The 72,089-nt window shown below is 33.3% G+C and overlaps 3 protein-coding genes and 2 long non-coding RNA genes across 14 annotated transcripts; 1 reads left to right on the top strand and 4 right to left on the bottom strand.

The window, feature by feature from the left end:
* Positions 1 to 3,911: 3,911 nt before the first annotated feature.
* LOC110702737 (1-aminocyclopropane-1-carboxylate oxidase homolog 1-like) lies at positions 3,912 to 7,481 on the bottom strand. Its single transcript, XM_021880484.1, has 3 exons — positions 6,586 to 7,481; positions 4,414 to 4,738; positions 3,912 to 4,295 (listed from the first exon to the last, which is right to left on the bottom strand). The coding sequence occupies exons 1-3, from the start codon at positions 7,125 to 7,127 to the stop codon at positions 4,023 to 4,025; spliced, it is 1,140 nt and encodes a 379-aa protein (XP_021736176.1). The 5' UTR covers positions 7,128 to 7,481; the 3' UTR covers positions 3,912 to 4,022.
* A 6,869-nt stretch (positions 7,482 to 14,350) lies between these two features.
* Positions 14,351 to 16,229, bottom strand: LOC110702799 (protein FAR1-RELATED SEQUENCE 5-like). Its single transcript, XM_021880545.1, has 2 exons — positions 16,196 to 16,229; positions 14,351 to 15,222 (listed from the first exon to the last, which is right to left on the bottom strand). Exons 1-2 carry the CDS (start codon positions 16,227 to 16,229, stop codon positions 14,351 to 14,353), a joined length of 906 nt encoding a protein of 301 aa, XP_021736237.1.
* An 8,464-nt stretch (positions 16,230 to 24,693) lies between these two features.
* Positions 24,694 to 39,173, bottom strand: LOC110702747. 10 transcript variants are annotated; one of them, XR_002507568.1, is made up of 12 exons: positions 38,857 to 39,173; positions 38,646 to 38,733; positions 38,006 to 38,064; positions 31,039 to 31,484; positions 29,895 to 30,052; positions 29,020 to 29,087; positions 28,152 to 28,315; positions 27,473 to 27,962; positions 27,306 to 27,389; positions 27,104 to 27,167; positions 26,271 to 26,525; positions 24,694 to 25,113 (listed from the first exon to the last, which is right to left on the bottom strand). It is a non-coding gene; the product is annotated as an uncharacterized LOC110702747 (long non-coding RNA). The 10 variants fall into 10 exon arrangements; XR_002507569.1 differs by lacking the exon at positions 29,020 to 29,087 and adding an exon at positions 28,552 to 28,619; XR_002507570.1 differs by lacking the exon at positions 29,020 to 29,087 and having other exon boundaries at positions 27,473 to 27,549; positions 27,808 to 27,962.
* LOC110702749 lies at positions 35,280 to 37,307 on the top strand. Its single transcript, XR_002507574.1, has 3 exons — positions 35,280 to 35,619; positions 36,685 to 36,975; positions 37,060 to 37,307. It is a non-coding gene; the product is annotated as an uncharacterized LOC110702749 (long non-coding RNA).
* A 14,182-nt stretch (positions 39,174 to 53,355) lies between the features above and the next one.
* On the bottom strand, positions 53,356 to 56,516 carry LOC110702736 (1-aminocyclopropane-1-carboxylate oxidase homolog 1-like). The gene is made up of 3 exons (XM_021880483.1): positions 55,710 to 56,516; positions 53,980 to 54,304; positions 53,356 to 53,863 (listed from the first exon to the last, which is right to left on the bottom strand). Exons 1-3 carry the CDS (start codon positions 56,249 to 56,251, stop codon positions 53,612 to 53,614), a joined length of 1,119 nt encoding a protein of 372 aa, XP_021736175.1. The 5' UTR covers positions 56,252 to 56,516; the 3' UTR covers positions 53,356 to 53,611.
* Between the last annotated feature and the right edge of the window lie 15,573 nt (positions 56,517 to 72,089).

Genomic DNA, 72,089 nt, shown 5'->3' with positions numbered 1-72,089 from the left:
TGATATATCATAAGCCCAATTCCAAGATATAACGAAAAAGATATGATCGAAATACTAAACTTTATCCAAAACCGACATTGTTTTACTATTTTGACCGACATTATAAATTTTTCCCGAGTTTTTAGAGAGCCACGTTGAATCTAATTTTCTCAGCGCACCATGTAGGATTATAAATCTTAATAGTAGCCAATTAAATAAGAGATAATTAATTTATTTTAAAATTAAATAATTCAAATGCCACGTAAGCAAAATTGCCAAATGAGATTTTTAAGTTTAAATTAATTAAATATTAAATATTATATTTTAATATTAGGAGTTTTATCTAAATATATAACAAATTTTAGTTCATAAATACGAAAATAAAAAATTAAAAAAAAATCAAACAAATCGTGCATCGCACGGCTTCATCTAGTTTTTGATATAGGTTAGATATTAATCTGATTTTATTTGTTTTGGAAATTAGACTTCCTGAGCTGTCCAATAGTATATTATTTATTTTATTCCGAATTTTGGATTAAAAGTTCTAATAACAACAGAAATTGCAAAACTGCTGATCCGTGCGACGCGTTTTCAAAAATCTATCTTCTTTAAAAAATCTATCTTCACTCGATTATAATCCTATAAATCCCAACAACTATTTTTTCGATCTCATACGGCCCAAAAGGTTTAGACGTAAAGCTACGACGTACAATTTCTATTGTCTTAGATTCATTTCTAATCCTGTTTGAGTAATGAGAAGTCCAAAATAAGATCCAGAGGTTCTACCCTTTAGACCAAGGTGTGAAGGCAAACTCCCGAGGGTGATATCATTTTTCTAACTCTTTAATTTAATTCTTTTGATTTATTCTTTTTATTAAAGTTACTAACAATTATTATTCATAATGTGGTATATATTCAAAGTTGTACATTCGGATTGAGTATTATTTAATTCTTTTGGTTTTATTTACTCTAATTATTTTTTTTTATTGCTAGTAACATGTTTAGGATCATTATTTCTAATTATTAGTATTTTTTTTAGGTGTTATATTGATCTTGTTAGTATCATGCCTATGAATTTTTTTTTTATCAATAATTATTTAGTATCATGTTTAGGATGCTTTTATGTCGGTTTTAATTTTAATTTTATTGAGTTATTGCTTCCAACATTTTTATGCACGCATATTTAATCTAGTTGATTTATTTTATTTTATTTGTTTTGGTCACCTATATTTCATGTTTAATTGGGAATATGTAACTGAAAATCACGTCTAATAAGATAATTTGAACAACCATTTTCGGTTCCTAGTAATCTTGTTGTTATATTTAAGTGATCACAATTATTATATTTATGTGTGCATTTAATATTCAACCAATTTATATTAATTAGTTTGGAGAGAATTGAATCTTGTTTGTATGTCTTTTGGGTTGCAATTAATACATGACGCTATAAGAATCGGGTAGAGGCCAATACGGGCAACATTGAGTTCATGACTCAATCCGTACCATCATCCCCGAATATCCAATTATATATGGTTCAAGTTTGTTATGGAGTTAAGAATCTCATGGTTTATAAACTAGGTGTAACCTTCATGGATCAAACAGTTTGGAGCAAATTGAATATTGTTTGTATGTCTTTTGAGTTGCAATTAATACATGTCACTATAAGAATCGAGTAGAGGCCAATACAGGTGGCATTACTTCACTTTATGACTCAATCCATACTATCATCTTGGCATATCTAGTTATGGTTCAGGACCACTATTGAGTTAGTAATCTCGTAGATTATGAATTGGGTGTAAACTTCATGGATCAATTCATTGTTACCTCTTGGTTGTTCTCTTATCGTGGTTGGCTTTTATGATCCATGAACGGTTTACAAGAAGCGGTTCCCTACTTTTTTGTCCCTATTTGTTATTTGTCAAATCCAACTTCCTATGATTTATTTCCAAGCATATTCACCTAAGCTCCACGTACGCGCAATTCAAACAACGCCTACAATATAATAGCATACACAAGTTAACAAATACATCAAATTCATCATTGTCTTTTCACGTGGGATAATTTCCCCTTCTTAAATCCACACCATTGATGTAACATTAATACGTACTCTTTCCGTTTTTTTAAAGTGACACACTTTCCTTAAACGGCCGTTTTTTTAAGTGACAAACTTCTTCTTTTAGAAATTCCTTACATTTTAATAATATATCTTCACCCCACTATCTCTTACTTTATCATTTCTCACTCCTTTCATGATCCCCAATTCCCCTCACATTCTTTTACTTTATCATTAGATAATACACCCAGGTGCACCATGCGCATGGTGCATCGGGTAAACAAAAAAAAGACGGAAAGAACATACAATGTTTGATAAAGAACATATCTATGTTTGACAAAGAACATACCTTTAATATGTTCTTTGAGTGTGATCAGTGTGTTCTTTGAGTATCATTATATGTTTTTTACATTATAATTTATGTTATTTGACATATGTTGATAAACATATATGTTTTTTTGGGTTTAATGCTACAAAGTATGTTGTTTAAATTTGGCGTGTATGTTCTTTAAGGTCGTAGTGACGCCCAAATTCTATTTTTATTATCATATGTTATATTTATATAAATTTTATTATCGTATGTTTTTTGAGTTTGATCAGTGTGTTATTTAGGTATTAACTATATGTACTTTCCAATATAAATTATGTTCTTTTAACATATGTTATTTTGAAATTTGATATTGAAATCTTAAATTATTTTTAAATGAAAATAATATTAGAGTAAAAAAACTAAATTATTATGGGAACTTGATTTTTTTGGAGAGATAGAAAACTATTTTTTGGGGAAATGAAATATTTGGTAAAGAATTTTAAAGAGGTGATCAACATTGGCATGACTCACAGCCCAACCCGATCTGACATAGAGTGGGTTTGGGCAAGCCTAAAAATGCATTTTTAGTTAAAATCCGAACCGGGTTCGAATAAAGCCCGAAAACCCGCTACTTTTTCACGGGTTTGGGCACGAGTAATTATGGTATGACCCAGCCCTACTCGATTTTTTTATCACCTCTAAATTTTTTCCGTTAATGTATAATTTTTCAGAAAATTTTTAAGTTATTATCTCGTTCTTTTTATTATATCTTTATGTTCTTTGGTTATGCATGTTGTTGTCAAATACAAACATGTTCTTTGTCAAATACATGTATGTTCTTTATGAAACACAAGATGTTCTTTCCGCCTTTTTTTTTATTCATTTGGGTGTACGATGAGCACTGTACACCCGTGTGTATAAACCACAGATTAGGTCATTTCTCACTCCTCCAACCTACCCCACAAACATCTTATTTTATTAAAGTCAATAAAATCTCCTAAAACTGCATGTCGGTCAAATTGTGTCACTTAAAAAAAACAGAGGGAGTATACATTTCTACCTAAGTCAGTAAGAGATGGTCAGTGATTAGTGATCGTCGGCGGGCCGGGTGGGCTGCCTTTTATTTTTGTGTTACTCTTTGTGTCGATAATAAGGTGAGTAGTTATGTCTAGTTGGGGCTTTATTTTCTATTTGGATTGATTCTTTGAAATTTTTTTGTCATTGGTATTTGCTCAGCTTCCGGCTTCATTCTCTAATAAAAATTGTTACGTTCGTGGGTTTTGGTTTACATAAACCGTCATTTAAAACACAATGCTTTTTATACACATGAAAATAGGCAAATAGCATTTGTATAATAGATACGAAATAAAAAAAACAAAAAAAAAACTAAACTCTGTATTCACTAGCAGAAAAAACGTTATTTGTAACTGACAAAAATGGGACTTTTGTAACCAACTTCGTCTGTTACGTATACAAGGGTTACAAATATTATTATTTCTAACACACATGCATGCTACAAATCACATAGTAACAATCATTTAGATAAAAAATATAATAACAAAATTAAGGTTTTTCATAAAAGTGAAATGGGAACATATATATTGCTACACAAATATAATAAAAGTTTGTTTATTATGTAGCAGTTGAACACAATTTTGTAACATCCATCCCCTAAGATAATTACAAGCCATCACCATGATGTTGAAGCTTAAAATCATCGAGATTGTCTCCAACCTCATTAAGTGATTTAGATAAAAAGCTTTTGATGAGTTCCTCGGTTGAGAATTTCCTATAAATAGGTGGATTTTCTTCTGATGTTAGCTCTTTTATTGGACCATGTATCTTCTCAGATGAGTAAACACCATTAAAATTGAATGCAATAGATTGCCTTGGTCCCACCTTTTTTGCAATTACTCTGTGACTTGCACCTTTTATTATATCATTAGTTATCATCTGTAAGATATAAGATAAGGGTTAAAAGAAGTATATCGCAAATATATAAAACTCAAAATTAAACATTAAGAACTAGATATTTTAATAATTTAGTTTATAAGGTAATGAAAAAAAAAACATGAAGTATTTTTCCAAAGTTAACAATCAAACCACCAGTAACAGGCTCAATATTAACCCATTTGTTTTCATAAAGAACCTGGAGTCCACCAATATTGTCCTGTAGGAGTATTGTGACAAATGTAGTATCAACATGAGCATCTATTCCCATAGTCAATTCTGGCTCTGGACATGCTGGGTAATAGCTGTTAACTATGGCCCAACTTTTATTACATTTTGCGATATTCCCAAGACATTCGGGTTCAATTCCAAGACCTAATGATATTAACATAAGTATGCGATCACCAAGGTTATGGATATGGTTAATGTACTCTAACATTACATCCCTGCAAAAAAGAATTTATTATATAAATTATATGTAAATATTTTAAATCGACCATTTGAATTGTAAGGGAGACATATGGCTTATATGTACCCTCTTATAAATTGATTAAGTTTGCATTAAAAGTTTGAATTAGATGAGAAGAAACTCAAAGGGAATTTTATTTTTCAATACGCATCAAAATTCACAAACTGGAATTTTCGAATCTATATCTATATCTACCGGGTGCACATGTAGTTTTTTTATTTAACAAATATTACTTTAGAATATGCTGCAAAAGTCAAGTGAAAATTTAATTTTAAGTTCAAAATTTTTATCTTACATGCTTTTACCATTATATTTTCAAACTTTTAAAAAAGTAAAATTTAAATAATTATTGTTTTCCACATTTTATTTTTAGTAGAAACATTCCATTTAGGCATGTTTGTCAACATATAAATTCAAATTTTATAACTTTTAAATTCGAAAAGTAAAAGTTGAGATAAATCAAACAATACTTTACCCGAGTCAAATTAACTTCCGTGATTAGTGTCCTAAGTAAAAAATTATCAACTTTATAGAATCAAAACACATATAAACTAAAGAAACAAAGTTGTTAAATACAAAAATAAATACAAGAAACAATTAAAGTATACATTTTTTACATTAATTTGTAAAGTCAAATTAATTACTACTTTAAACACCATAAAAAAAAGCATGAAATTGGTTTTTAATACCAAATCGTTTAAAAGTTGTATTTTACCGCCAAAAACAATCTTAAAAACTGTTTTTCACCACCACTCAACAGATTCCATCCAATAATTCGTTATGTGGGGCCTATCGTGTCCACGTTTTGTTAGGGTATTGATCTAACAAAGAAGAAACAAATTTAAAACCTAAAACTTAATTCCCCAACTAGCCCCACCCTAAAAACACCTCCCGCACCCTTAGCCCTCTGTCGGTACCCTACCCTCGGGCCTCTACCTCTTACATTATCAAAGTCCACCCTTCTCCTTATCCGCCACCCCAACACCTACTCTAAACCATTTCTCCTCACCCCGCAACCACCCCTCTTTTCTCGATCCCTTCCCTCATAATGACCAATTTTTTACCAAAGCAGTCCTAAAACGGTTGATTTTGGTGGTCAAAATCGGCCGTTTTGAAAGTGGATGAAAATTAGGGGTGGTTGTTTGGGGTGGGGGAAAGGCTTTAGGTCGGGATTGAGGTGGGGGAAAGGAAGGGGAAGGTATCAATGGTAGGGGCTAGGGAGGGGCGTATCAACCATCAGGGGTGGAGGTTAGCGACGGGCCATGGCAGGGGTTGGTGGTGGCTCTAGGGTGGGACTGGCTGGGTGTTAGGTTTTAATATATTTTTTTTACCAATTCCTTGGTGAAAGTGGACAAATGGGCAATATGGCCCACTAGCGAATTCTTGGATGGAATTCGATAAGTGCTGGTGAAAAACAATTTCTAGGATTTTTTTTTTTGTGGTGGTAAAATATAACTTTTGAAAGATTTGGTGTTAAAAACCTATTTCATGTTCTTTTTTGTGTGTTAAACTTTGAAATTTCTTTAATGTAAACATTAAATAAAATAATCTACAGATTAATGGGTCGAATATGGTTCAATAATAATAATTAATAGATTTGAATAAAGAAAATAAGATAACATCTAGTTTGGTTGTTAAAAAGTACTTAAAAATGAATAAATGCACAATGAGATTTTTCTTTATGCACTAGGTTTAGTTACATTAAATTTTATTAGGGCACATAGGGAGTATACATTTTATGTACATAGTATAGTAACACTAATCTTATAATACGATTTTGGAATTTAATCAAGTGTATGTAATGTGAGACAAAAATCAACATACCTACATATAGGAGGCAACTCTTGAGGATCAACAATACCGCCATTTTGTCGAGCGTTAACATACAAAGTGTTCCTCCAATTTGCAGCATTTGAGTGATACAAGTCATAGTTGCTAATAAAAAACACAGGCTTTGATTGAAAATCACGACTATAGAACATTTTCTTTGTTTCAACATCTTGTTCGTGAAACATTCGACTTCGATTAATCATCGTTTCTAAGAATTCCTTAGAAATCCCATGGTTAATCACTTGAAAAAATCCCCATTCCTTTGCTGCCTTAATAATTTCCTTGGCAATCTCTGCAGTCTGATCTTTATTTTCACCAAAATTAGCTAAGTCTATTATCGGCACACTAATATTGTCAGTACATGTAGCAAAATATTTTAAACGATCCTCAAGCGGTCTGACAAACATCCTAGGAATTTTTTTGATTCCAGCATCTACAAGCCCTTTAACCCCAAGTTTTCCTTCATCAAACGCCTTGAGTTCATTAAATCGATCATGGCGCCTTTGTCTTTCATCGAAGGCATTTTGGGTATCCATTTAACCTTAAAAGCTTTCTTTGATAGACTAACTTTAAAAGGATTTTTTTTTTATTCAAATTATTGTAGAGTTGATGAAAAATATGAGAGGCATAATTCATTATTTGTATATATACTATCGGAGGCCGTATGCAAGAGGAAATCAAGGGTTAATCAACTTGGTTATTCATGTGAATCTCATTAATTGGAAATAATCAATAGACAGCTAAGGTGGTGCAGTCAGCTTGCTAATCCATGTGAATCTCTTTTATTTAAAATAATAAATAGACAGCTAATGTAATTAACTTTTTTTTTGTGCTTCAAATTGTTGTAGAGTTGATGAAAAATATGAGAGGCATAATTTAGTATAAGTATATGTGTGTGTGTGTGTGTGTGTGTGTGTGTGTGTGTGTGTATATATGATATACACATATATATATATATACACACACACACACTACCGGTAGCCCGTATGCATAAGGATATCATGGGTTAATCAACTTGATTATTCATGTGAATCTCATTAATTGGAAATAATCAAATAATTAATAGACAATTAAGGTGGTGTAATCAGTTTGCTTATTTATGTGAATCTCTTTTATTGAAATAATAAATAGACAGCTAAGCTAGTGTAATCAGCTTTTCTTTTTATTTATTTGTTTATTTTATTTTTTTGTGCTTCAAATTATTATAGTGTTGATGAAAAATATGAGAGGCATAATTCATTATATGTATATATATACTATCAATAGGCCATATGCATGAGGAAATCATGGGTTAATCATCTTGATTATTCATGTGAATCTCATTAATTGGAAATAATCAAATAATTAATAATACACAATTAAGGTGGTGTAATCATCTTGCTTATCCATGTGAATCTCATTTATTGAAAATAATAAATAGACAGCTAAGCTAGTGTAATCAGCTTAATCATCAATGTGAATATCATTTATTGGAAATAATCAATAGACAACTAAGCTAGTGTAATCAGCTTACTTATCCATGTGAATATCATAAATGAGAAATAATCAGATAGACAGCTAATAAGCTACTGCACAAAAGACATGAGGCCATTGCTTTATCATGTGTGAATATATCAAGAGAATAAACAAACAAAAATTTCTTGTTTCGAGTTGTGAAAAGTTAGTATTCACGCCATACACACTTAGTTTGATCACAAGATACTCCCTTCATTTTTTTAAAATGTAACACGTACTTTTATTGGCACGGTGTTATATGCGAGATTTTTAAATATATATAAATAGATAGGGGAGGGATCCGATGAGAATAGGTCCATATTTGAGAATTCATAGTTATATGAGAACTGATCTAAAATTTAGAACACGTGAGTAAAAATTTAGAACATACGAGTTAAAATTTAGAGCATGTGGCTTAAATTAAAATTTAGAACATATGAGTAATAATTTAGAACATCTGTATAAGTCATAATTTAGAACAAGTGATTAAAAATTTAGAAAATTTGCTTTATGAAATTTAGAGTATATGAGTAAAATTAAGAACATCTGATTTAAGATTATGAATATGTGAATAAATATTTAGAACAAATGATATAAAATATAGAAAATGTGAGTAAAAATTTGGAACATATGAGTAAAAAGTAGAACATACGCTTTAAAATCTGGAACATATAATTAAAAATCTTAGAACACACGTTTAAAAATTTAGAACATATAAGTTAAAATTTTGGAACAAGTTATTTGAAATTTTGGAACAAGTTATTTAAAATTTTGGAACAAGTCATTTAAAATTTATAACTTCAAACTTAACTAATTTAGGGTTTAGAACATGTGACTATGTGAGTACTAAATTAGAACATTTGATTTAATTTAGAACACCTCAGAAAAAGTTTAATGCTTTTTGGGTTTATTCGTGATCTTCGTCCATGACCATAAAAGTCATGTTTTTTTAGGTTTTGTTTTTCCTTTAATGCTTATGTTGTTCAGTTTAGGGAAACAATAATTTTACCAAATGTCACTGAGTTTTTAATTTTCACCAAATGCCGTGAAATTTTCACAAATTCACCAAATGTAACTAAGCTTATAAAAAATTCACCAAATGTCATTAATGACTAACGGAGGTTTCTCGTCATTAATATGAATGATTTTTTGACATTTGCTACCACCTAAAACGCCTCGCTTCTGATTTGCTGTCGTTTAAAAAAAATAATAATAATTTGTTACCACCTAAATTAGAGTTGGTTAGAAATCACTACCACTTAACGGAATTCGTTAGGATTTCCGTTAAGTTTATTTAAAAAAAAGAAAAATTAAAAAAAAAAGAAAAAAACCAGCCACCCCACTGCCACCCCCTCCCCTCAACTGCCACCCCTCCCCCCTGCCGGTGCCAAAAGATTCGATCGGCGCCGGCGACCTCACCCCCTCCCATTTCCCCACCCACGAAGCCAACCCCCCTCCCTATCCCTCACTCACGAAGCCAACCCCACCACCCACGAAGCCAGCCCCCACCGAAATCAGCCCCCCTCCCAGTTACCCCACCAGAATCTAACCCCTCCCCTTCCCCCACCAAAAAACCGACACCCCTAACCCTAATGGTGTTGCGGGTGGGTGCAAATTGGTGGCTGCGAATTGAGGAGGGTCTGCAAAATTGGTGGCGGAGTTGGTGTTGCGGGTGGGTGCGAATTGGTGGCTGGGAATTGGTGCGAATTGGTGGCTGAGTTGGTGGAGGGAACGGGGAGGGGGGCTGAATTCGGTGGGGGTTGGATTTGGTGGGTGGGGGAAAGGGAGGTGGGGGTTGGCTTCGTGGGTGGGGGAAAGGGAGGGGGGTGGGGTCGCCGGCATCGGCCGTAATTTTGGGCGCCGGCCGCCGGCAGGAGGGAGGGGGAGGGGTGGCTAGACGGTGGTACGGCCCCACTAACGGAAATTGTAACGGTGTAAGGCATGGGGTAGTGATTTCTAACAAACTATGTTTAGGGTGGTAAAAAAAAAAAAAAACAGTAGCAAATATGAAGCTAGGTGTTTTATGTGGTAGCAAATGTCAAAAAATCCTAAGATTAAATCATGACACATGTCATAATATGATTGGTTTATTATAATCATTTCGTTTATAATTAATAAAACTAATATTTTTTTTTTGATTTTCATGACCAAAAATGATGTGGTAAAGTTTTCGGGGGTCATCTTGACCCTTTACGGGTTCAAATAATTAAGCTCAGACAAAAAAAAGGGTAAATGCCCTGTATTATGTAACCAAAAATATCTCGATTATCGTGTCATTATTTTGCAACTATGAAAATTAATCCAATAAGGTTTTTGGGTTCATTTTGACCCTTGAAGAATCTAATTTAAGCTCATATTTGGCGATGATTTACGTAAATGCCTCTTTTTGCAAATTTTACGGTAAAAAAAATTACGATCTTGACACACAAAACGGGGCATTTAGGTGTTTTTTTGCCAATTTTGAGCTTAATCCAACCCCATGGAAGATCAAAATGACCCTTAAAACCTTGCCTGATCAATTTTCATGGTAAAAAATAACGACACACTAATCGAGATATTTTTTGACATACAAAAAGGGGTATTTACGTTAAGTTTTTGTTGCTTAATTTGAATCCATAAGGTCAAAATTAACCCAAAAACTTTTTTTGAACAATTTTTCTCACGAAAATCAAGAAAAAAATGTTAATTTTTGTTAATTAATATAAATGATTAGAATGAACCAATCATATCATGACACATGTGATATCTAACGTAGTTAAAGGCTTATTAATTAATGGCTTAGTATTTAATGGCATCCAGTGAATTTTTACAAAGTTCAATGGCATTTGGTGAATTTGTGAAAACTTCATGGCATTTAGTGAATTTTCAAAAAAACTCAATGGCATTTGGTGAAATCACTGTTAGGGAAACATGAAAAATACTATTACCATGTTAAATGGCATTATTTTTTTTAACTTTGTTTTCCATTTATTTTGTCTCTTCTGCATTCTTACAAGTTAGGGAGAGTGTTAGCTCTAAAAAAAATAAAATGCGAAATAATACTAATCTACTAATCACAATTTAATGTTTTACGTTGTATAAGGTAAGAACTAAGAATAATTCATTATTTTAGAACTCAAAGTATGTAAATTGCGTGTAATCGGAGAAAGAGAAAAAAAATTATTATGTTTTTAAATGTGTTTTTTGTTTTCTTTATGCATCGAGTATTGCATTCAAAATTTCTCATATGAGTCGACTAAATATATTTTAATGATAGATTATACTTGCTCTCATACCCGTCAACCTAATTAACATTTTTTCCCCACTACAAAACTATAATAAAAAAAATCTACATATCAATTTTTTCACCTGAATATATACCTTCGAGGTTATTAAAATGCCCTTACAGTTTTCAAAATTCACCAACCACCCTTGCGTTTTCAATAAATTGACCAAATACCTATAATGACTAACAATTATTAACTTCACTAGTCATTAACCCCTTAGCTAACCCATAAACCCTTAATTAACTAAAGGGAAATACTTCAAATTGCATGCACTTGTTTGCAAGCTACGAAAATTGGTATAAGGAGTCAATTTGGGTCATATAGGTCAAAATTGGATGAAAACGGCTACGAGTACCTTAAGTTGCGTCCAAGGAAATGTCTTAGTGTGTGTGCTATAGCTTTCGCCCCACAATATTGCTAAATTTAGGCTTTGAGGGCCAATTGGTTCTTGAGGGTTGTATTCAAAGTCAAAATTGACCAAAAAAAAAAAAACCGACTGAAAATATCTCATCTGTGTCACCAAAAATCCTGATGATTGAAACAAACATCACCGCCATATGGTTTCAGTTGTGTGTTCGACAATAGGTCTATGGTAGACCCTGGTCCATCTAAAATAGGTGGACCACTAGCCCAAATACCACAATCCATCATCACATTACAAATAAAACGGCCCAACCTCCTTTCTTTCTTCCAACCTCCTTTCTTTATTTCCACTCCAACAATAAATTCTTAACTTATTTCCACTCCATCAACACAAACACTATGAAAACTCTTGTTTATCTCTCCTCTGAAAATACAAGCAGCCATGGATGAAAAGCAGCAAAACAATGCAGAAAGGTAAATAAAATTTCTGAACTTATACTTTCTTTAAATTTCTTTGAATTTGCAATTACTAGATCGTGGTTGTTATAATTTGTTAAAATTTCATTCGTAATTTTTGTAAATTGGGTAAAATTTATGAACAATTTTCACATTTTTAGGGACCCAAATTCTTCTGATAGTGATGAAGATCAATTGTAAGTAAATTAAAACCCTATATAATTGTTGAATTTTGAAATTTAATGATGAATTGAAACACTGAGTTATTTAAACAGGACAATTTCTCAAATCCGAAACAAAAGGAAGAAGCCAACAAGTCCAATTGTTGATCCAAAGATTTTAAAAGAGATAGACAAGCATCATTCAGAAAATGGAGAAACCAGGTAAATCAGGCTCAAATATTTCGTGTTTATAGTTCAAATAATTCGTAATTGTTGTTCAAATGATTTGTGGTTTTAGTACATATAATTTGGGATTATCGTTCAAATATTTTGTGGTTTTAGTTCATATATTTTGTGATTACTGTTCAAAAATTGATATGGTTATTTTTTAAACTAAGAAGCATTTATTTTATATGTTTAAATGTTTTGTATTTTTAGTTCATATAATCAGTGATTACTGTTCAAATATTTTGTGGTTCTAGTCCATATAATTTGTGATCAATGTTCAAATATTTTGTGGTTTTAGTTCATATTACTGTTCAAATGTTTAATGGTTTTAGTTCATATAATTTGTGACTATTGTTCAAATTTTGATATTGTTATTTTTTAATCCAAGAAGCATTTGTTTTATTACAGCAACCAATCTGAACTTCAACCCAAATCCACCACCCAACACCAATCCATAGCTACTGAACAACCCCCAACACCTCAAGAAAACCACCACAACTCAGAAAAACCACCACAACTCCAATCTATGACCACAGAACAACCCCCACAACCACCACCCAACACCTCAAAAAAAACATCTACAAGCCCAATCCATAACAACATAACAACAACCTAACCCACCACCCACCACCCACCACCTCAGATCAACCCCATACAACAACTACAGGTCAGCCCCAACAAAAAAAAAAGCAAAAAGAAAACATGTTGCAACCAAAATCAAATCGAATAAAGTAACAACAAGACAAGCCTCTCAAAAAGAAGCTGAGAATCAAGTTCAAAAGGAGGCTGAGAATCAAGCTAAAAAGGAAACTCAAAAGAAGATTGCTAATCAAGCTAAAAAGGAAGCTGAAAAGAAGGTAAAGAAAGAGTATCAAAAGAAGAAGGTTCAGAAAAGGCAAGAAAATGTTCAGAAGAAGAGAGAGGAAGTTCAGAAGAGTGAAATTAAGGAGAAAAAAAAAAAAGAAAAAGAAGAGATAATGTTGATAATTTCATTGATCTGGAGAATGTTGTGGATCTAAATGATGATGATAATGAGTGTTTGAATGAAGAAAAACTTAATGTTAGAGTTGGACATCTAAAGCTCATTAAGTTTGTGAGAAACTTGAGCCCACAGCAAAAGGAAGCAGTGATTGAAATGGGATTTGGATCCTTACTTTCAATCAACCTCCCACAAAATGATGCAACATTTTGTGCTTGGCTTTTGAAGAATTTTGAAGAAAACATGTATAATTTTGATTTATTATGTTAATATATATATTGCATTTGTTCAAAAATTTGTGACTAATATTCATACAATTTGTACCAGTTACACTCTTTATCTCCCTTACAACAAGTACATTGAAGTTACTGAAGATGATGTTCAAGTTGTTTATGGAATCCCAAGAGGGCATAAAATTGTTAGTGAAGAGGAAGTGCTGAAAATAGAAAATGAAGAGGATCTTGAGGTTGATACACTATTGATGAGATGGAGAGAAAATTGGGGTGTTACTACAGGAAGCCCTACAACACAAAGTCTTTTTGTGAATTATGAGAGTGAAGACGAAAAGGAAAAAAAGAAGAAGGAGCAACAAAATCATAAGAGAAAGTATGTTCACAGTACCATAGAATCAAAAGAGAAGAACACAGGAGAAGCATCTGAGATTTTTGTGATAGATTTTCTTGTGATTGCTGTGAATTCATTAATTAAGTCAAGTCAAAACCACCACTCACGCTACATGTTCCTGAACTCCATTCAAGATTGCTTTGAAATCAAAGAGTTTAATTGGTGCAAGTATGTACTTAAATGCTTGGTTAATTTAATGACTGATTGGAAGAAAAACACAAAGGGATTTTCTCATCTAGAACAAAGCCCATGCCAAACATGACATTGTTACAATGGTGATTCATACCAACAAATGGGGCACAAATCATCCCATACTTGTTGGTCCTATAGGTAGTATCAAATACCATCAAATCACCAAAAAACTCATAATCACTTTTCATCCTCCCATCCCTCCAAAAAACTGAACAGAGAGCATTATGTTCATCTACTTCAAACTCATGAAAAAAATCACTTTCCTTAGCTTGCCTTTGAGCAAGGTATTTAATGAATTGATTGCAATCCAAACCTTCAAGTCTGTTAAACTTTTCAGAGCCTAAAGCATTATACACATCTTTCTTAGTGCATCCAAGATTTGGCGAACCCCTAACTTCCTTTGATATGGCACGAATAGAGTCTGTGACATGAACACCACTTGCCTTCATATTACTAATGAACTTCAACTGATGTTGGTTAACTTTTCTTTGAGACCTTAGAAGATGTCGCTTATCTAATGGAATCATGGCATGATTATGCTCCATAAAATGTTTTGTAACAGTCCAAATCCCCTTATCATCAATAATAAACTCAACATAAGCTTTACAATCTGTACGAACATCCAATTTCTCAAATCTCCTAACATCACTCTTAGAATGGTCTTTCAAACCAGCATTGGAACAAAAATATTTCCTACTCCGCCAAACAGAAGTTTGACCAACTTTTCTTACTTTTGCCCTCCTTATACTAAAGCCAAACTTAAAAGCATAATCATTGTACAAATCATATGCTTCAGCATCACATGTAACTTGCTTCAAGTATAACTCAGACTGTTTAGCTTCAACAAAAACAATTGAATCTGTACTGACTGAAATATAATAAAATTGACAAATATTAACTATGTTCATAATTATAAACAATATGTTAAGATTAAATGTCATAATGTTCATATTACATAATAAACTGCACATTTACTAACCGAAACATAAAAATACTCATTATTATAACAATAATGCTCATAATAAACATGATAAACATTCATAATATATAAAGTGTTCAAATATGCAGCATAAATAGTTCACATAATTACACATAATATCAAATTCAAATTACAAATTACCAAATTACACATTCATCGATGAATTAATGAGCATAAAAATCAGAACCAATTATGAATTGATAAAAATAATCAAATTCAGCAAAGTATTTAGCAAACAAATTAGTCGATCACTTTATAGAAATTCATACAAATTAAAACAAGGATTAAATCCCGAAATTAATATAAAAAACAAAAACAAGATCAAAATTAATCACAGTGAATTCAGAATAATCTCTTCAGCAGAATGAATCATTCACATAATATCGAGTTCACATTACAAATTACCAAATTACACATTCATCAATGAATTAAAGAGCATAAAATTCAGAATTAATTATGAATTGATACAAATTAATCGATCAATTTATAGAAATTCATACAAATTAAAACAAAAATTAAATACAAAAATTAATCTCAAAAACAAAAAAAAAATCAATATTAATCACAATGAATTCAGAATAACTAACCTTGATTGATCTCATCGGGAATTTCGATGATTTCCATCACGAGATTTGCACAAAATCAATGGAAAAAATTAAGGAAAAAATAATCAAAAAACAGAGGAGGGAGAAAAATATGGACAAAGAATTTTGATCGAAAAAGAGGTAAAAAAATCAGATCAAATAGGGAAAAGAAAGATCTTATAAATAATGGGGGAAAAAGAAAGAAGCAGCTATATGGCGGGATTTGAAGAACAAAAAGAAGTTTGTGCGTTTAATGAAGAAATCAGTGCGTTTAATACCTGGTCCATACAGACTAGATGGACCAGGGTCCATCTAAGAATTTGTAGTGTGTTCGATTAGAGGATTGCTTTAAATTTCTTAATAGCCCAAATTCCCTGCCCATTTTTCTTTTCTAGTTAATAAACTTTTTTTTTCTCAAGCCCAATCCTCTTTATTAGCTTTTTATGTTGGACAAATATTTTATTATATGCCATATTTTTTTACGCGAGCCCAGTTGGAATTAGAGTCTAATACCAACCAAATTACAACTATTCCAAACTCTAGCTAAAAGATCTAAATCCATTTGAAAATTAGTTCATTACCAAATATTCTAGATCTACCATAATGAGTTGTTGTACATACTAGATTGTAACACTCCCAAATCTCCCTGGTATCAGGGGCTGATACATGTTGGGTTCAAGTGGGTTCATTGACCCACTGTATTTTTGAAAAAAATTAAAAGTTTTTTTTTAAAAAAAAAAAACGGGTTAAATAGAATATCTTCGTCATATTTAGTAACAAGTTAGTGTGAAGCCTAGTGATAATTTTTAGTGCGCGTCCTTCCTTCCCCTATAAGGAAGTCAGGGTTCGAACCCTCTCAACCCTTTAAGAAAACTTTTTTTTTTTAACAAAATCGAGACTTCACAGCTTCACTTTAACAAATTTCCCCTTTCCGAATTTCCCCCAAATTCGAAAACCCTAACTCACCTCTCTCTCTCTAACTCAATTGCTCCACCCGACACCCCACTAGCCACCACGACACGCTGGCACCAGGCGCCCATGGCTACTCGCCTACTCCTCCACGGCTCCACCAGTCTGCCCAGCGAGTACGACCTCACCCACGCCCCTACAGTACTCTATATAATTCATTACTAAATGGTTAATTCATTTAATTAGATTTATCTATTTACATTTAAATACTCAATTAGTCTAATAATTATTGTTATGCTAATTAGAAATATTATACCAGGGATTAAATAATTAATTTATTGATTGTAAATTTGTAGTGTTTATAATTGATTTATTGATTGAATACTTAAATTCTTGGTTGTTGGGGTTTATAAATTATAATTGATTATTGCTGTTAAATTAATTTGATATCTTAAATTACCATTTTATTCGTGTGTAGTTGATTTATCCAATGGGGATCTATTATTGAATGATAGTTTAGTCACTTTTCTTGAGAGGGACTTTTTCGCTAGAGTTAGTGATGATGATGTATTGATACGCTTCCAAAGTATGAAAACTCGAAGAATGCTTTTGTAGAGTTTTTTTTTTTCATTTTTCTAAGTGTAATCCATTTGTAATCAAAAATTTGAACTTATGTATTAAATCCTAGATAGGCCACTGCCTGGTATAATACGTAAAATTATATTGTGGAGATTGGCTTAAGCGTATTACTGCCACGTGATAATGTAAGGCTAACTTAAAACTTAAACTCATTAGAACTTGCATCGAAAACCAACTCCTACTTTGTTTATACTTCAAAATTCGAACCATTGCTATGAGTACTCAAAACTTAAATGCAAAACATCATAAAACCTAAACTAGGTGAAATTATTCCTAGGATCCTAAATGTGTATTGACTCCACCTGAAAATTCACAACTGCTTAATAAGGGAAACAGGAAAAACCAAAACAAAAAAGAAAGAACAAATTACAAAAATTAATATGCTAAGTACATATATATAAGTGCAAGATATGGAAATTCACTATATTCGCAAACATGATTTCAAAGATTCAATCAACAAATTCATAATACTTCCTTTGATATAAACCTTTAAATAACTCTTTTCAAATAACTCAATTAAATCCTTAATTCTCAATAACTCAATTATGATTTAAATTATTAATAATCAAATTCTTTTAATCCAATTCCTCTCTTAAGTATGTGCATACCCCCCAAGTTAGTATCTTTATATAAAAAGGTTATCATTGAGGAAAGACTATGTCATACAAAGTTCATACCCTTATTAATCAAATCCGCATAGTGGAATAACGTACATAACATGCTTATAAAGCTTTAAATAACAATTCAATAATTCCTCATTAATAATCCTACCATAAATCAATAATAAAATTCCAATTAAGTCCTTTTTTTTTAATTCAACACTTTTTAAACCAATTCCTCTAATCATACAAAAATTCAAGTCATTTAAACATGATATTAAAAACAATCCTTCAAACATATTTATTTCATAAAACTTGGTATTTAATTTCATTCATAACATTCATATAAATCCAATTCACATAAAATACGTTAATCAATTCAAGCACTTTAAAAAAAAGTATCTAGCCACCTAAACATACCTTGATCTTTGTTTAGCATAATTCAACACTTAGAACTCAAGAAGATTCACCAATAAAAAAACACTAGAATTAAATATCAAATAAACACAACAATACATATTGAAAATCCAAACTCTATGTGCATGAACTGATTAAATTTTCTTTAATAATTCTGAAATTAATTTTCGATTTTATTTAATTAAAACATTAAGAATAAGAAGAGAAGAAGATATGGATAACCGAAAGGAAAAAGAAGGGGGAGAGGTGCGATGGCTGGCAGTAACACTCTGGCAGGTGGATGGCGGTCAGGTTTGTTTGGAGCAGGTGACAATTGCTTGTGGGATGTGGTGGCCGACGCAAAAATCAAGGGAGAGGGAGGAGGAAATAGTTAGAAAAATACTTCCTCCATTTTATAATAGTTGCAACACTTCCCTAAAATTGCAACACACTATAATTGGTAAGTTATGTTGAGGAAAAGTTGTACTATTTCCCTTATTTTTAAAGTGCATGGCCCACTAAATTATACTTCTAATAACATCTCATCCCATTTTAAAGTATATTCAACCATAAACCTCACTTTTCTTAAGTTCCGTGAAAAAGTGTGTGTTGCAACTATTAAAAAACGGAGGAAGTAAGAGAAAGAAGAGAGAAATTTGTGAGTTTTTGTGTGTATTGGGGTATCTATTGGTTTAGAAGTGTAGGAATTTAGGCAAATAAGTGTAGAAAGAAATATGGAAGTTTTGAGTTATGAAATTACTTGAAGAGCAAAACTAGAGTTTAAGGCAAATATGAATTTGATGATTGATTAAAAAAAAATGAAATTCAGAAATTATTAATTTCATGGTTGATCATGAAACTGAAGAAGGCAAGAATAGGTTGCTTGGAAAATAATTTTGAGACAAATAAGATCAAAATATCTATGATCATATATTTGTTATATTTGAGTAGGAAAATATATAAATAAAGGCAAGATATTTAATTTGCAAAATCTAACAATAATCAATTTAATTAAGCTTGGTTGGCAATAAATTTTGAGCATTATAATGCTCAATATTTTCGGACATATTAAGCCAATTAGAATTAGTTTTTTAGTTTAGGAAATCCAAAATTATTGTGTAAATAATTAGGTATTTGTAGAAAATAACTAATTAGAAGTTCTAAATTAAACTAACCTAATTAACTAATCAAAATCACATTTTCTTTACTTAGAAAATTCGAAAATTTATGAGCTAATTAGTTTAGGAATTTCGGAACTAATTAAAATAAATAGGAAATAAATTTAAATAATTATATTATTCGAAAATATACTTAATTATATTTTTGTTTTTATTTAGATAATTAAATGGTTGGTTAATATTAATCAAAATCCAAAATAGTAGTTAAGTTTGAAAATAGTTTTGGCGCCAAAATTCAAATACCAATTTGGCTCCGAAATTCAAATAAACATTAAATTATCGAAATGCCCTTTTTAGAAATTTATTAATAATTAATTAGAAAATACTTCTCAAAAATCCAGGAGATTACATGATTATGTTTTCCTAACCCAAATCTGATGATGTATGCCAATTTGGTCGGGTTACATATCAGATAGCTAGAATTTCTTGAAATCCATTCATACCCCAACCCATTTTCATTTTAATCCACCTAATTTAGTCAATTTTAGGGGCAAAGCTTCATTATAAGCCCAAACTCATCCTTCACATATTATTTTTAACCAAAGCCCAATTCACTCAAAACAAACCCTAACCCTAATCCGAGCCTTTGGAAAAGTTCAAAATGAGTAAACGCGTAAAAAAAGGCCCATTAACATGTCACGTTAATTCGTTTTTTTAGTGAATATTCTTTAGGTACCTTTTCAATATGCTTGAAGGATTCTGCAAGATGTTGGCAGTTAATTTTTCTCGAAAAACGCGCAGGAAGTCACAATTGATATTTTACCCACAACAAGTGTCTTATATGTACTTTCAACATTTTTACTCTATAAAAAGCACCTTTATAGTCAGATGCACTTGGCTTGAAGGTTTCAGTATCAACACCTTATCTTTGGACGCAATTGAAAACATCTATCAACACATTTTCTTCTATTTGGAGGCCATCAAATAAGATCATGAGGCAATCAAAGGCAACATATTTTCAAGTTTAACTTCCCGAGGAGCGGGAATTTATGTTATTGTAGACACCCATTTGTATCTTCCCAAAACCAAACCCAGTGATGAATACCTTTCGCGTCGAACCATAATCGAATGAAGTGAAAGTGTAAAAAGTCAAGTGTTGCGGTTAGCTTTTATTAAAATTCTCTTTTCTCTGTTTTTTTAAAACAACCTTATTTTATTAAAAATAGTCAATCTAGTTTAGTTTGGTCCATGACAAGGGTCCAATAATAGTGTATTTAGATGGGGCTTGAAAAGACATTTCCAATTATATATTATAAGCCCAATTCCAATGAATAATGAGGAAGTTATGGCCAAAATACTAAACTGGGCCCAAACCGGATTTTACCTACGACCCAATGATCATGTGGAGGGTCCAAAGGTTTAATCCTATTCATAAACTAATTAGGATTGATTAGAATCTTCTATAAGATTCTAAAAAATCTTAATTATCCTTTTTTGAAAAGATAAGATCATAGAGTTTGAATTTGATTAAAACTTTCCTTTTTTTTACGGTCCTAATTCTATTCGGATTTAAAGATGTTCAAAGACAGTCATATATTATTTTCGTGCCTCATATTATTATATTAATTCTTAATTATTTAATTTAATTCTTTAATTTTATTATTTTCATTGAAGTTTACTAACGCGTGTATATTGTTATTAGAAAGAGGTACGAGGCCTCAAAGTAAGTAATTAGTTTACTCCCTTTTTATTTCTAAGAAGAAAGCATGTTTAGATTTGTTTAGTTCCTAGTATCATGTTAGGATGCTTTTATTGCTTTCTAGAATCATGTTTAGGGTGTCTCTTATTCTTTCTTATAGCATGTTAGTATCATGTTAGGTTTAAAGCTTTGATCTTTAACGCTTAGTGACATGCTAGGATTTGTTATTAATCTTGTTAGTATCATGCCTAGGATCTTTCTATTATATTTAAGCTTTATTATGTTACTAGTCCGAGTGCGCCACGCGCGTTGCGCGCGCACCGGTTTGTAAATCTTATTAAGAAAATTATTAGCAAGACATATAAGTAAGTTAATTAACTTACTTTTCGTAAATTTGTACATGATATATGCCTGTATACGTTATAAATTATTGCATTATTGTGTAAAGTATAATTAAGTTGTATTGAAATATATTAGTGTTATTACTTATTGATGTCATACATAAATGATAGGTATCTAACAAAAAGTTTTTATCATATTTACTGCCTCATGAAATTGTTTTACCTATGTATTTGTTTAATAAGAGTAAGCCCATGAATAGCCCAACAACTCCTTAAAAAATAATAACCCCTCCCCCTCTAGTATTTAGGTATATTGTTATTATTAATCGCTTCCTAATTTAGATTAACAAAATAATAACCCCTCCCCCTCTAGTAACCCCTGACCGAACTCCTTAAAAAACTTATGACCGAGTAACTCGAGTAACCACTAACCTAGTAGATCGAGTAACCCATGACCAAGTAACCCCTCGAGTAACCCTTAACTGAGTAACTCAAGTAACCCCTGAATGAGTAACACCTTAAGTAACCCTTAACTAAGTGAACCCCTCGAGTAACCCCTATCCGAACCCCACAAGTAATCTTTGATTGAATAACCCCTCAAGTAACCCCTGTCCAAGTGAACCCCTCAAGTAACCCCTGTCCAAACCCCTCAAGTAACCCTTGACTGAGTAAACCATCAAGTAACCCTTGACCGAGTGAACCTCTCGAGTAACCCTAGTCCCAACCTCTCAAGTAACCCTGACCTAGTAATTCGAGTAACCCCTGACTGAACCCCTCGGGTAACCCCTAACACAGTTCATTTTGTAATAATTGCAACACTACTTTTTTTTTTGTAAGAGTCCACAACTATTTTATTATTTCTCTCTAACCAACCCCATTTACACTTTTTTTATTATTATTTCTCTCACCTACGAACAAATAAATATGTCCCACTAACTATACTTTATATTATAAAATCACAAAGTTTTGTATACAGTGCAGCAAGGGTTACCCGAGTTTCTCGGTATGGGATTACTCGAGTTTCTCGGTATGGGATTACTCGAGTTGCTAGGGTTACTCAAGTTACCTGGTCAGAGGTTACTTGAGTTACCTCTTATCGAGTAACCCCTCAAGTAACCCCTGACGATTGAATAACCCCTCGAGTAATCAATGACTGAACCCCTCAAGTAACCCATAACCGAGAAACCCCTTCCCCTCAAGTAACCCCTGATTGAGTAACCCCTGACTGAATAACCCCTCGAGTAATCCATGATCTTCCCCCTCGAGTAACCCATAACCGAGTAACCCTTCCTCCTCAAGTAACCCCTGATTGAGTAACCTCTCAAGTAACCCCTTACTGAATTCTGAAGTAACCCCTGATGGAACTACTTAAATAACCCCTGACAGAGTAACTCGAGTAACCCTTGACCGAGTAGCTCGAGTAATCCATGACCGACTAACCTCTCGAGTAACCCTTGACCGAGTAGCTCGAGTAACCCATGACCGAGTAACCCCTCTAGTAACCTTTGACTGATTAACTCGAGTAACCTCATAGGTAACCCTTGACCAAACGAACCCCTCGAGTAACCCCTATCTAAACACCTCAAGTAACCCTGATCGAGTAACCCCTCAAGTAACCCTCGAGTGAACCCCTCAAGTAACCATTGTCCTAACCCCTCAAATAACCCCTGATCGAATAACTCGAGTAACCCCTTTCTGAATAACTTGGGTAACCCCTAACAAAATAACCCGCCACAGTCCGTTTTATAATAATTGCAACATTACTTTCTTTGGTAAGAGTCCACGACTATTTTATTATTTCTCTCTTACCAACCCTATTTACACTTCTTTTTTGTTATTTCTCTCTCCTATGAACAAAAAAATATATCCCATTACCTATACTTTATATTATAAAATCACAAATTTTTGTATGAAGCCTGTTGTATCGTACAACAAGGGTTACTTGAGTTTCTTGGTATGGGATTACTCGAGTTGCCGAGGTTACTCGAGTTTGTCGGTCATGGGTTACTCAAGTTGCTGGGGTTACTCAAGTTACTTGGTCAAGGGTTACTTGATTGGTTACTCCTTATCGAGTAACCCCTTAAGTAACCTCTCACCGTGTAACCATTCGAGTAATCCATGACTAAACCCCTCGAGTAACCACTAACCAAGTAACCTCCCCCCCCCCTCAAGTAACCCCTGACTTAACTCCTTAAATAACCCCTGATTGAGTAACTCGAGTATCCACTAACCGAGTAGCTCGAGACACATAAGTGAATGAACAAAGCTAATAAATTGATGGTTAATAGGTAGAGATGGCAATATTAAGTGGATATCCGCTAACCCGCTCCACCCGCTTAAAATAAATGGACGAAAACCCGAATTAAATGGATGAGAAGCGGGTGACGGATGAAGCGGATAATGGATCGGATCGGATGTGGATGATTTTTTTTTCACCCGCTAACCATCCACCCATCCGTTTAACATATATTAAATTTTTAATCAAAGAATTTTACTAATAAAATATAGAATGTGCAAGAAAATTACTTGTCTTTTTTTTGTTGCAAATTAATTTTTCAAACAATATGTTGTTATTGTTTCTTTTTTATTAATAAATTAAAAAAAATTATTATATAAATAACCGAAAATTAAAGTTTATCTGAGTTTTTTTTACATTTTAGTACTCATCCATTTGTCATCCGCTCCACCCGTTTCATCCGCGGATGATGGACGGACGGATATGGGTGATGGGTGAAGCGGATGATGGATGGATGTGGATGGAGCAATTAGGATAATGGATGGATGCGGGTGAAGCTCCACCCGATCCAAATCCGATTTATTGCCATCTCTATTAATAGGTTATCCTTAACCATCACTTTAATAGCTTTTGGCTAATAGGTTATCCCTGTTTCACTTACACTTTAAATATAATTAAACTTTGGAAAATTAAAATCAGATTACACTTTAAAGCATCCAATAATGATTGTTTAAAACTTTAAAAACTAAACTAATTGCAAACACCTTATAAATTGTGCCAAAACCTCAACATTGCACTAACGAAAATTAGTCTGTCCCAATAATTCTTAAGTAATTTAATTACAAAGTTATTCCATACATGTATCAAAATAGGTGGAACCCCAGTAAAAAAATTCTTTTGACATAATTTTGAGAGCCATTAAAACAAAGGAAGTTAATATATGTGCTAAAATAATGCTCAAAGTTTAGCAATCTGCACTGCTTCTAATAAACAAACTTCAGTTGAACTGCTAGCTCAATCATAATAGTTTAAAGCTTAAAACCAGTAAAATTGAGCCTCCTACATAAGCAATGGATAAGTTGTTGACACTTATTCCCTAAAAACAATTGAAATTTTGCAAAAGATTACAGATTATGATACATAAAATAAAACAAATACAGTCAGTCCAATCCGTTAAATGACATGGTATGTCTTCATAGAATTCTTCCTCAGCTTCCACCTTGCAGGATCAGACTTCATCCCAGCATCTCTCTTACCTCCTTAAGCAATAAAAACACAATAAAATATTAGATTGGGAAGCAAGCACATAGATTAAAAGGATAAAATTTGGAGTTCCCTTGAACTCCAATGATCACAATTCAAACCCATATAATAACATGAGGTCGTGGAGATCTTTTAACACCATTAACATGAGGTCGTGGAGATCTTTTAACACCATTAAAAAAAAAAGATAAAAGAGTCAAAAACTGCTAAGTATGATGATCCATAAGAGAATGATGATCCATAAGCAAAGACACACATCAGCGTATGATGATCCATAACTGAAGAGATTAATTTTAAAAAGAAAACACATACATCAGCGTATGATGATCCATAACTGAAGAGATTAATTTTAAAAAGAAAACACACACACATCAGCGTATGATGATCCATAAGCAAAGACTTTTAGAATCAAAGGCTAAGTATCAAACATGAGGGCATCATGTTAATCACACTGATGATAAATTGTAGAAGGTTTTCAACAATTCAAACTCCTTCCAAAATCAAACCCAAATCTCAACAGCTCCCAGAACTCCCAAAGGCTCTCTGCCCTTAAAACCCACTGCCTCACCACTTTCATGTTAGTTAGTAAATTTGGGCTCATACAAGGAACTTTGATCTGAATCAAATCGCAAGGGATTGCATAGCATAGAACTGTACACTCAAGGAGAGAATTAAACTTGGAGAGCCACCTGTTTAAAGGTTTCCTCAATCCAAAAGTTCATATTCTTTCGCCGAGGTTATACCAGTTATGCAACTCAGATGCCATTTTCAGAAAAAAAAAAAAAAAAAAAAAAAAAAATTATGTTGTCATTTCCATAATTGAACATCTAATTATTGAGGCTCAGTTTTATTTTATTTTTCTTTAGTCTCAGGCATAAAGAGGTCGTCATCCTCATATTCTTATCCTAACTCCACCTGAAGTCGCCATCCTCATATTCTTAAGTCTTAATAGTCACTTAGATGAGAACTCTATAATATCAATTGACCACCAGAGATAAAACAAACATTCAGAATGTATTTTCAGAACAATGCACCTAAGGTTCCAATGCAGCTAATTTATAAACAACAAACATCTCATTAAAATCAAGAGATCAATGAAGTAAATGTTTTAGCAGAAGCAAAAAGAGGATTCATTCAGCTTAAGTATATTTACCAAGATAGAAAATTCATGCCTCGACAGAGCTTGCCAAGGGAAGAATGGCTAACATCTTGACAGATGTCAAATCTTCCTATGTGCAGCGAAAGATTGATGCTAGGTAATCCTCACTCTCAAACCAGATTCAATAATTGGCTATCTTAGATTGTTTTTGATGCTGCATATGTTTGTTGGGTGGTTCAGTCATTCAGATTGATCCTCCTCCATGAATTTCTACTTCAGACAAAGCAACTTGTCTGTCAGATTAATAACCTGAAATCAATGACACCAAAGAATATAACTCACAGTGTTTAATGCTAATATTTAAACCTAGATCTTCCACATAAAATCAAATTCAAAACCAAAAAATCTGCATTGCCTCATAAGACCAAATAAATTATACGAAGGAAAAAACACCGAAAAATAGATTTGAAGCAGATAACAACAAAGACATGCATTATAGAAGAAGATAAATTAGATACCAATTTTGGCAAAATGGTCTACAAAAAAAATACTATAAATGCCCTTTCTTTGTGTTCTACAATGTCCACAAAGAGTCATGAATGCAAATGGATCGGATATGGTTCCCACAATTGTTTTTACAACAAAAATCCATCATACACACTAATTACAAGAAAAAGAAACTCAATTTCATTCAATTTAATTATTCGTCCTACATTATACAACCTAAATTAACAGTAAAAATTGAAATTAACAAAAAACTCATTCTAAAAATGAAAGAAAGCTACAACCAACAAATTCAATAACAATTAATCAACAAGCAATTCAACAAAAACAACATTGTAAATCATAAAATCAATAACAACAATTTTAAAAAGGCAGCAAAATACCTGGCAGGAGCCATACAATGTGTAACAATACCAAAATTGGCAAGGCATTTCTTCTTCCAGGGACCTAAAAGTTCATTGAAATTACCTATGATAATCAGTATTACATAAAGATAAATTCTAAATATAAAATAAATAAATAAATAAATAAAACAATTAGAGCACATCAATTCAACTAAAACAAAATATCATATAGTGAGGTTACCTCCCAAAATCACTTGGCACAGGGTGGAGTAGGACTGTAGGACATAAGCCCAATCATTTTACATATTCAAGCACTTCCCAGAATCTTCAAAGTAAAACTTAATAACTTACACAAGCTCGACAAAAATAAAAGAAGTGATTAATTTCTATACATGATAAATAACTTACCGATTGGAGAAGCACACACACGTAAGCATTTGAGCAGAGTACTTGAAAGCTTCTCTGAGATTATCCGATTCCTAAAACTGAATTTACAACTCAAAAACAAAATCAAACAGATCAAAGAGACATAGATCAACACACAAATTATGCAAAGAAGAAAGAACTATTAGCAGCCCGCCAAAAAAAAATAAACCATTTCAAACATGCAATAGTAGAGATTTAGAGAAAATTACCTTGATAATTGGAAAGTTGTAATCACGAATCAAACCAAACAATTGCTAACAATTCAACCACAGCAAGAAAACAATTAAATCATTGATAGTGGATTAGAGTTTGCAAACCTTGAGAACATGGTCAGGAGTTTAAGGTGTTGAAGTTCCTCGATCCGTTTGAGATAGGCTAGCCGTAATCCATGGATGTGGTGGTGTGTTCAGTGTTCTGCAACTATCGCTAATTGAGGCGGCGTAGGTTGTGGTGGTGGTAGAATTCTACATCGCTTCAAATTAAAGAGGGATACCAAGAAAAATTCAATTACAAACTTAAATTAAACCACAAAAACCTCAAAGTTTCCAATTACCCACAAAAATTCACATCTACCCCATTTCACAATCAACAAAAAGCAATCAAATGTTGGGTAATTAACCATCAATTGAACAACAAGAATAATCAGTTTTTTTTTTATTACCGAAAAGCAGTGACGGAGGGAAAATCACTGGTGGTAGACATAACACGAAAAGATCCAAGCTGTATTTCTCCCCATTCTTCTGAGAGTTAAGCATAGCGGCGGCGCTTCCACTGGGTGCAGCGTCGGATGGCTCATTTCCGGCAACGATGGAGAAGGAAATCAAACTACAAATCAAAAATTTACGATCAAAAGACTCCCTGATTCATAGATTACCTAGATTATTGTTAGATTTTTCAAATAATTTAGGAATAGATTAGAACAATCAACTTCTCCTAATTAAGAAAAATGAAGAGAAGAGGACATAAAGCAAACCATGAATGTGATTAAACGTGAAGAAAACCTAGATAAATAATTAAACTTAAATGTTGATTTGTCATGTCGTTCAAGAAAAACATCTTACCTTAGCTAGCTTTCTTCAATGGAGGAGAGAATTCTCATATCACCCTTCAATGGAATACTTAGAGCACGCTTTAATGGGAGAGAGAGAATGCTCAGCTCAATGAAGGATATTAGGAGATCAGAGAGTGAGAGGAGGAGATTAGGAGAGAGAGTTGAAATGAGTGGAAAAGAATCCATTTTCCCTAAAAGGATGTATGCATTGTAACTTTTGTAAGCACAAAGCAAAGAAAAAACCAAGAAGAAATTGAAGAGGGCAAAAAGGGAAGGAAAGCATTCAGCAAGAACAAAAAAATATTATGGCAGGGGCATAACCGTCCGAGCACTGTTCATAAGAGAATTGCTCAAAGTAAAAATTCCTCAACCCAATTTGGCTTTTATAAGGGTTATGGGGATTAAACGTGAAGAAAACCTAGATAAATAATTAAACTTAATTGTTGATTTGTCATGTCGTTCAAGAAAAACATCTTACCTTAGCTAGCTTTCTTCAATGGAGGAGAGAATTCTCAGATCACCCTTCAATGGAATACTTGGAGCACGCTTTAATGGGAGAGAGAGAATGCTCAGCTCAATGAAGGATATCAGGAGATCAGAGAGTGAGAGGAGGAGATTAGGAGAGAGAGTTGAAATGAGTGGAAGAGAATCCATTTTCCCTAAAAGGACGTATCCATTGTAACTTTTGTAAGCACAAAGCAAAGAAAAAACCAAGAAGAAATTGAAGAGGGCAAAAAGGGAAGGAAAGCATTCAGCAAGAACAAAAAAATATTATGGCAGGGGCATAACCGTCCGAGCACTGTTCATAAGAGAATTGCTCAAAGTAAAAATTCCTCAACCCAATTTGGCTTTTATAAGGGTTATGGATCTTCCTTAAGCTAACTGTTTGCAAAATCTATTTGACCAAAAAGCACTATCCTGAGACAATAATGTCCTAGCTGGACCCCATAGCATTAACCTGAAAATGTTCCTCTATACTGGTACCTTTCCCCTGCTATATCATTCTAGAAAGGTGTCAAATTTTAAAACATAAATAGGCATGTCACATGCAGTTGCCATCATTTCTTGATTGGGAAAGCATAACCCAGGAAACTACATCACAAGTAAGAAGCAAGGCACAACAATTCAAGACAAATTTCTGAGAGACAATATCAAAATCACTCAAGAACAATTGTATTTTAGGCAACTATTATCTAATGATTCTCATCATTGAGCATCAGACCCCATCATTGAGGATCAAACCCTCTCCTACAATAAAGACACCCCAAAACCAATTCATAGAACCCACTATTCATTCAGCATCATTATTCTAGAATTGGGAAAGAAAAGGGGATGAAAAATGAACCAAATTACCTCAGCAAGCCGTAAGGGGAAGATGAAACCTGAGAGGTTGTGGCAGTAGACGATTGAGGTGTTGGCAACAATGGCAACAGAAAATGGAAGCCAAAGTGAGAAGAAAAATTAGGGGGAAACAAACGGGAAATGGTTGAGATTCACCAACAGCTGTTTTTCTGCAAAATTAAAGAACAATGAAGTCAACACCTTAACTAAAGGAAATAAATGCCATTAATTTTACAAGCTACTACAAGACATAATTTGACCAAAAAATAATATTATTACTCAAATATAATCCCATGAACGATTTGATCCTCGTATTCTCACTTTCAAACCATCATATTTAACAAAGTAAAAAAAACTGCGTGAGCTCCCAGCCCCTCTATGTGTTCATTATAGTACAATTCAATTCACTATTTTCATCCAACATCAAGAACAATAATAATTACTTTTTAATTCATAAAGAACTCAATCCATAAAAATTACTAACCTACAACATCCCAATCATCTACATGGTTAGAAAATATTTCTAAACTACTTCACGATTCACAAAATTCATAAAGAACCAAACTTTACAACCTGTAGCATCAAAGCCTCATGAGTAAAAACCATGAATTATTGTTCTTGGCAAATCTGAAATTCATATCTTCTGAACTAAAATTTGATTAATAAAAAATCCAGAAATTCAAAACCCTATCCAACTCTAATTCCCACATACAGCCTCGGGGAAAATTTCTTTATAAGCTCCATGCATGTAACATAAGTATACAAAACCAATAGAATAGTATAGCACATCTAATTTCACCCACTTCAATTAGCAAATCCCAAATATTATAATTTTACTCCCAATATTGAGTTGAACCACAACTACCGAACATCATACACAAAGAAAATCATATATATAACAAAAATCCCAACTTTATTGGCTAAACCCATCACAATTAACATGCTTACACCACAAAAATTAATCCCAATCCCCATTATGAACAAAGGACTAACTGATTGAACTTAATATCAACATAAAAGAATCTCAAACGAAATGCAGTAGAATATATAATCATGTTTTGCAAGACAATCAATCCAAAATTTCATCCGAAATTTTCTGAGTTCAATAGAAAAAAGTGAAGACTGAACACCAATAGATTCTCGTCATTATGCATACCTTGCCAAACAAAGCAGGGCCAATAATCTCATTCACATTTTGACAGCCTACACATATACAACAACCATTATGAGCTAAACATAGTTTTTGAATCGAAAGGAAGTTGTTATGACTACCGCTAAACTGAAACTAACACTAACCTTAGAAACACTTTTTTTTCCTGATAATTACATCACAGGCCCATTACTATACAATTACACCCTAATGAAAATTATATATCTAGCAATTCAAGCATAATGAGAATGAAATCTCTAAAGACGAAGAAATAGAACAACAATACTGCATTAGTGACAGTATTCAATCTATTACAATCAAATTTTAGACAATGGCAGACTTTATACTAACTAAACACAATAAATGAAAACTATACATCTAACAATCCAAGCAAAATGATTTCTTTAAAGTCAAAGAGAAAGAGCACCACTTACAAAGACATTTCACCAAAGCTGCAAGACCACCCAAAACAGGAAAACAGTAAACCAATCTTCCACATTTTTAATATAAAACACATAGAAATTTCAATATAAAACACATTATTACAAATTTCAATATAAAATTTATATATTATTATACTAATCAAAATGCAACATACACTACAAGAAAAATTATATATAGAGGCAAAACTTTGAGGCAAATAATTTTTGGTAGCCTCTAAAGATATATTTAGTATCAGTTAAACTATGGTTGCCCCTAAAAGTCATTTTTAGCATTAGTGGATTAGAGGATGCCCCTAAATGTTCTTTTTAGCATTAATGAAATTAGTATTGCCTCTAAAAGTTAGCTTTAGCGTTATCAAGTTTTAAGTTGCCTCTAAAATTCCTATTTAGCGTTGTTGAAATTATGATTGCCTCTAAATGTTCATTTTCAGCATTATGAAAATATTATTGCCTCTAAATGCCTTTTTTTAGCGTGAATGAATTTTGCGTAACTTCTAAATATTATTTTTAGCATTAGTGGAATTAAGGTTGCCTCTAAACATCCTCTTTAGAATTTGTGAAATCATAGTTGCCTCTAAAAATTATTTTTAGTACTGGCGAAATTTACATTACCCTTAAGCATTAGTAGATTATAAGTTATTGCTAAAAATTTTAATTTAACAATATTGAAATTTAACAAAGGTACATGTTTATCTTCTGAAAGAAATGGTATTATTCAATTTGATATCATATCTGCAACAAAATTAACCAAATCAATACATATACTCCATTGCACAAACTAACCGACAAAACTTACTAACAAAAAAAAAAAAATCTATTTTCAATTCATGTATCATTTCATAAATCATCAAAACAAAAAATAAAAAACCCAATCATGAAATAAAACTACACAAATTTAAAATAACACAACTCCTAAGTTCTATTCCAATATCTCTTAGAATGAACCGAAACAAATGGATCAAAAAGCAAAAGCAATTGGAATATACAAAACATCATTATTTACCATCTCTAAGCCCCAAATTAAAATATATATATATATATATTTTATTATATATATATATATATATATATATATATATATATTTTATTATATATATATTTTATTATATATATATATATATATATATATATATAATAAAATACTATGAAGAGTGGTACAAGTACTTACATCATATTGAAAAAGGTATGGAGTATGTGAATTTTTTCTAAGAATGGAACGAAATTAAATCAAGTATAGAGGAAAATCAAGCCAAATTGAATAAAATAACTACACAATTAATTTTGTTCAACATGGTTATCTAGAATTAGCTTATGAAACAGAAAATTGCAAAATAAAATAAAGTAAAAAAAAAAATCATAAAAGTAATAAGTAAATCATCTACTCCGTATATATTACATGTGCATGTTTTGCAGATTACATTTCTTATTCTTTGTTGTGTTAGAACTAATGACAACCAAAGCATTTCCAATTTCATCAAAATTTTAAGAAAATTGATTAGAATATTTCTTGGTGTATCAAAGAAATTTGCAAATTGGGTTGAGCAATGACAATTGTGAATCATGGGATTATGCAATATCAATCCCAAGGTTTATTAAAGAGATTAACCCTAAATATTTTTAGTGTTTTGGCGGCAATTGAAAGTGGAATTAGCGCCTAATTAAAGAATTGAAAGAACTTTGTTTTTTTCTTTTTTCCTTTGTATTTTTTAGGAGTGTAAAAATATTGATTTCTATGAATATTTTACACTACAATCATACGAGTACAATTATAAATAAAAAAAACTTTTATTATGTGTATCTTTGGGACTTTGGGTTAGTATTTCCCAAAAAAAAATAAAAAAAATAAAAAAACCTTGAGTAGTACATTGAGACTGTCATATATTACACTGTTTACATAATTACATACTTAAATTCACTAGAATTTTGATTAGTACATATGAGACATATGTTATGTAAAATCCTTTTGTATTAGTCTTTCATATATCTACTCCCTCCGTATTTTATTACTTGCTCTATTTTTTTTCTTGAGCACGGAGTAATAGGATGAATAGTATAAATTATTATATTATGATAATAATGGAGTTGGTTGAAAATAAAAAAAAATGCGAATGAAGTAACTAATGATACAAATACTTCTTAGCACAAATGTCATTCAAATTGTTCCAATTACAATGAAATAGAAAAGTATATTATGTTACGATTTTACAACATAAACTCTAGTCGTAAGTACTTTATTGAAAAAAAAAATTAAATAATAAAATATCAACATTTAAAATTATTACAAATGAAGATAATATGTAAAATCAATACGAAAAAAAAAATTTAGAGTTAGCCCATTCTACTTATTTCAAGTAATTATAAGGGCCTGTTCAAATTTACTTAATTTCAGTTCAGTTTAACTCCAATCAGTTCAGTTCAGTTGAGTTCAGCTCCAATCAGTACAGTTCAGCTGCTAATTTCCTTCTCTCATAAAATATTTAGTTCAGCTCAGTTCAGTTCAGCTCCAATCAGTTCAATTCAGTTCATCTCTAATCGGTTCAGATAAGTTCAGTTCAGTTCAGTAAATGTGAACATGCCCTAAGTCATGGTATATTTAGGTAGGGTAAAGTTTACATTAGTTTTCCTAATGTTATAATCTAATACCTATATTTCATATTTTGTTCACAAATTATACACATTGGCTATTTTCACTTTACATTATACTATTTAAGTTGATAGCAACTTATTTTATAAATAATAAGGGTGTATTCTATTCACCTCACTGATCTTAACTTATCTTAACTTATTAGACCTAGCTTATTAAAACTAATTTTAATTGTAATTTGTACTTGAGGTAAACCTTAAACCTGAACAGAACTTATCTGAACTTATTACACCTGAAATAAGTGAAAATAAGGTGAACTGAACAAACCCTAACTTTTGTATGTAACTTGTCATACTATATGACCATCCACCCTGAATTACTCGGTTAGTGTAATAAGGGGTAATTTGTTATGGTTATAAGGGTTACTTAATTAATAGTAAGGTAGGACTTAGTTTGTCATTGTGGTAAGAGTTATTTAATAAGTAAAATAAGTGGTTACTCCATTAGTGTGACAATGGTCACTTAATAAGTGTATATAATAAGGGGTTACTCGATCAATATAATAAGGGTTACTTTGTCTGTATTATAAGTTTTACTCGGTTAAGGGTTACTTATTTAAGGGTTACTCGGTCGGTCAAGGAAAACTCTCACATAGAAAACGTGGTAACCGTCTTAGCAACTCTGTTATAGATAACCCTTGACCTACTGAACCCTATAAGTAACCCTGAATAAGTAACCCCTGCGAAACGCGCTAAGGGCCGGTTCACATTTACTTAATTTCAGTTTAGTGAAGTTCAGGTTCAGCTCTAATAAGTTAAGTTCAGTTCAGCTCCAATCCGTTCAGTTCAGCTCCCAATTTCCTTCTCTCATAAAATATTCAGTTCAGTTCAGCTCAACTGACTGAATCACTTAAAAACATATTCTTGGATTAAAATAAATAAAATTCCAAATAAAATACAGTAACAAACAAGAGCATAGCTTTATTTTTATTTTTTTTTACGGCAAGAGCATTGCTTTATAACCTTATTACAAACAACTAAACAAGCCTTTACATATATTTTCACCAAAAAAAAAAACAAGCCTTACCATATATAATTAAAAAAAAAAGAAAAAAATGCAAAGGAATTTCTCGTATCTTCCGCCATTATTTCTCCAAAAAGAACAAAACAACCCACCAAATCCTCCAAATATATCTTCAATTTCAACAATTAAAAAAAATAGAAAAAATCACTTATCATGATTATCTTCATGATAATTTTGGCAGAATTTCGTTTCAAAATCGGGAAATTTGCGAAACTAAACTAGCCCCAAAAAATTGAGAGGGAATTACTTTGATTTCATCAATTATTCCCTCCCCGATTTTGTGAAATACTCCGTATGTGGTGATTTATCCCTTGTCTATCTTTCTTTATCAAATTTTCCTCCCGTAATTTTACCCTAAGCAATTTCAAAAAACAATCTTACTGAACTCTGGACGAGCGAAGGGAGACGAATTAAAATAGCGTTTGGAGTTTGTGGCCGATCGAACTTGATTGGTCAGAGTACATATCACTATCCAAGGTAATTAAAATTTTCAATAATCAATAGAAGTAAATTGTTTTGGTTATTTTTAATTATTTTGAATTTAAAGTATTCTTAATTTTAAGATTGAATTAATTTAGGGTTATTATTCAAAATTTTTAGATTGAACTACTTTGATTGTCGAATTGAAAATGAATGCTATAAAATCTATCAATTTGATGCAATGTTTATTATCTACTATTATACTATAAGGGAAGTTTTGATAAATGTATAACGCTATTTAAAAATATTAAAATGTATAATAAGGGTTGAATTTGGTGAAAATATGTGTTGATTAATGATTTGTGTCAGAAAAATAAAGAAGAGATATAGAAGAATGAACAGCATATAACAATGTGTTGTGTGGGAAAAGAGTGAAACAGATGTTGATTATGCATATCAAATAGTAGTAATAAACATAAGAGAGCATGTATTTAAAAGGATTATGTTTGATCAAGGATATGATCATACGTGATACGCCATTAAGTTAATGCTCCCAGCCCCAACATATAAGGATTTAGCAATTTGTGAAGGCTAATAATGATTTAGCAAGGTCAAAAAAATACATGATATGGTTTATTATAATATTGTTTAAGGATAATGGCTTTGGTTGCACACTGAAGTACTGAACTTAGTTCTTTATTTATTATCTGATTATCATTAATCTATTTTAAGTGCCTTTGGTTTTTGGTAAAAAAATGACCAATGTATTCTTGAATCATTCACTAACCAGTTAAGCACTTAATTTTATCACTTATGAATTATCTATATTTAAAATGTTTTAATTGTTTGGTCTATTAATTGTAGTTATGGATTTCTTTACATTGTTATAGTGTGGTGTAATATTATTATGTAATTGTCACATATATACTGTAAGTAGTTTTTTTTGTTTGTTTGGGTTTTTTTTTTCTTAAGATTCTATTTGCTTATTTTTAAGAGTATTTGCATTTTTGTTTGAACATTTAATTGTACACAACTTTGATTTTGAGCAACCTATATCGTTAGTTTTTTAAAGCTTTGATTTCTAATATTTATTTTACACTTATATATGATTTGTTTTTTTAGTGCTGATATGTCTAGATCGGGTGGAAAAGCACATTCAAAGTATGATTACATAAGCCAAAATGAGTATGAACAACAAAGTCTCAAGACAATTGAAACTAACAAGATTAGAATGAAGACATTGGGCATAAAGCGCATTACTGCCTGTTTGACAAGCTTAGTAAGTAGTTCGAAAGTTAAGAAAAGTAAGCAGAAGTACAATGTTTCCCTTGAGAAAGATGGTGATTATGTACCCGAGGAAAATGAGGAAGTTGAGTTCGAGCAAGAAACTCACAATGTGACTTCAAATAAAAAGTATTGTCTAATTTTTATAAGTTAGTTATTTTTATTTACTTTTCAAAGTTACAAATTATTAATTCCATACTTATACAATGGCAGGAGATTATACAATGAAGATGGCTAGAGATCGTATTGGAAGAAATTGAAGAAAATAATGTCTTTTTTTCAAGCTAAGCTTAGAGTTTTAATGAAAACTCTTTGTTATTTCACTTTATCAAATGTTTATAACAAGTCATGTAATTGTATTGAAGCTAGCTAAGTTATTTAGTAATAACTTAATTACATTTTTTAGATCAATAATGTAATGACTATTCTATTATAAATAAAAAAAATTTAGTTTAATTTAATGAAATCAACATTGTTAATCATAAAATTGGATACTCTATGAATAAATTGTGTATATCTGATTTAAAACCAATGTATGTATTAGAGGCATATATTATGTATTGTACTATTGTGCCTCCAAAAAAAATTCTCGTCAATTTTTATTTGCATCAAATATCATTAGCATTAATATACAAATTGCTTCTAATTATATTTTGTGACAAAATGATATGACTGCCCCTAAATGCATATGTTATTTGGAAGCAAATTTTAATGATGCCCCAAATCATATATTGAGGCAAAAATTATATGGTTGCCCTTGAATATATATGGTATTTTGTAGCAAGCTTTTATAATGCCTCTAATTATATTTAGAGGCAAGATTATATGGTTGCCTCTAAATATATGGGTTTTTAAAAGCAATATATTGTATTGCCTCTAAAAGAGGCTTTAGGGGCATTCCATTAATTAGCGACAGACTTATTAAGGGCACTTACTTTGTTGTCTCTAAAAGTAATTAGAGGCCACATCACTATCATTTGAAACATGTTTTTCTTGCTTCTGTAAGTAATTTTTTTTGTAGTGATAGAAATAATCAACAAACAAATAATCAAGATCTACATAAAGAAAACTATGTATAACGACACCTTACTTTCAACCTCCACTTAATTATGAGTTTACAGCCATCTTCCTGAAAGAGAATAGAGATCAAGGGTTAAACCTGTAACCTTCTTGAAATTCCATTATAGCACCCTTCCAAACACCTTACTATTGCTTGCCCTAAAATTACCATTGTGAGAAAAGGTTGAATTAGACTCATACTTCTGACATTTTGAGATAATGAGAAACTATACAACTGAAACAAATTTTTAAAATAATATTAAAACTCACCTCCAGATTACCAATCACTTAAAACAATCCCAACTGTGTTCGTATACCTTTTACAAGCTTAAATTATAACAAAAACAGCAGTAGCAGCAAACTGATATCCCTAAATTTGCAAAATTGACAACTAAACCTAACAACCAATTAAATGCAATGTCTTTATCTTCAGGTCATTGGTAGGCTGAATTACCAAACATCGACCCTTAAATCATAATTTAATTTCACAGGATCAAACTAAATAAGACCCTTAATTTGAAGTCGAAAATGCAGAAAAACTGAAGAAAAATAAAGACTAAGAAACAACAAATTTAAAAGCGATAATTAACTAAAAGGCCTAATCAGAGATACAATTTTAATTTCAACGACACATAAATTGTTTGAAAGCCCTAATCCACAAAGAGACAACTTCATTTGAACAATTTGTTTGACATATTTTCATTAATCAACCTCCAAAAAAATTTTTAAAAAAAAAATACCTAAGAGGAGATAGAAAGCGCCGACATCGAGCACAAGCTTAACACCAGCATCAACACCAAAAACGAAGCTTTCGATAACAGCCGCCACCTGAACAATGACAATTGAATCAACCCTAAAATGTCCATTTAATGACAAATAAATTAACAGTGAACCCTAGATTGTGATTTATAATTGATGATTGAATTTAACAGCTTAGATTTGAAAGTTTACCCTCTCCAATGAACAATCTGCCTCTGATTGCATAGTAATTCATCTCCACTGGCCGTGAATGGGCGATCATATACTTTGAGTAAACCTTGAAACAACTAAATAATGAGGAGAATGAAAAGCGTAAAATATAAGAGGAGAGAGATTAAAGAGTTCTGAGCAATCAGAAAAAGTGAAAAAAAAGCAAAACAAAAAAAAATGAAGAGGGCAAAAAGGGAAGGGAAACATTCAGCAAGAACAAAAAACAATTATGGCAGGGGCAAATCCGACCTAGCACTGTTCATAAGGAAAATGCTAAAAGTAAAAATTCCCCACCCCAATTTGGCTTTTATAAGGGTTATGGATTATGATTATTATGATGTTTATTATTATGTTGCTTGATTTATTTTATTGTTATTGCTTGAGCACGCTTTTTACGCATGTTTAAAGGGAATTTGTACTTGAAATTACGCCTAATAAGATAATTAATAATTTGGTTTAGGCTAATATGATTTTAATTCAAGTGATCACCAATAATATTTTTATTTGTGCATTAATATTCAACCAACATATATAGATAAACAGGTTTAGGGTTAACCTATTGTTTGCATGTTAGTCAAAAAGCGCACATGAATACGAGTAGAATAAAGTATAGGCCTATTTTATAGGGCGGGTCCTCTCTTTCGTAGATTGGATTCGTACCCTCATCCTCGAACCCTATTTGGTTCAAGACCTTATGGATTTGACGATCTCATGGATCGTTAAGGGGTGTAGCCTTCACCTCGTGAACGGTTTACATGTTCCTAAAACTTGTTGGCGACTCTTTTGCTCTCTTTTCTTTCCCTTTGGACGCCACCATACTTAAGTGTATGATCACAGTGGGGTTCAAGCTTGGGGTTATGGTGCTTGAAATATTCCTTACAGTGTTTTGGCGACTCCGCTGGAGAAGATTTCTATTTTAATTCCTGAAATTTATTTTGGCAATGATTTAGAATGAGCGAATGAGACTCGAAAAGTTCTAAGTTTTCATGTGCGTAATTTTGATTAGCATTATTGTCATATGCATAAAAAAGGTCCTCATTGGATATACCATCCGAAATGAGTCAAAGACATAGGATTTTTGCACGTAGGAAATTTGAGAAATATCTTTCACAACTAGAATCGAAATAATACTGTGAAATCTGGAAAATTCTAAGACCGTAGATACCTGCTGAGGCATGTAGGAAATAGCGTAAGAAAACTTGCGGGGTCCCATCCATACGCGCCAACCCTTTCAAAGGTAAGGCTTCTGCGCGATGCATCCGGACTCATAACCATGGACCCTCTTTGACTAACCCATATCCTTGAACTTTAGAGAACTAGAGCCATGGTTAGGTTGCAAACTCATTGCATCATGTTGTGACTACTTGACTACTTGTGCATTATTTGCTTGTGCATAGCTTATATGTGACTAAACTAACCGTTTGGTTTGACTTGTGTTTGTAAATAAGTCTTAAATAAACTAACCAATGAATAAAGGACTTTTTTAATTAATTAATTAATTAACTTGAATGAACTAATAAATATGCCTTAAATCGAGTCATAATTCCTTTTAGTCAACCCGGATTTTTATTCCCGTATACTGCACATGCGTCAACTTGTTTTGGTCATAGCCGGAGTTCTAGGAAGAACCACGAGTCGTATAATCTATGGATCTGTAGCCCCGAGTTGTATCTTTCATTAGGCGTTGGTTTCGTCCAAATCAGAGTCACAGTTCAAAAGTTATGACTAAAATACTACAGCCTGTTCAGTTTAGTGCACATACGTGAAGTCTTAACTTAGTCTTTGCTTGAGTCTAGTCACATAGTCTAGCCACATGGTCATGACACAAGTCTTAACATGTCACTTAAACTCACTAGTCTTAGCACACACATTGTATATGTCACCATGGCCACATCTTAGGTTCATGCATGAGTCGTTTTTTCGTCATTTGAGTTGAGGGTCCATCCCATTCCTAATTCCTTTCATGTTTTCTTCCTATCTATTGCATGTTGAAAAGAGATTGAGTCAAAATAATTAATATAGAACTTATCCCTAATTTCCCTTTCCACATTACTTGGTCAAGGAGAGAGGGGCGATTAATCAAGGACATCACCTTTATTCAAGTGCAACTTTTTGATAAACCAGTCAGTCGGAAAAGAAAAGCTAAGAAAATAATGGCAACTCAAGATGAAGTCAATAAACTTAGGAAGGAATTGGCTATGACCGAAGGGTTGAAGGCTTTAGCCCTTAAAGTCAATGACCCCGTGAGACAACAACAAATGGAGCTCATACAAGAAAGCTTAGGCAAACTCTCTAATGATTATAGATTCCAGGACATTAGTTCACAAGGGGTCTCGGTGGACAAGAAATCTCTTTCGCATAAGTTCAATGTCAATGACGTCCCTAAGTTTAAACCAACTGACAATCCTTACTTTCACTTAAGGGCCTTTGAAACTATAATGAACATTAAGAGGATTAATAGGAAGAGTTTTCATTCTTTGTTCTCACTGTCTTTAGAAACCGTTTGTCAACAGTGGTTCTTTTCTCTTGGAAAAGAGAAAATCTCTTCTTGGGACTCAATAGCAAACGCTTTCATAGATAGATATAAGTGCAACATTCAAGATGAAACAGACCACAGACAACTTGAGATGTTAAAACAAAAAGAAAACGAAGGGTTCACTTCTTTCTTCAACAAATGGAGGGAAACTTCAGCTAATATGATTAAGGTTCCTACCGAAAAAGAGTCCATACGGATGTTCATCAAGAACCTTCAAGAAAAATATGCAAAGCACTTAAAATACCAACACAACTTGAATACTTTTCAGGCTGTGTATAATATAGGCATTGACATTGAAGATGACCTTTTGTAAGATAATAGTGCGAGAGGAAAGAAGAACGACCATCCTTCTTCTTCCTCTCCCATTAAAGAAGTACATGCTACAAATACCTCTAAGTATCGAATCCAAAGGTCAAAAAGAGTGTTCACTCCACTTGGTATGAGTTATGAAACAGCTTTTGAAAAGTTACACCACAAAGGACTAGTCATGCCCATAGGACCTATCAAAGACCCAGTTCTAGAAGCCAGGCCACCTAAGTGGGATCCTAGTAAACACTGCAAATATCATCAAGGAAAGGGTCACGACACCGAGGAGTGTTGGAAACTCAAAGAAGCTATTCAAGACCTGATCGATGACAATAAAACTTCCGAGATTCTAGCCATCACAGAAGATCAAACATCCTTCGATCCTTCACTCCTTATCACACCTATAGGTGAGCCCATGATCGATATAGCTTTTATAACCTCTATTGATGAAGTGGCCATGATTAAGGAAGATGAAGGGGTTTTCTTAGATAACACCGGGGAAAATTTTTCAAGTCTAAAAGAAGACGTTGGAAAACTGCAAGATGTCATTGCCATGCTCTTGAATGTGGTAGAAGGACTAGCAAGTCGGATAATGGTTATCGAACAAAATTCTCACCAAGGGTTCAATGAAGAATTCAATGCTCCTAAGCCACGGGCAAAATGGACCATGGAAAACCTCATTGATTCAAATCACCTTCATATTCCTCTTAGCAACAGGAAGGCCAAGAATAGTAACAATAATAACGGTGGCTGGAAAGGAAAGAAGAACAACAATCCTTCTTCTTCCAAAACTACCCACTCAAACAACGTTAGCACATTTTACTTGGATGAGATCCTTGCCATGAACAAACGAGGGCAAATGAGAAACTTCACACCTATTGGTATAAGTTATGACATCGCATTTGACCGTTTACATGAAAAAGGTCTTATAACTCCCACTGGACCGTATGGGGATCCACCTGTCAAAAGAAGGACGACTAGCTGGAATCCCAACGCACATTGCAAGTATCACCAAGGTAGGGGTCATACTACTAAGAACTATTGTCCAATATCTGATTGACAATAGCAAGCTTCCTATACCTCCAGTCAGAAAGAAGTCCGAGTGATGATAAGGCACAAGACAAGAGGCGAGCTTCAACGACAAGATTTCGTGACCTCTTTTTCTATTTCTTTTTTTTTTCCTCCTTTCCCCAATAAGTCTAGCATAGGCACGTGTCACTTTCCTTTAGATTTGTTTTGTAGGACTTTAATTAACTTTTTCCTTTTAATAAAATGAGCATTTTATTTTCTTGCATATGATCATTGCGTTGCATTGTTTAAAAAAAAACCCATGTCGAATTAAGCACAAGGTATACCAATGATTTGAGGCACCCTTTGTAGCCTATCATATCATCTTTACCCTTTCAAATATATAATCCCTTCTTGATAAACCACTTTGAGCCTCGTCTAATGATAGACTTTTCTTTCTTCAACACACATCTACTTAACCTCCGGATGGGATGGTGTGCAACTTATGCAAGTTCTAAATACAAAGCTTGAGTGATTTTACCAAAAAATTCAAAAAATAGCAAAAATAAGCAAAAAAATAATAAAAGTGTGCAAAAGGGCAAGTGTTCCAATGTCTTTGACATGAAAATATCTTTGATAAGAACATGTCTCAGATTGCTTCTCTTATCGAGTGCTCGGTACCGTGCCTGAGAAACATGAATGCCAAGTGAGTGATAGACCGCATGATTGAGATTGCCCACACTTAGTAAAAATGAGATTCAAATAGAAAAAGCAAAAAAATAAGCAAAAGAGAGAGCTAAAAAAAAATAGTTTAAAGCCTCAAGCATAAAAATACAAGAGATTCAAAAGCAATGTTCCACACCTTGGGGGCTTATCTAGGGTCTTGAGCTATTATCCCCTTCTTCTCTAACCTTTAGCCTAACCACGTTACAACCCTTAAAAAGACCTTTTTGAGGTATACACACACTTGCGCGAGGTTCGAATAGAGCTACATTCGACCTGATTCCTAACGGATACGTAGACAACCTCACCTTGAGGTGCGTCCGTAATAAAATGCATTCCTTTTCACATTCACACTTACACCATGATCATATCAAGAGATCTCCGATGCTCATCCCTATTTACTTAGAGCTAGACTTGGGGGCTTGATCCCTACATCATTAGCCTACCTAGCCTAAGAGTCACCATTATTTGACTCTTATCAAATAATACTTTTCCACACCGTTAGCTATTGCGGCCTAACTTAGTGTCACTTTCACACACTGCATAGATACATGACCAAATAGTCCTTCCTTCAGGAACCCTTTGTCATGAAATCTTAACACAACGTTGAAGCATACTTTGTCATATCAAAATCACTCATTGTCATAATCATCATTGCGTCACAAAGTATGAATTACTTAGCCTCCGCGCCTAAGTTACCCAAATACTTTCATTATTGATTCAACAATTAAGATAGTCTAAGATGTTACAATCCTTGTACTACGAGAGACAGCGTTAACGCATTAAGCTCATTCAACATGCACCATTAAACACTTCGATTCTTTTTTCGCGTCTTTCGTTTTCGGGAGAAAGTCGGTACCCTCCACAAAAATGACAGAAAATTTTTGTTTTTTAGCATTTTCGAGTCGCACATCACACACGAGGCATGTATATTAAGTCATGCCGTGTCATATCACATCGAGTTGAGTCTAACACATGTGTCAAAACACATTAAGTCACACGAGTCATGAGTCACACGTGTCAATTCACCTTGGGTCAACCTCAAGTCAAGTTTTCACATTGAGTCAACCTCAAGTCAATCAAGCCTTAGGCCAACCCTAGGAAACACATCAAGCCTTAGGTCAACCCTAAGAAAAACACCAGCAAAGTCTTCTGGCAATTCTTTTGATTTTTACAGGATATAACCATTCAACAAAGCTCCTGTTCGTAGCCAATCGAACGATCTCAACAAACATTCAAGGATCCATTCAAAGCTCTTTTGCTCAGAGACGCGTGGGCATCCTATCAAGCTCTTTTGTTCAGAGACGCGTGGACATATTATCAAGCTCCTTTGTTCAGAGACGCGTGGACATTGTTCAGAGACACGTGGACATCTCATTATCAAGCTCTTTGTTCAGAGACGAGTGAACATTCCTCAAAAAAAGGCTCCATTGTTTAGAGACGAGTGAACATTCCTAGAAAAAATGCTACATTGCTTAGAGACGAGTGAACATAAACAACAGCAAGACGACGTTCTCTAGCTTGTGGAAGGTCGTCAAAACAAAATGCAGCAACAAAAACGGTTACTTCAGAGACGTGTGCTCGACGGTGCAAGATACGCGTTTCTTAAATCTCTTTATCTGTTTAACTAACGCTAGTTTGCAGGTATCGGCATTGCAAGAATGATTTGGGATCGCATAACGTTCTGAATCATTCTCCGTCCCTATCACTACTTTGACTTTTATTTTCCAAACATGCATTTCTCCAAACTCAGTCAAAGTGGGGGCTTCTGTAGACACCCATTTGTGTCTCCCCAAAACCAAACCCAGTTATGAATACCTTTCGCGTCGAACCATAATCGAATGAAGTGAAAGTGTGAAAAGTAAAGTGTCGCGGTTAGTTTTTATTAAAATGCTCTTCTCTCTGTTTTTTAAAACAACCTTATTTTATTAAAAATAGTCAATCTAGTTTAGTTTGGTCCATGACAAGGGTCCAATAATAGTGTATTTAGATGGGGCTTGAAAAGACATTTCCAATGATATATTATAAGCCCAATTCCAATGAATAATGAGGAAGTTATGGCCAAAATACTAAACTGGGCCCAAACCGGATTTTACCTACGACCCAATGATCATGTGGAGGGTCCAAAGATTTAATCCGATTTCTAAACTAATTAGGATTGATTAGAACCTTCTATAAGATTCTAAAAGATCTTAATTATCCTTTTTTGAAAAGATAAGATCATAAAGTTTGAATTTGGTTAAAACTTTCCTTTTTTTTAGAGTCCTAATTCTATTCGGATTTAAAGATGTTCAAAGACAGTCAGATATTATTTCCGTGCCTCATATTTTTTATCCAAATTTTATATGGTTGGATAGATCTTGAAATTATCTTTCCAATGAAATATTATATTATTAATTCCGAGCTATAACGAAAAAGATATGAAAGAAATACAAAACTCTATCCAAAACTGACACTCTTCCACTATTTCGACCTTATCTTTTTATCTAAAAGTATTTTAATCTGATTCTAATTGCATAAGAAAGTAGACTTCAAGATCTTTCGAACGACATATTATATGCCTTATTTGGACTTCTGGATCAAAAGATATGATAGAAACAAAATCCGCAAAAAACTGTCTTTGTCGCAAAACGAAAAGCTTGTCGCCTGGCGACAGCGCGGAGTTTTATTCCTTTTCAAATTCTACCTATTTCCGGATTATTTTTCCTATAAATTGGGTCCTAGACCTCCGTTTTTATTTATCTACAATCAACAATCATCAATTCTCTCTATTCTTTCTCTAAGCAATATAGCTTATTCTTTCCCTCTTGATTTCTAAACTAGCTTTTACCAAATACAATTCCGCATTCACAAGATCTAGAAACACCTAGCCAAGTTCGAAGTTGCCTTCGCCCTAGACGTGAAAGGTTGATAATTTCTTAGGGTTTGGTCCGAAATCCAGTCTAAACTTTATAACTCTTTCTTAATAATTTAATTTAATTCTTTAATTTTATTATTTTCATTGAAGTTTACTAACGCGTGTATTTTGTTATTAGAAAGAGGTACGAGGCCTCAAAGTAAGTAATTAGTTTACTCCCTTTTTATTTCAATGTAGAAAGCATGTTTAGGTTTGTTTAGTTCCTAGTATCATGTTAGGATGGTCTTATTACTTTCTAGAATCATGTTTAGGGTGTCTCTTATTCTTTCTAATAGCATGTTAGTATCATGTTAGGTTTAAAGCTTTGATCTTTAACGCTTAGTGACATGCTAGGATTTGTTATTAATCTTGTTAGTATCATGCCTAGGATCTTGCTATTATATTTAAGCTTAATTATGTTATTATGATTATTATGATGCTTATTATTATGTTGCTTGATTTATTTTATTGCTATTGCTTGAGCACGCCTTTTACGCATGTTTAAAGGGAATTTGTACTTGAAATCACGCCTAATAAGATAATTAATAATTTGGTTTAGGCTAATATGATTTTAATTCAAGTGATCACTTATAATAGTTTTATTTGTGCATTAATATTCAACCAACATATATAGATAAACAGGTTTAGGGTTAACCTATTGTTTGCATGTTAGTCAAAAAGCGCACATGAATACGAGTAGAATAAAGTAGAGGCCTATTTTATAGGGCGGGTCCTCTCTTTTGTAGATTGGATTCGTAACCTCATCCTCGAACCCTATTTGGTTCAAGACCTTATGGATTTGACGATCTCATGGATCGTTAAGGGGTGTAACCTTCACCTCGTGAACGGTTTACAAGTTCCTAAAACTTGTTGGCGACTCTTTTGCTCTCTTTTCTTTCCCTTTGGACGCCACCATACTTAAGTGTATGATCACAGTGGGGTTCAAGCTTGGGGTTATGATGCTTGAAATATTCTCTACACTTACAAAAAACTTGTAAATTTCCTAAGGCGCGACGATTACTATTTATCAACCTTACAAGCTTCACGATGCGAAAAGGTTTGTAATCTTATATCATTCATCTGCAAATTCTTTCAAGGCAAGACAAAGTGTCAACTGTTGCATTATTTTCAAGGCATAAAATTTTACATCAAATGTCCTAAGGTACAAAATTCCCGAGGTGCGTAAGATCACTTTTGTGAGTTGCTCAAGGCGTGGTACGTACTTACAATAGGTTTCCCGAGGCAAAGAAAGCTATCATCCACCATTGTATATTCTTCCCAATGCATGGGTGTATCAATCGCATTTAATAGACTACTCGAAAGCACAAGACTCTACAACATAATTCCCAAGAAGCCAAAAATTGTAACATTTACATTATGTGAAGGGTAAATTCACACTAGATTTCTCGAGGCATAGAAAGTCACACCCTTTTTCTATTGGAAATTGGTTTGTTAAGACTTGGACATTACAAAGGTTTAACTCAAAAGGTTTAACTTTAAGAAGGTTTGACTAGGAAGACTATGAAGAGGTTCAACTTTAGGGATTGCTTGGAAAACGATCAAGATGATGATTTGATTGACATGAGAAATATGAAGTTAAGGTGACGTGGTAATAAAAAGGAATGAAAGACGGACAATCACATTAGATAACTCAAATGAAGACTCTTGAAGAAAAAACTCACTTGGGGAACAATTTTAACGTGTAGAAAAAACCTAAAAAGTACGAACACTATAGAGTGGCATCCCTAGGAAGCGTGTCATGCTAGTTTTGTGTGTGATAAACTACAATGTGGCGTTGTGTTCAGGTATGTAACGCCACAAACTGGCGTGTTACACATGCACTAAGCATGGCTCGCTGAATCTATGTTCTCATCAAGTTATTTTACTCGAAGTGGCTTAAATTACGATACGAATTTAGACCACTCGTAAACACGTTAGAAGCCATAGTATCAGCATAGAAGCAACAAATATGCACACTTAACATTTAGTAACAAATAATGCAATGAAGTTCGTAACCTACATGTAAAGGTTCTATGTTCTTACTATTAATCGGCTTAAGGGGTGGTCACAAATGCATCATAGTTGAATGTTCAGTTGTGTAGCAAGTCTTCCGTATTTTGAGAGCACATGTGTGCATACGAACGACGACTTTATGATCGTGTAATGGGGACGAAGCGACTCCACAACTTGGTTCATCTATGCACTATGGCCAAGCCTTCTTGCCATGAAAGTTTTTAGGCATAAGCTAAATCTGGGAGGTGATAATGGGTTAGTTAAAGGTTAATGACTAGTAGAACTAAAGGTTGTTAGTCTAAAGGTATTTTAATGTGTTTGTGATAAACTTGGGGGTTATATGGTGAAGCAAAGGTAATTGTATAAAAAATATATACTTTGATTAATCCAACAACATATTATATAAAAATATATGTTTTTTATTATAGGGAATATTTCAAGCATCCCAAACTTCAACCCCACTGTAATCATATACTTAAGCATGGTGGCGTCCAAAGGGAAAAAAGAGCAAAAGAGTCACTAATAAGTTTTAGGAACTTGTTAATCGTTCACAGGGAGAAGGTTACACCCCTTCATGATCCTAGAGATCTCTACCTCCATAGTGGTCTGGAACCATGACTGGATATTCGGGGATGAAGGTACAAATCCAGCCTAAAAGAGATTGAACCCGCACTAAAATAGGCCTCTACTTTAATTTACTCTTCTCATATTCACGTGCGCGTTATGATAAACATACCATCATTAGGTTAACCTAAAACCTGTTTAATCTATGTTGGTTGAATATTAATGCACAAACAAATTATTGGCGATCACTTGAATTAAAATCATATTAGCCTAAACCAAATTATTAAATATCTTATTAACGTGATTTCAAGTACAAATTTCCTTTAAACCCGCAGCGAGGGCGTGATCAAGCAATAACAATAATGTACATCAAGCAACATAATAATTAATATCATGGACATAACAATTCATCACCATAATAATCTCATCATTAAAGCATAATAATATTAGCAAGATCCTAGGCATGATACTAACAAGACTAATAACAAACCCTAGCATGTCACTAAATAGTAAAGATCAAAGCTTTAGCCCTAACATGATACAAACATGATAGAAGAAAGAATAGTAAGCAACCTAAAGATGATACTAGGAAGCAATAGAAACATCTTAACATGATACTAGAAATTAAAAAAAAATAATCTAAACATGATTCCTATATCAAAAGAATAATTAAGTAATCAAACTACTTACTTTGATGCCTCGTATATCTTTCTATCAAAATAATACACGTATTAGAGAGAGAATAATATTTAACTTAGAGAGAGAAGAGAGATGATTGTTGGTGATCAAGATTGTTGATGATTTGAGAAAGGGGAGATATGACCTCTATATATAGGAAAAAAAGAGAGTCGAAGAATAAGAAAAGAATCCGAATTCAAATCGGAATAGAACTCGATGGACAACAGTTTTTGTGGATTTTGTTTTTATCATATTTTTTGATCCAAAAGTCCAAATAAGGCATATAATATGTTGTTGAAAAAAAATCTTGAAGTCTACTTTCTAACCAAATTGGAATCAGATTAAAATCTTTTGTAGATTACAAGATATGGCCGAAATAGTGGGACTATTATGAGGCACGAAAATAATATTTGATAACTATTATGAGGCACGAAAATAATATTTTGTAATAAGGACTCTTAAAAAGAAGAGTTTTATTCAATTTCGAATTCTTTAATCTTATCTTTTCAAAAATGGATAATTAAGATCTTTTAGAAATATATAGAAGCTTTCAATTAATCCTAATTAGTTTAGGAATGGGATTAAAAACTTTGGAACCTCCGCATGATCATTGGCTCGTTGGTAAAATCCGATTTGGGCTCAGTTTAGTATTTTGGCCATAACTTACTCATTATTCATCGGAATTAGACTTATAATATTTCGTTGGAAAGCTCTTTGTAATCCCCGTCCAACAACACAATTGTTGGACCTATATCATGGAAGAAACTAAAATGTATTGGACTTTTTTCCATAAATAGGGTACGAAAAGGAATATTTTCGAAAACAGAAAGAAGTATTTTTATTAAAACGACCGCATTCCACGAGGCTCTTTCACATTTCACCTCGTTCGACAATCAATGGCGTAAAAGATATTCATCATTGGGTTTAGTTTTTGGGGAGACACAATCAGGTGTCTACATTTATATATTAGTAAATAAAAGTTAAATTTGATATAAGAATAGTGCAAAAATCAAATTGATGCATTTAAAAAATATACAAAGAAGTTTCATATGTCGGGCCTCAGATACAATGCATAAAAACTAGGGGTGAGCAAAAATATATACGGGGTACTATGTCCCGGACCCAGAACTGGCTAGAACTTGTCGAGCTTAAAACTGGTTATAACTGGTTCAAATTCAAAATCTTCTTCAACCCAGTTGCCGACTTGTGCTAGAACCATTTCCACAACTGTATAACTCTTAGTCCACTTTATTTAGGAAGACATAGCCTCTTCGTTGGGCATATAAAATTCATAGCACAATATTAGTTTCTAACTAACCAGTCACCCACATGGCCACTTAAAATGAGTATTCTCTCACTTCTAACCCTAATTAACTCCTATCGTTCATCAGCCACATCTATCACCATTATCTACCATTCTACTTCATAGCTTCCACCCCTTAAAATTCTTTTAAAACTAATTTAGAGAACACTTTAAGAAATTAACTCACCCATCCGAGATCTTTTACTCCATTTTTAGATCTAAAACACATATTATTTCACTTAGTTGTTTGAAAAATTAGCCAAAAATAAGACCACCTTTCACCTGGCTTCCAAGAATAGAACGATCTTTGGATAATTTCAAAATAAAACGACCTTTGATACACATCTGCCAAAAATGAAATTTAACCGGTTGGTTACCTATTAAATAGGTTACTAGTGACACGTGTTACAATGTCATTGGTTAATTTTTTTAACAAATCTTTTTTAAAAAATACCTTAAATTTTTTTTTAAAATATTTAAATTTGAAAAAAAAAACTGAAATTAAAAAAAACACGCCCTATCCTTGTCGACATCCACCCCTATCACCGGGCCTCCCCATAACCACCGGCGGCCAGAGCCCCTACCTTGACGCCGACGACACCGCTCCTCAGACACCGACCACCCATATCCTTCCACTCAACCATCTTCGTCACACCCAAAACCCTACTCCTTCACCTCGAAAACCCTCTTCCCTCCCCTCAAAAACCCTCATTTCCCCACCAACCGGCACCCAAACCACCTCCATTGTGCTGGAGAACCAATTTTACCCTTCCGATAGTCATTTCCACCCCCTTCCCCCTTTGAACCACCATAGTAACTCTAAAACCCCAAAATCGAGTGGTCGTTTTAGGGTTCAAAATCCCATCGAACCCCAGAAATCCTATTTCTTGGGCGGGTGGCTCAAAGGTAAGGATCTTGGTCAAGAGGGATGCCATTGGTCAGTTTTTTCTTCGGTTTTAATTTTTTTTTAAAGTTTTTTTTTAAAAAAAACTAAAAAAAATGTTAAAATTAAATTAAATTATTTCAACCAATCACACATGTGACACTTGTCAAATGTAATCTTTAAAACAGGTTATATGTTTTTTGTTCTATTTTTTGCAAATGTGTAGCCAATGGCGTTTTATTTTGAAATAATCCAAGGGTCGTTCTAATCTTGGAAGACTGGTGAAAAGTGGTATTATTCCAGAAAAATTTTCCTAGTTTTTTTTTTTGGGGGGGGGGGCAATGAACAAGGCGTAACAGGTTAAAGTCATGGAGACGAAGAAGAGGGAGAAAATAATTAATGATGAGAAAGATGGATCAAGCTCTAACCCTACTCTTATTATTTTGAGTTTTTTGGTTGATTTTGTGTGATTCCGAGCTATTACATACGACAAATAATTAATAACTTTATAAAAATTTAATTTGACTCCTTTTTGCTAATCTTATTAAGATCTATCTTTCTATCCTTCTTAGTTTTCTAATATATTTTTATAGACAAGTGTATACAAAATTATAATTCGGAACGTCAGCCAAGAAACACACTACTTGATGAATATTAAGCAAGTCATGCTATTAAACCTTAGCAATTACCTTAAACTTAGCTTGTCAACTTACATGAATTAATTTCTATTAATTACTTAGTTTATCAACTTAAATCTTATACTTGAATCTTGTAATGTATAACTTTTTAATTTTTTAATTTATGTTTGCATCTTACACTTGAATTGATATCAAAGAAGATATTTTGATTTTAAAGAATCGAGAGTATAAATCTCATTTATGAAAAACACAAAAAAAAAAAAAAAAAATTCAATTGGATTTAAAAAAGGAAAATTTAACACCAGCAGTCCAAACTATGACTAACCTTATTTTTAAAGGGGTTAATTATTGATTAACTTAAGATGATCCTAACTAAAGGGGGGTCCTTATCAAAGAGTCCCGAATATATTTTTAAACGGTTTAAGTGCTTAATAGTTCCACATACATGCCTTGTTTTTGATAGGCGTAATTACAAAATAAATCCTCTACCATTATAAACACTACACCCCCTATCCCATTTACACCATTTTCATGTTAATTTTTGAAAGAAAACAGACCAGTAAAAATACATGTGTTTTAATCAGTTTATCTAGTCGATCATCATAAGCTAGGGACTATTTTAAGAATGACACTCCCAAAATTGGGACCACCATGAGTTAATCGATAGTTTTTTCCTTTAAAATGAAGTTTAAGATAACTTACTAACATATTTTATACATAGTTATAAATTTGAGCTTAGGCTTCCCTAAGTTGATATGAGCACAAACACATTTATAATCAACCCAAATAATAATCAACTAATTTACACTCTTAATTATATAATTTGATGCTTATAAGAACGAACATACATGCTTCTGTACAATACAATATTAAAATCTGAAACTTGAACTACATAAAACTATTATTAACAACACAACAATTTTAATACGACACGAAAAAAGTACTTATACAATAAAGATAAAACAAATCATGATCATGATAAACAAACACTAATTTTGTTTAAAGGCATTCATGCTACAAAGCGCATAATAAAGATTAAAAAGCGTACATAGTAATTAAAGGTGTTTCATGAATTATAATGGAGACATAAATTGCTACAAAAGATCATAAAAGTTAATTTATTCTATAGCAAGTAAACACAAATTTGTAGCATGATCCCCCATGATAATTAGTTGTCATCACCATGATATTAAAGTTTGAATTCATCAAGATTGGCTCCAACCTCATCAAGTGATTTCGAGAAAAAGCTTTTTATGAGGCCCTCAGTTGAGAATTTCTTATAAATAGGTGGATTTTCCTCTGATGTTAATTCCTTTATTGGACCATGTATCTTCTCGGATGAGTAAATTCCATTATAATTTATTGCAATGGAAATCCTTCGTCCAATTGTTTTCGCAATCACTCTATGACAAATTCCTTTTATCATATCATTAGTTATCATCTGTAAGATATAAGATAAATATTTATATAACACACCAACAAAAAGCTTACAAATTACACACTAGTATAAGAATTAGAAATTTTAATAATATAGTTTTAGAGGTAAAAATACAAAACCTGAAGTATTTTTCCAAAGTTAACAATCAAAGCACCAGAAATAGGCTCCACATTAACCCATTTTTTTTCATGAAGGACCTGGAGGCCACCAATATTGTCTTGTAAGAGTAATGTGATAAATGAAGTATCAACATGAGCATCTAATCCAATGGTCAATTCTGGTTCTGGACATGCTGGATAATAACTGTTAATTATGGCCCAGCTTTTTGTACATTTTGCCATATTTCCAAGACATTCGGGTTCAAGTCCAAGACCTAATGATATTGACATAAGTATGAGATCAGCAAGCTTATGGATATGGTTAACATACTCCAATGTCACATCCCTGCAAAAAAGAATTCATTATATAAAAATCAATATTTAAAACAAACTATTTGAAAAATATATAGTATAGTTATGTGTATGCAGATGTGAAGCAATTTAATTTGCATTGATGATGGTCTGAATTTGTTAAGGATAAACGCACTGGTGCTTTTATTTGGTTGCCTCATATGAAAAAAACCAATGACTATTATATACATTAGTTTCATTATCAGTTGATTTATATGTTGAGGGATGACAACGAGTTGAATTTGGATCAAATTTTATTGGATCCAGATCCACATTTAATCTCTAGAGGTGAATCTAATTCGTGAATCCAAAATTTTGGGATCTAGATCTAGATCAATCGAATCCATGTGAGCTTTTTTTGCAATAAAAAGTTATTATTTTAGATATTTCTTTTATAAAATCCAAGTGCAATGTTATTTTTAAGTTTATTTATTTGATTCCGCGCTTATACATCATTTTTTCAAAATAACAAAAACTAAAGATATAAAATCACTAAAAAATAATTCCTCCTTTTCATTTTAATTGACACGTTTCATTTATCCACAATTTTTCAATACATAACTTCAAATATTATATCAATTAATGTTTGAAAAAAAGAGACTGAGATAAATTAAACAAGACCTCTCATATTGATGTATCTATTAAGAATAAATCATAAAATAAGTCAAAGTAACTTATGTATTTAATGCTCTAATCAGTTAAAAAGAAACGGATGGCGTATATAGTAAAGAAATAAAAGTTTCTCAAATAAAATCAATAATATGAGAAACACTTAAAGTAAGATTTGTTGGCCGCCAGATCTAGACTAGGTCTAAAAACTAGTAATAGAGTAGATTATGCCTATCAGAAACAGATTTGGATCTATTGAGTCCAAAACTAGAGGATTTAGATCATACAAATTGGAACTAGACTCACCGTATCAGGATTAGATAGATAAAAGAACCATTTCCATCCCTACATATACTACTTATTTGTTTAAGACCAAGGCCTAATGCACTTTTTTTGTAGCAGACTATTTGATACATATATATAGCCTTAGATTTTTAGAAAAATTATATCTCCTCTGCCACGAACTAAAAATCTCGTTTGCCTTTACCACAAGTTTTGAAGAAGGAGAATAAAAAGAAAAACTATGGAGATTGGTTTTTTAAAGATAAATATTTATATAACAAGGGTTGTAGTTTAAAGTGAAAAAAAAAACAGATATTAAGGTTTGGTTGTTTAAAAGTAAACGGAAAAAAGTAAAATGGATTTTTGTTTAGGTACAAGGTTTATGAGTGAATTAGAAATTATTTTAGTTGTGAAGAGAGTATATATCTTATGTATGATAACAACATTTTTGTAACTTAATATTGGAAAATAAATAAGTGTGCATTGTGTGAGACAAATAATTAACTTACTTGTATATAGGAGGCAACTCTTGAGGATCAACTTCACCATTAGTAAGTCGAGCGTTCACATACAAAGTGTCTCTCCAATTTGCAGCCTTTGACTGATACAAGTCATGGTTGCTAAAAAAGTACACATGCTTTGATTGAAAATCGCGACTATAGAACAATTTTTTAGTCTCGGCATCTTGTTCATGAAACATTCGACTTCGTTCAATCATTAATTCTAACAACTCCTTAGGAATCCCATGGTTTATCACTTGAAAAAAACCCCATTCCTTTGATGCCATAATAGTTTCCTTGATGATCTCAGCAGTGCGATCTTCATTTTCACCAAAATGTGAAAAATCTATTACCGGCACACTTATATCATCAGAATATGTACCAAAATCTTTTAAACGATCCTCAATCGGTCTAACAAATATGCCAGGAATTTTTTGGATTCCTGCATCTACAAGCCCTTTCACCCCAAGTTTTCCTTCATCGAATTCCTTAAGTTCTTTAAGTCGATCATGACTACTTTGTGTTTCATTAAAGGCGTTTTGGGTATCCATTGGATTTTACAACCTTTCTTTGATGAAATAACTTTAAAAGAATTTTTTTTTTGTTTTCTTTAGGCTTTTATTATTTTAGAGTTGATGAAAAATCTAAAAAAAATTGATCATTATATAACATTCGTAGATCAAATGCGTGAGGAAATCATGGGCTAATCAAAACGCTTATCCATGTGAATCTCATTAATTTATTAAAAAAATTAATAGACAACTAATAAATTGGTAAAATCAGATTGTTTATCCATGTGAATCTCATTAATTGGAGTGCTAAGCCAATGTAATCACTTATTATCCATGTGAATCTCATCAATTGGAAATAATCAATAGACAAGCTAGTGTGATCACTTGTTTATCCATGTGAATCTCATTAATTGGAAATAATCAATAGACAGCTATGCTAGTGTAATCACCTTTCTTATCCATGTGAATCTCATTAATTGGAAATAATCAATAGACAGCTATGCCAGTGTAATCACCTTTCCTATCCATGTGAATCTCATTAATTAGAAATAATCAAATAATCAACAGACAACTATGCTAGTGTAATCACCTTTCTTATCCATGTGAATCTCATTAAATGAAAATTAAATAATCAATAGACAGCTAAGCTAGTGTAATTACTTGCTTATCCATGTGAATCTCATTAAATAGAAATAATCAATAGATAGATAAAATAGTGTCATCACTTGATAATTCATGTGAATCTCATTAATAGGAAACAATCAATAGACAACTAAGCTAGTGTAATCACTTGCTTATCCATGTGAATCTCATTAAATAGAAATAATCAACAGACAACTTAAAAAGTGTAATCACTTGATAATTCATGTGAATCGCATTAATAGGAAATAATCAATAGACAATTAAGCTAGTGTAATCACTTTCTTATCCATGTGAATCTCATTAAATAGAACTAATCAACAGACAACTAAAGTAGTGTAATCACTTGATAGTTCTTATGAATCTCATTGATAGGAAACAATCAATTGATAGTAAGCTAGTGTAATCACTTGCTTATACATGTGAATCTCAATAATTGAAAATAATTACTAGACAAGCTAGTGTAATAACCTTTATTTTTCATGTGAATCTCATTAATTGGAAATAATCAATAGACAAATATGATAGTTTATGTAATCACTTACTTATCCATGTGAATCTCTTTATTGAAAATCAAATAATCAATAGACAGCTAATAAGATAGTGTACCATGTGAGTCTCATTAATTGGAAATAATCTTTAGAAAGCTAAGCTATAGTGTAACCACTTGCTTATCCATGTGAATCTCATCAACTGAAAAAAATCAAAAGACAACTAATTTAAGCTATTGTAGTCACCTTGATTATCCATGCATGTGATTCTCATTGGGAAATAATCAATAGACAACTAAGCTACTAAATGAGATGCATACGCAAGGTCATTGCTTTATCATATGAGAAAATAGTCTTCTTCAACTCTTCACGATATACTCTGTAATGCCTAGTATTTTCAAACCACTATTTTATGTGCATTTTAACATATTAAACCTAATTATTAATTTAAAATCTCAAATTCTAATTAATGTTAATTAAATCATCAAAATCGGTATTCTAATTTATGTGTCATCCCAAGCCCAAAACCCTAATTTTAATATTTTGACGAAACAATTTAAATTTATTATTTAAAAGGTTTTTAATTTGAGTTTTAATAAATTCATTATATTGGACATGTTAGAATCAATATTAGCCTCAAAGGGTGATTCCTTAACCTTAAGCATCAATTCAGTAAGTGTTACACATAAATTATATGTAATTTTGATGTTTAATGTATTGTGATTGATATGAGTCATCATGGGTGATTCCTAGACTACAGTGCCGATTCGATAATTATAAAATGATTTTAGGGTTTTTAAGGCGTTTTATGTTCAATCATATCAATATTGACATATGAAGTTATATAGGGTGATTTCTTCAATTCGTTTATCAAATTGATATTGTTTATAAACAATTATTTAGCTCTTCTATTTATAAAATTCATTATAATGTCAATTAGATCATTAGAAATGAATAATATTATTGGTTTTACATTTGTCTTTTTATGTCACTTTTCTATCAATATGAACACACACACACACACACACACACACACACACATATATATATATATATATATTCGTATCGTGATTTAAATTATTGTTTTCATTATTGTTATTATTGTAATTACTTTTGATATTATTATTAACATCGTCCCTTATTACTGGCACATTTTCTTAAGCTTCTGAAATATTGGTTCACATATTGTTGTTAGCTTGGATATGAACCTACTTATGTATTGCAACTGACCAATAAATCCTCGAATTTGCTTCTCGGTTTTGGGCGGCGACATTGACATGATTACCTTGATCTTGGTTGGGTCTATCTCTATTACTCTAGAGCTTATGACGTATCCCAAGAATTTTCTTGAGGTGACTCCAAAAGCACACTTAGGTGGATTCAACCTCGTGTTGTATTTCCTTATCTATTCGAAGAATTTTCTTAAGGCTACTTGATATCCTGGACGATCTTTTGATTTTACAATCATGTCATCCACATACACTTCAACTTCCTTGTGCATCATGTCATGGAGTAGGGCAGTTGCTGCTCGTTGGTAAATGGCACCCGCATTTTTGAACCCGAATGACATTACCATGTAAGAGTGAGTACCCCAAGATGTTATGAATGTTGTTTTCTCCATGTCTTCTTCTTCCATGAGAATCTAGTTGTACCCTGCGTATCCATCCATGAATGAGAGAAGCGCGTGATTCGCTGTATTATCTACCAAGATGTCGATGTGTGGTAAAGGGAAGTCGTCCTTTGGACTTACTTTATTTAGATCTTGATAGTCAACACACATTCTTACCCTTTCATCCTTCTTTGGAACTGGGACCACATTTGCGACCCATTCGGGGTATTTGGATACATTGATAAAACCTGCAGTTATTTGTTTTTGAACTTCTTTTTTTATTTTAAGAGCTACGTCGGGTTTCATTCGACATAACTTTTGTTTTACAGGTTTCATTCCTGGTATAAATGGTATAGTGTGTTGAGCTATTTCTCTATTAATTCCTGGCATATCTTCATATGACCAAGCAAATACATCGATGAATTCTTTAAGTAAATTGATTAAATCGCTTCTTTCATCTTTATTAAGTGTTAGTCCAATTTTAACCTCTCTTCTAATGGTTGGATCTTTTGAGATATCAACCGTTTTAGTGTCTTCAATTACCGGTATTTTATTTTCAAGTGTTTCCATTACTTTAATGATTTCTTTGTCACTTTCATTATTAGTTAAGCAATGCTCGTCATCTTGGGTTAATGAATGACACGAGGAGTACAAGGAAGAAGACATATTATAGAATTCGGAAATCATTACATCAAATAAAGATATGTCCGCTGGGACTTGTTTACTAACTAACTATTCTAGGAGTAGTTGCTAAAATAGAAGAATTAGGAGAAGGTGCTAAAGCTAAGGACTTAGAAGACTCGATAGGGAAAGAATTTGAATCGGACTCTGACTCCGACGACTCTTCAAACATTGGTCCTTGTCCTGTTGTTATAGCGATCTTTCTTTTGCTTGGAGTAGTCACCTTCACGGTCTTTTGCCATCCTTGAGTTAGTCCCTTCGCTGGAGTAATAAGCTTTGAAGGATCAAAGCTCTCACTTTGTAGAACCTTTTGAATGAGCATTAGACTTCTCCCGGGCTCACTTAAGATCTTTTAGAGTCTGTTCGAAACCAAGTCCAAAAGTGTCCAATTTAGGGAGACCAGGTAGTCCCATTTGTTTTGCTATCTCTTTTTTTCTTTCCAAGAGTCATTCTAGGAAAGTGTCCCTGTTTTCTGAGGATAACGTTTACCGTCATGTTAGAGGGGAGGTCATAGTAAAGAAGGGTTCTTTCATCCTCCTCGATTAAGGAGACCTCTTCGTTAAAGCCCCACAAATCTTCATCGTTCTCATCGTGCTTCACGTTGATGATTGGATTTTCAATGGCCTTGATTCTCATGGGTGAAGCATCAATTGTATAAAGGATTCCTCCAACTATAGACTTCACTTGTTGATGAAGGGATGAAGGGATGAAGGGACGACCTTAAGGTTATGAAGCCAAGGGCGTCCCAAAAATAAGTTGAAAGATGCTTTAATATCTACCACTTGAAAAGTAGTAGCATGTTATATAGCTCCTGCTGTTACATTCATAGTAATTGTCCCAAGAGCTTGGCGATGAGTATTGTCATAAGCCCTTATTCCTTGTGTAGATGGGGACAAATCTTCGTCCCTTATTCCTAACATTCTCGTAGTTCGAAGTGGACAGACATTGATTGCTGATCCATTGTCTACAAGAGTCATTGGGACATTCATTCTATTGCAAATTACCGTGAGATTTAAGGCTTTATTGTGTTTGTCACCTTCTGGGGGTAAATCTTTGTCAGAAAAAGTGATCAAGTTGATGGGACAAGGAAGATCACTCGTGAGAAAATTAGCTAACCCCTCAGGAGTGGTTTCAGAATCTATTCCTACCTTAGCTAGAGCATCCATGACTGCAACTCTATGCTCGCGGGATGTAGCTAAGAGTTTCCATACATTCATCTCTGCCTTAGTCTTTTTCAGTTGTTTGACAACATCGTTGTTTTCTATGATAGGTATGGGAACTTGTTGGGTAGTAGGAATTGATTGTGTGGTAATGGGAGGTTGCATTCTCCCAGATCTTGTGAGAACATCTATGGGTGAATCTTCTTCATCCCATATATTGTCTACTGGGTATATTGTGGAAAGTGGGGGTTTGTTCCACATCTTTGAAGTAGACGTCCTCATCGTCACTTTCCCAGACTCCGCTGATCAATTCTGAAAATACCTCTCTGTCTGATTGAATTTGAACCAACTTTTTATTATCAATCAGCTTTTGAATTAAATCCTTAAATTAAAAAAAAATGTTCTATAGTATGTCCCCCTGATTGATGGTATGGACAATAGTACTTATCTGTCCTCTTTAATGGTTCAAATGGTCTCGGTTCGAGAGGTTTGATCTTGCCACTCTCGGAGAGCACTTTGAACATGTTAGCATTGGAAGTCCCAATTGGAGTGTAAGGTTTGTTGCTCCTTTTGGGTGTATCGACTACTTGGAGAGAAAATGGCTTCCTCTTAGTAATTTACATGGGTAGAACCTTGTCATTGACATGCTTGCTTTGTTCCAACTTTGTGCGTTTAAGAACTTTACTACACATGTCTATTGTTTTCTGCATTGTATTTATGAGAAGCAAAACCTCTTCTGTAGTGACGAGTTGTTTACTTGGAGCCCAATCACTCATGGCATCATTGAAATTTTCCTCCTCTTCTTCGATAGCATGAGTTTCATCGACTAATTTAATGAACGACGATGGGTCGTGTAGACACCTAAAAATGTCTCCTCAAAACCAAACTCGATGATGAACAACCTTTTACCGCCATTATCGGTTAGGTTGAGTATTTAATCTTTGGAGTGCTTAAATCCATATTCAATCCCTATTCCTAGTCCATTTCCTTAAACTATAACTTATTTTCGTGCCTTAAAACTCAAAATAATTCATTTCGTGTCCTTTTTATAAAAACGTTTAGAGTAGTTTATTTTGGTACATAATCTGAGTACAATTATTGAAAAGTTGGATAGGGCTTGAAAAGAGCTTCCAACCGGTACATCATAAGCCCAAATCTGAGTTATAAGGAATAAGTTATGGCCAAAATACTAAACTAAGCCCAAACCGAATCCAAGCCCACTTACCTACGACCCAATGATCATGTGGAGGGTCCAAAGGATTTAATCTCATTCCTAAACCAATTAGGATTATTTGGAATCTTCTATAAGTTTCTAAAATATCTTAATTATCCTTTTTGAAAAGATAAGATTAAAGAGTTTGAATTTGAATTTGAATAAAACTCCTCTTTTTGAAAGTCCTAATTTCATTCAAATTGAAAGATGTTCAAAGATAGTCAGATATGATATCCGTGACTCATAGTTTTTATCCAAATCTTAGATGTTTGGATAGCCCTTGAAATTATCTTTCCAATGACATATTATAATATTAATTCCGAGTATAACGAAAAAGATATGAAAGAAATACGAAACTCTATCCAAACCTAACACCGTCTCACTATTTCGGCCATATATTTTATTCTACAAATTATTTTAATCTGATTCTAATTGGGTTAGAAATTAGAATTCAAGATCTTTCCAACTACATATTATTTATCTTATTCTAAGTTCTGGATCAAAAGATATGATAAAAACAAAAACCGCAAAAATTGTTGTCTATCGAGTTTTATTCCGATTAAACTCCCATTCTTTTTTCTCTATAAATAGAGGTCATATCACTCCTTTTTTCAATCATCAACAAGCTTGATCACCAAGTCATTATCTCTTCCTCTCTTATACACCAAAAACCTTCTCTCTTCTCTCTCTTGTTTAAACCTAATTTTTAGCCACCATATTCTTCCATCATACATCCCTTAAGCACTCCAAGGAGTCCATACTTGACCCGAAGTTCTATACTTAAACCAAGGCATGAAAGGTATAATTAACTAATGGTTTGGCCACAAATCAACTCTATTTTTTATTTAATTTAATTTCAATTTATACTTTTATTGAAGTTACTAACAATTTATTCATGATGTAGAAATTCAAGGAAACGCGAAAGTGAGTAATTAATCACTTAATTACTCTTATTATTATTTTTATTGCTAGTATCATGATTAGGTTTATTATTATTTGATTTGACTAACGAAATTATTGTTGCATTGCTTCCAATATTTATGTTTATTCTATTATTATTATGATCACCATATTGCATGTTAAAGGGAATATGTAATTGAAAATCACGCTTTAAAAGATAATTTGGACAACCGGTTTAGGTTTCGTTTTAATCTTGTTATTAAATCAAGTTATCACAAATATTTTAGAATTATGTGTTGCATTAATATTCAACCAATTTAGCAGAATAATAGTTTGGAGCAAATTGAATCTTTGTTTGCATGCCTTTGAGATCGCAGGAATCACTTTTCACATTAAGAATCGAGTAGATTAGAGGCCAATACGGGCGAATGTGACACCATGACTCACTTCGTACCATCATCCCCGATCCTCCTTTCGTGGTTTCGAACCATATGGAGTTAGTGATCTCATGGATTATGAATGGGGTGTAACCTTCACGGGTCAATCGTTGTTGCCTATCGTTGTCCCTTAATCGTGGTTGCCTTATATGATCCATGAACGGTTTACAAGTTCCTTAAAAACTTGTTGGCGGCTCCCTACTTTGCTTTGTCCCTAATCATGTCCCTAATTGTATGTGTCAATTCCCACTTCCTATGAGTGCCAAGCATATTCACACATGCTTCATGTAGGCGCACTTCGAACGACGCCTACAGGTCGACATGGTCTTCCTCATCAAAAATAGCCAAGTGATCAAAAAGTGGTGCATTATTGATACTTGGCTTCTTGCTTGTAGGAGGCAATGGGAGTTTATTGCTATCAGTTAAGTCTTGGATAGCTTCCTTTAGCTTCCAGCAATTCTTAGTAAGATGGCCCCTGCCTTGATGATATTTTCAATGTGCATTGGGGCTCCAACTAGCTATTCTCTATTCGACTAGTGGATCTCCAAATGGTCCAATAGGAGTTATAAGACCTTTTACATGTAGACGGTCAAATGCGGTGTCATAACTCATGCCAACAGGAGTAAAGTTTCTCTTAAATGGTTTCTTTTCTCCTTGGTTGTTCATAGTGAGGACTTCACTTAGATTAAAGGTGCTAACGTTGTTTGAGTGGGTGGTTTTTGGAAGAAGAAGGATTGTTACTCTTCTTTCCTTTCCAGCCACTGTTAGAGTTATTATTAGCAGCTTTTTGTTTTGCAAGGCATCTTCAATATTGATTCCAATGTCATAGGCGGCCTTAAAAGTATTCAAGTCGCTTTGGTACTTGAGATGCTTAGAGTACTTTTCTTGAAGATTCTTAATGAACATCATCACAAACTCTTTTTCAGTAGGTACCTTAATCATCTTAGCGGAAGTTTCCCTCCACTTATTAAAGAAAGAAGTAAAACCTTCATTCTCTTTTTGTTTAAGTACTTCACGTTCTCTATATGATCAGCTTCAACATGAATATTACATTTATATCTATCAATGAAAGCACTTACAATAGAATCCCAAGTAGAGGTTTTCTCTTTGTCAAGGGAAAAGAACAATTGTTGACAAACGGTTTCAAGAGATAAAGAGAACAATGAGTGGAAGACTTTCCTATCAATCCCCTTAATATTTATTATAGTCTCAAAAGCGCTTAAGTGGAAGTAAGGATTGTCTGTTGCCTTGAACCTAGGGATGTTGTTGGCATTGAACTTCTGCGGAACAAGCTCCTTGTCCACCGAGACCCCTTGCGAGCTAATGCCTTGGAAACTATAGTCATTAGAGAGCTTGCTCAAGCTTTCTTGGATGAGCTCCATTTGTTGTTTCCTCACAGGGTCATTAATTTGAAGGGTCAAAGCCTTCATCATCTCAGTCATGCTAGCCACGTCCTTCCTAAGTTCGTTGACTTCTTCTTGACTTGCCATTATCTTCTTAGCTTTTCTTTTCCGACTGACTTGTTTATCAAAAAGTTGTACTTGAACGAAGGTTTTGTCCTTGATTAAATGCCATTACTTTCTTGACCAAGCGCTGTAAATTAAACCATTTTACTTGTTTTAATGACTTGACTCAAATTAACTTTGACTTTATTGGTTTTAAAAGGCAAAAAAAAGCAAAATTGAGGTGCATATTTTTGGGAATCAAGTATGTGGGTTCAAACGAGTGTGGTTTTAATTGCAGGATTAGTATCTAACTTACCCCTCTAAAAAAATGACGAAAAACAAGCACATACAAGACTCTCTAGACTTGGTCAAGGTGTAACATGCATATTAAGTGTGTGCTTTATATATGAGTGCAAGTGACATGTTTTGACTCTTGTGTAAGACCGTGGGACTAAGTGCTTAGACTCAATTAAGGACTAAACATGGCTACTGCCATAAACTGGTTAAACTGATTAATAAACTGTTTAATTAGACTCGTCGTGAAGACTCGAGCAAAAACCTGGACTGTTGCCGAAGCAACAGGATTGTTGCCGCACACTAAAGCCCAGCGCCATACGACAGAGTTGTCGCCAGGCACTGGACACCAGTGTTTGGCGCCACAGTCCAAACCTTTGCGCCATTGCTGGAACATCGGTCTGGGATTGTTTCCAGTGTTTTGCTCTAAAGGGACAGACCCAAAGTCGTACTAAGTCAGGTTTGATCCATTTATTTAGACTTTAATTACTCAAATTAATTAATTAATTAAGCAAAGTCATTTTATTCATTAATTGGTTTAATTAGACTCATTCAAAAGTCAAACAAACGGTTTGTGTAAACACACATAGGTTATGCACAAGCAAAGAATGCCACAAGTAGTCAAGTAAGCACAATATGATGCAATGAGTTTACGACCTAACCATGGCTCTAGTTCTCTAAAGTTCAAAGATATAGGTTAGTCAAAGAGGGTCCATGGTTATGAGTCTGGATGCATCGCGGGGAAGCCTTACCTTTGGAAGGGTTGGCGCGTATGGATGGGACCCCGCAAGTTAAACTTGCTTCCACGGTTTGGTGGATTCACAAACTCAGATGTACCCGTTGTTGCCAGGAGCGTTCGATTGGGCGGATGGAGTGTGAAACCCCAGAAGGTTATGGCCATATGTAGAACACATATGGGTTCAGAAAAGAAAGAAAAACTCAATTAGGAAGTAGAACCGAGCAAACAATACTAGAGCTAGTCAAAACAAGAAGGCAAATTTCTGGCTCGGTATTGGAATAACTTGGCGCGAGACAACAGAGACTGGCGCCAAGAGATGACTCTGTTGCCAGACGACATTGTTGTTGCCAGGCGACAAAACCATCGCAAGGCGCTGGCTTTGTTTTCTCGTTGCTAGTTCCTACATGCCTCAACAACTCTCTGTGTTCTTAGAATTTTCCAGTGTTTGCAGTATTATTTTGATTCTAGTTGTGAAAGATATTTCCCAAATTTACTACGTGTAAAAATCCTATGTTTTTGACTCATTACTGATGGTGTTTCCAATGAGGACCTTTTTATGCATATCAATAATTTCAATCAAAATTACGCACATGAAATACTTAGAACTTTTCGAGTCTCATCCACTCATTCTAAATCATTGCCAAAAAAAATTTTAGGATTTAAAATAGAAATTGTCCCTGGCGAAGTCGCCAAAAAAACTGTAGGGAATATTTCAAGCAACCCAAACTTGAATCCCACTGTGATCATACACTTAAGTATGGTGGCGTTCACAGGGTGAAGGTTACACCCCTTCACGATCCATGAGATCGCTAACTCCATAGGTCTGGAACCATGACTGGATATTTGGGGATGAGGGTACGAATCCAATCTAAAAGAGAAAGAACCCGCCCTATAAAATAGGCTCTACTTTATTCTGCTCGTATTCATGTGCGCTTTCTGACTAACATGCAATCATTAGGTTAACCCTAAACCTGTTTAATCTATAATGGTTGAATATTAATGCACAAACAAAAATATTATTGGCGATCACTTGAATTAAAATCATATTAGCCTAAAACAAATCATTAATTATCTTATTAGGCGTGATTTTAAGTACAAATTCCCTTTCAACTCTCATAAAAGGCGTGATCAAGCAATAACAATAGATATATATCAAGCAACATGATAATAACAATAATAACATCAATAACAACAATCATAACAATCATCATAATAACAATCAAAATCATGTTAAAGCTTAATAATAATAACAAGATCCTAGGCATGATACTAACATGATTAATAAGAAACCCTAGCATGTCACTAAACATTAAAGATCAAAGCTTTAAGCCTAACATGATATTGATATGATATTAGAAAGTATAAGAAGCACCCTAAACATGATCCTAGAAAGCAATAAATAACATCCTAAAATGATACTAGGAATTAATAAATAATAAACATGCTTTCTACAAGAATAGAGCAATAAGATTACTTACTTTGATGCCTCGTGCCTCTTTCTAATAACAAAATACACGCCTTAGTAAACTTCAATAAAATATTAAAATCAAAGAATTTGAAAGAAAGAGTTAAAAAGTTTAGACTGGATTTGGGACCAAACCCTCAGAAGGTATTAACCTAGCTTCTTTCACGTCTGGGGCGAAGGCAACTTCGAACTTAGCTAGGTGTGTTTAGAACTTGTGAATGCGGAATTGTGTTTGTAAAAAGGTTGGTTTAGAAAGAAAGAGGGAGAAAGAATAAGCTAATGCTCAGAGAGAGAATAGATAGAATTGATGGTTGTACTGTGGATGTTGAAAACTAGTCCGGAAACCGATAGAAAAGAGATCGAGTTCCAATCGGAATAAAACACTTCTTGTCGCAAGACGACAGGACCAGCGCCAGGAGACAGGTATTAGCACCAGGCGCTGTTTTAGAAAATTCACACGTTTTCCACAGGGAATCCTTTTCTTAACATGATTAAGTCGTAAAATCCATGTTTCAGGTTAAAATCGTATTTTCATAAAAACACTTATTTTATTCCAAATAAAACTCTGTAAAACATAATTATCAATCCTAACTCCATTAGGATTTAAGAGAACCTTCTAGATAATTCTAGAAGACTATAATCAATCCTAATAGCAAATGATAATTAATAATAGGCCATCCTCTAGATCATTGGGCAGCATGTTAGAGCCAAATCGGGCCCAACTTAGTAGTTTGGTCATAACTTCCTCATTATTCATCGGAATTGGGCTTATAATATATCGTTGGAAAGCTCTTTTCGAGCCCAATCCAACTACAATATTATTGGACCCTTATCATGGACCAAACTGAATTGGACTGGCTATTTTCAAAAATAAAGTAGGTTTTGGAAAACAAAAAGAAGGATTTTAATAAAAACTACCGCAACACTAAACATTTCACACTTTCATTTTGTTCGATTATCTTTCGACGTGAAAGGTATTCATCATTGGGTTTGGTTTTGGGGAGACATAATTGGGTGTCTACATGTGTCATGGTAGTTTTGTGTGTGATAAACTACAATGTGGCATTGTGTTCAAGTATGTAATGCATGCCAAAAACTGGCATGTTACACATGCAGCGTGGCTCGCTGAATCTATGTTCTCATCAAGTTTTTTTTACTCGACGCGGCATAAGTTACAATACGAATTTAGACCACTCGTAAACACGTTAAAAGCCATAGTATCAGCATAGAAGCAACAAATATGCACACTTAACATTTAGTTACAAATAATGCAATGAAGTTCGTAACCTAAATGTAAAGGTTCTATGTTCTTACTATTAATTGGCTTCAAGGGTTGGTCACAAATGCATCATAGTTGAATGTTCGGTTGCGTAGCAAGTCATTTGGTATTTTGAGAGCACATGTGTGAATACGGACGACGACTCTATGATCGTGTAATGGGGACGAAGCGACTCCAAATCTTGGTTCATCTATGCACTAAGGCCAAGCCTTATTGACATGAAAGTTTTTAGTAGGCATAGGCTAAACCTGGGAGGTGATAATGGGTGAGTTAAAGGTTAACGACTAGTAGAACTAAAGGTTGTTAGTCACTAAGGGTATTTTGATGTATTTTTGATAAACTTGGGGGTTCTATCGTGAAGCAAAGGTAAGAGTATAAAAAAAAATATTAAAAATATACACTTTGATTAATCCAGAAACATATAAAACATGTGTTTTTTTAAATTCAAACTTATCAAAATCAATTACGAGGTATCATAAACTTCTTTCTCTAGGGTTTCTGGTGCATGTTTAGGGCGATTACTAACATAAACTAACCTCCATATATGGCGAAGAAGAAAAAGAACTCATCCTTGAATAATATATTGGAGAAGAATGGATCTACTTCAATAATAACTACTGGTGGTGTTACTTCAGGAGCTAGTGGTAATGTCGATCTTAGGACTATGCTGGTGCCGAATGGAATGGGTGGTCAGGTGGAGCTGGTTCAGTCTCCGCTAGTTCATTCAAGTGCTGGGCTTATTACTAGGAAGGAGCATGAGAGTTTAATAGAGCAGAAGCGAGTTTTGGGTTTTCCTTCAGTGAACGATGAAATCTATGGAACAGTAACAAAATCTCAGAGTTTGGGGGAAACTTCAGTCAGATCTGGGAATTTGTACGCATGTTTAAAGGGAATTTGTACTTGAAATTACGCCTAATAAGATAATTAATAATTTGGTTTAGGCTAATATGATTTTAATTCAAGTGATCACCAATAATATTTTTATTTGTGCATTAATATTCAACCAACATATATAGATAAACAGGTTTAGGGTTAACCTATTGTTTGCATGTTAGTCAAAAAGCGCACATGAATACGAGTAGAATAAAGTATAGGCCTATTTTATAGGGCGGGTCCTCTCTTTCGTAGATTGGATTCGTACCCTCATCCTCGAACCCTATTTGGTTCAAGACCTTATGGATTTGACGATCTCATGGATCGTTAAGGGGTGTAGCCTTCACCTCGTGAACGGTTTACATGTTCCTAAAACTTGTTGGCGACTCTTTTGCTCTCTTTTCTTTCCCTTTGGACGCCACCATACTTAAGTGTATGATCACAGTGGGGTTCAAGCTTGGGGTTATGGTGCTTGAAATATTCCTTACAGTGTTTTGGCGACTCCGCTGGAGAAGATTTCTATTTTAATTCCTGAAATTTATTTTGGCAATGATTTAGAATGAGCGAATGAGACTCGAAAAGTTCTAAGTTTTCATGTGCGTAATTTTGATTAGCATTATTGTCATATGCATAAAAAAGGTCCTCATTGGATATACCATCCGAAATGAGTCAAAGACATAGGATTTTTGCACGTAGGAAATTTGAGAAATATCTTTCACAACTAGAATCGAAATAATACTGTGAAATCTGGAAAATTCTAAGACCGTAGATACCTGCTGAGGCATGTAGGAAATAGCGTAAGAAAACTTGCGGGGTCCCATCCATACGCGCCAACCCTTTCAAAGGTAAGGCTTCTGCGCGATGCATCCGGACTCATAACCATGGACCCTCTTTGACTAACCCATATCCTTGAACTTTAGAGAACTAGAGCCATGGTTAGGTTGCAAACTCATTGCATCATGTTGTGACTACTTGACTACTTGTGCATTATTTGCTTGTGCATAGCTTATATGTGACTAAACTAACCGTTTGGTTTGACTTGTGTTTGTAAATAAGTCTTAAATAAACTAACCAATGAATAAAGGACTTTTTTAATTAATTAATTAATTAACTTGAATGAACTAATAAATATGCCTTAAATCGAGTCATAATTCCTTTTAGTCAACCCGGATTTTTATTCCCGTATACTGCACATGCGTCAACTTGTTTTGGTCATAGCCGGAGTTCTAGGAAGAACCACGAGTCGTATAATCTATGGATCTGTAGCCCCGAGTTGTATCTTTCATTAGGCGTTGGTTTCGTCCAAATCAGAGTCACAGTTCAAAAGTTATGACTAAAATACTACAGCCTGTTCAGTTTAGTGCACATACGTGAAGTCTTAACTTAGTCTTTGCTTGAGTCTAGTCACATAGTCTAGCCACATGGTCATGACACAAGTCTTAACATGTCACTTAAACTCACTAGTCTTAGCACACACATTGTATATGTCACCATGGCCACATCTTAGGTTCATGCATGAGTCGTTTTTTCGTCATTTGAGTTGAGGGTCCATCCCATTCCTAATTCCTTTCATGTTTTCTTCCTATCTATTGCATGTTGAAAAGAGATTGAGTCAAAATAATTAATATAGAACTTATCCCTAATTTCCCTTTCCACATTACTTGGTCAAGGAGAGAGGGGCGATTAATCAAGGACATCACCTTTATTCAAGTGCAACTTTTTGATAAACCAGTCAGTCGGAAAAGAAAAGCTAAGAAAATAATGGCAACTCAAGATGAAGTCAATAAACTTAGGAAGGAATTGGCTATGACCGAAGGGTTGAAGGCTTTAGCCCTTAAAGTCAATGACCCCGTGAGACAACAACAAATGGAGCTCATACAAGAAAGCTTAGGCAAACTCTCTAATGATTATAGATTCCAGGACATTAGTTCACAAGGGGTCTCGGTGGACAAGAAATCTCTTTCGCATAAGTTCAATGTCAATGACGTCCCTAAGTTTAAACCAACTGACAATCCTTACTTTCACTTAAGGGCCTTTGAAACTATAATGAACATTAAGAGGATTAATAGGAAGAGTTTTCATTCTTTGTTCTCACTGTCTTTAGAAACCGTTTGTCAACAGTGGTTCTTTTCTCTTGGAAAAGAGAAAATCTCTTCTTGGGACTCAATAGCAAACGCTTTCATAGATAGATATAAGTGCAACATTCAAGATGAAACAGACCACAGACAACTTGAGATGTTAAAACAAAAAGAAAACGAAGGGTTCACTTCTTTCTTCAACAAATGGAGGGAAACTTCAGCTAATATGATTAAGGTTCCTACCGAAAAAGAGTCCATACGGATGTTCATCAAGAACCTTCAAGAAAAATATGCAAAGCACTTAAAATACCAACACAACTTGAATACTTTTCAGGCTGTGTATAATATAGGCATTGACATTGAAGATGACCTTTTGTAAGATAATAGTGCGAGAGGAAAGAAGAACGACCATCCTTCTTCTTCCTCTCCCATTAAAGAAGTACATGCTACAAATACCTCTAAGTAGCGAATCCAAAGGTCAAAAAGAGTGTTCACTCCACTTGGTATGAGTTATGAAACAGCTTTTGAAAAGTTACACCACAAAGGACTAGTCATGCCCATAGGACCTATCAAA

This window comes from Chenopodium quinoa, unplaced genomic scaffold (genome assembly GCF_001683475.1).
Source record: "Chenopodium quinoa cultivar QQ74 unplaced genomic scaffold, ASM168347v1, whole genome shotgun sequence".
NCBI classification, from domain to species: Eukaryota; Viridiplantae; Streptophyta; class Magnoliopsida; order Caryophyllales; family Amaranthaceae; genus Chenopodium; species Chenopodium quinoa.
The sequence above is the reverse complement of the archived record's forward strand: the minus strand, read 5'-3'. Positions and strand labels throughout refer to the sequence as shown.

Bases quoted from the DNA above. Each gene is read 5' to 3' on its own strand.
- LOC110702737 (XM_021880484.1), bottom strand. From the start codon at position 7,127: ATGGATACCCAAAATGCCTTCGATGAAAGACAAAGGCGCCATGATCGA. The intron at 4,739-6,585 runs GTATGTTGATTT...TCTTTTTTGCAG, and splicing joins GAGTTGCCTCCTATATGTAG to GGATGTAATGTTAGAGTACA. The intron at 4,296-4,413 runs GTTTTTTTTTTC...TATATCTTACAG, and splicing joins ACTTTGGAAAAATACTTCAT to ATGATAACTAATGATATAAT.
- LOC110702799 (XM_021880545.1), bottom strand. From the start codon at position 16,229: ATGGACCCTGGTCCATCTAGTCTGTATGGACCAG. The intron at 15,223-16,195 runs GTATTAAACGCA...ATTATATTTCAG, and splicing joins ATCTAGTCTGTATGGACCAG to TCAGTACAGATTCAATTGTT.
- LOC110702736 (XM_021880483.1), bottom strand. From the start codon at position 56,251: ATGGATACCCAAAACGCCTTTAATGAAACACAAAGTAGTCATGATCGA. The intron at 54,305-55,709 runs GTAAGTTAATTA...TCTTTTTTGCAG, and splicing joins GAGTTGCCTCCTATATACAA to GGATGTGACATTGGAGTATG. The intron at 53,864-53,979 runs GTTTTGTATTTT...TATATCTTACAG, and splicing joins ACTTTGGAAAAATACTTCAG to ATGATAACTAATGATATGAT.